The sequence below is a fragment of the Lacerta agilis genome, chromosome 15, assembly GCF_009819535.1.
Source record: "Lacerta agilis isolate rLacAgi1 chromosome 15, rLacAgi1.pri, whole genome shotgun sequence".
NCBI classification, from domain to species: Eukaryota; Metazoa; Chordata; class Lepidosauria; order Squamata; family Lacertidae; genus Lacerta; species Lacerta agilis.
The window spans coordinates 37,078,649-37,139,596 of NC_046326.1; the positions used below are offsets into that span (position 1 = coordinate 37,078,649).

General features: G+C 47.7%; 2 protein-coding genes across 4 annotated transcripts in view; both read right to left on the reverse strand.

Moving 5' to 3' along the window:
* Positions 1-15,362, reverse strand: part of DUSP14 (dual specificity phosphatase 14) — a 23,096-nt gene extending 7,734 nt beyond the window's left edge. Inside the window, exon 1 of the mRNA XM_033172118.1 lies at positions 15,217-15,362. The gene's annotated coding sequence lies outside the window, so the exon portion shown is untranslated. The remainder of the gene's footprint in view (positions 1-15,216) is intronic.
* Positions 15,363-25,823: 10,461 nt separating this feature from the next.
* TADA2A (transcriptional adaptor 2A) lies at positions 25,824-57,842 on the reverse strand. Of its 3 annotated transcripts, none has more exons than XM_033171815.1 (16): positions 57,657-57,842; positions 55,953-56,056; positions 54,278-54,393; positions 53,425-53,484; positions 50,483-50,574; positions 50,200-50,357; positions 49,445-49,533; positions 47,053-47,125; positions 45,338-45,401; positions 40,912-40,955; positions 38,930-39,040; positions 34,909-34,980; positions 33,470-33,602; positions 32,481-32,524; positions 29,324-29,397; positions 25,824-26,256 (listed from the first exon to the last, which is right to left on the reverse strand). In XM_033171815.1, exons 2-16 carry the CDS (start codon positions 55,975-55,977, stop codon positions 26,071-26,073), a joined length of 1,341 nt encoding a protein of 446 aa, XP_033027706.1. In that variant the 5' UTR covers positions 55,978-56,056; positions 57,657-57,842; the 3' UTR covers positions 25,824-26,070. The 3 variants fall into 3 exon arrangements, with proteins under 3 accessions (XP_033027706.1, XP_033027708.1, XP_033027705.1); XM_033171817.1 differs by having other exon boundaries at positions 54,278-54,384; positions 57,653-57,842; XM_033171814.1 differs by having other exon boundaries at positions 57,653-57,842.
* Between the last annotated feature and the right edge of the window lie 3,106 nt (positions 57,843-60,948).

The window sequence follows — 60,948 nt, forward strand, 5'->3', positions numbered from 1 at the left end:
CTTATATTTATATGGGTACCTACTGAGAAGATCCATAAGAAGCAACTGTACCAAAAGGAATGATTGTGAAAATGAGAAACATTGTCCCAAATTTTGTCCTCGCTCAGGGCTCTGTATTACCAAGGCCCGCTCCTGATTACTTAGATTAAGAGAGAGGATGGTGGATAAAGATTAGCTTCCTTTTAATTGGGCTTTCCATTTTTCCCTTTGACTCGTGACTTTTAAAAAGTTGTGTATGGTAAATTTATCAAGTGTAAACCACGTTGTCTTTCTTTGAAGAATATACAGATACTTCAATTTAAAAACAATCAATTCCCCTATTTAGGTATTGGAGCTCTTTTTGATACTAGGTTGGGCAAACCTTGCATTGCATGTTGGATGTTTGTAGCTAGAGTTGTATGTGTTTTTTTAAAAAAAGTTAAAGTTAGGTCTTGTTCGTACAAGCTTCCAATGAGGTAGACAGCCTGTGATGCATCAGGCTGCAGACAGGAGGCAGTACTTCATGACAGAATGCTCTCTGGGATTTTGTGTGTGTGTGTGTGTAGTCTCCCTCCACATAGACAACTAGCTTGCCAAGGGGAAGCCCTTCACCCTGACATGCTAGTTTTCCATAGGCATAGAATCTTGATTTTGTTTGGTGGAATATTCAGTTACATGGACCTCCACAATTAGGTTTGAAGTGGTGTGACAGACATAAAGTTGCCACCTCCCTGAATGTTCTCTAAGGACTAGACCAAGTTGTATCTCTGCTCGGTAAACCAGAATCTAAAACGGATTCCAAACTGGATCCTGAGCAATTTCTCCCACCACCTGTGGGCCGTTTTGACAAGTGGGCTGGGCCACCCACCTGTCAGTCACTTGATATAACCACGACAGCCAATCAGGCTTTCTGTAAGCACCAACCAGTTGTGTTGACATCATATATATGGCATCTTATGTGGGACAGGTGGATGTGGTTTGGGGGAAACAGTCCCACAAGCCTAATCTGGCCAGAGGTTCCCCATCTGGCCACCAGTAAACTGAATGGATGGCTCTAGTTCATCCCCAAGGCCTGGCGGGTGGGTGTCGATAGATATGAACTGAGGCCCAGGGCCCAGTGTCTGTCTGGAAGCCTTTGAGATCTGTCGCAAGCACAGCATTCTGTGTACTGGGCCAGTCTGGATTGATTGGTCCAATTCTGCACAAGGCAGGTCGATACATTCCAAGACTGTAGTAATAAGCCTCTAGAGTAAAAACGGTTAGAAACATAAAGCAACCCCCCCTCTGACATCATTACCCTCCTGCTGCTAAATACCAAATTAAGTGACAAGATCTGAGGCTACTTGTTTCATTCCATCTCTTTTTGTCCTCCCTATTACACCTTAATAGGCATCTCCCTATTACCCCTTAAATTTTTTTATGGCAGTGTTTTTACACCAGCCTGCCTGGCAAAGAGGAACCTCAGCACTAAGCTTGGGGGGGGGGGCAGTGTTTCCAGGGTGTGCATTGTTTTAATTTCTTCAGAGATTAAACCTCAAAGCAGCAGTACTCATTAAACAAGCCCTTGAAACAATCACTACATCAAAATGGATTATGTGGCCGGCTACTTCATTGAGTTGAGGGAGCTTTGTCCAGTTCAGGGAGGAGGAAATATGAGGGTGGGGGCAGACAACGGCTCAGTTATTATCTTGGTGTCTCCGTATTTCACCTTTTTACTTGTTTCTAAGTTCTCAGCATTTAAACCCCTATTGGGTTAACAAAAAATGATAGAAATGCTCAGAAAATGCCTGTGTGCATTGTGCATTTAAAGTTCACTGCCCCAAATCCTTGGACCTGTAGCTCACTCCTAATAGATCTACAAGTCCTAGCACCCTTAGCAAACTACAATTCCCAATATTCTTGGGCTGTAGGGGTGGAAATGTGCTTATATACGCTGTCTGTTTATTTTTAAATGCCGTTTTAATCAAAGATTATGGGCAGTTTCCACCTAAATTTAGACTTAGGGCAGATCCACCGAAATCAATGGACTCAAGCCATTTCCGAGTCCATGAGTTTGGACCCAGTCTAGTGTTTTGAACCCCGGTACGGTTGTCCAGCCAGTGTCAGAATAAATGATGCCCTTTCCGTTAGCAAGGCCGGAGGAGGAAGGCCATCACGAGCCAATTATTTTTATAGAGTGTTTTATACATGGCTGCAAATCACAGTACAGTGGTGGCGGGGGGGGGGAGGGGGGCAGGGAAATGCAGCCAAGGTTCTCCCCCCTACCCTCTGCTCGTGGTCGGCCAGTGTGCTTCTGCTGCTCTGTAGATAATTCTCGGCAGGCTTCATAAACTCATCTGGACAGTCACTCAGCAGAACTAACAGCAAATGAGTTCCAATTTCCCCACTGAATAGAAGCTCTCAGCCTTAAAAAAATGATTGCGTTTTTTTTTAAAAAACGAACCACATTTACCAACAAAGCTCAAGCCCTCTAATGAGAAAAGAGTAAGGGGATTGGGATTTTTTGGGGGTGGGAGTCCAATGTTTCTACCACATGTGCACTTGGAGGATTTCTGAAGCTTCTGGTGCCTTTTCTTTTTTTGCACTGAAAAATAATAATTGCAAGTGGCTGTCATTATATTACAGGTATAAGGGCTGTTGCCTGTTATTATATAAGGCCTGCCTGTTATTATATAAGGCCCACCTAGTCCAGCATCCTGTTCTCGCAGCAGACAACCAGATGCCGCTTCTGGAAAGCCCACAAGCATTATCCGAGTACAATAGTCATAGAATCATGGAATCATAGAATTGTAGAGTTGGAAGGGACTCTGGGGGTCATCTAGTCCAGCCCCCTGCAATGCAAGAATCTCAATCCTCTCCTCAATCTTCCCTATCAGCTGGAGATGGGGGACAAATTTGATTCAGTTTGCATTTAAAAGCAAACCTGCTCTTCTATGAATTTTGCAGGGCCATTCAACACCAAGTATCGTGTACAGAATTGCACATACTGAAGTGAAGTGTTTGTAGACATGGCCATTATTATTGTGGCAGTTCCCAAACTTTTTCACCCATGGGCCACTTGAAAATTGTTGTTGTTGATTATGATTAAATTCAACAGCAGGTCCCAGGATGGTTTACGACATTTTAGAATTCACAACAGTTAAAACCGATTACGGGTATCAAAGGCCAAGATGGTCTTACGGACCACTTAATGATTTTTCTACCTGTTGTAGCAAATGCCATTCGCTGGTGCTAGGTGCTGTATCATTTGTCCTTGTATTATTACTGCTTATTTTATTTTGTATCACACTCTATTCTTTTAGACTTCTCATTCCACAGAACTCAAATCACAATACAATAAATTATAACCTAAGAAATAAAAGAAGCACAAAAACGACAACTGAAAATCAATATAAACGCATAATGTGGACATGCCATGGACCGCTTGAATGATGGTCAGGGACCACAGATTGGGAACCCCCAAGTACTGTTGAAAATAACATTTAAAAATGCATTACAATTGCAAAAATGTATATATTAGGAGAAAAAGTCACTGAAATGCTGATGCATTTTCATGAGGACTTAAACCCCTCCCTACAAACTGATATGCAGACATGGAGAAATGAAGACTGGAGAAAGTGAGTGAAACCAAACTGACACATTTGTACATCCCTAATAGCCATTGATGGACATGGGTAGAGCTGTGGGTTAAACCACAGAGCCTCTTGGGCTTGCCGATCAGAAGGTCGGCGGTTTGAATCCCCACAATGGGGTGAGCTCCCGTTGCTTGGTCCCTGCTCCTGCCTACCTAGCAGTTCAAAAGCATGTCAAAGTGCAAGTAGATAAATAGGTACCGCTTTGGCAGGAAAGTAAACGGCGTTTCCGTGCGCTGCTCTGGTTCGCCAGAAGCGGCTTAGTCATGCTGGCCACATGACCCGGAAGTTGTACGCCGGCTCCCTTGGCCAGTAAAGCGAGATGAGCGCCACAACCCCAGAGTCGTTCGCGACTGGACCTAATGGTCAGTGGTCCCTTGACCTTTTACCTTTAATAGCTATTGATGGTTTTATCTACCAGGGAACTGTCCAATCTTTTTAGAAGCCATCTAAATTGGTGGCCATCTTAATGAGATCTTCACAAGTGCAGAGGTTTCACAAGGTTAGTTCCAAGTAGGCCTGAGCCTTTGACATGTCTGCTGCTGCGAAGGCTTGCTTCCTGGATGTTTTGCTAACAATCATCCATGTGTCTCTGAGCTTGGAGTTAGGCCTCCAGGTCAGAAGGGCTCAGCTTCCTGTTGGCCGGACTTCTCCCTGTTTCCTCATTTAAACTACCAGCCTCAGAACAAATGCGAAATTCAGCTTCTTCAAAACACACTTATTAATCATGACGATCATCTCTAATTACATATTAGAGGAGCCCCCCCCCCCATTTCCATTAGACATTCCCCAAAGTTTAAAGGCTGTCCTTTGAAGAGGAAATAAAGCAGTTCCTTAAGTAAAGAAGGCCAGACGTACTAAATGATTTTAAGCCATTAAGCCTCCTTTCTCCTTGACTGTGGAGGCAAAGAAGATAAGGATTTGAGGGGAGCGGGTAAACTGAGCTTCCTAGGAGACTTTGCCAATAATATGCCCAATTTTGTGTATGTATATACAATTTTATGTTAGGGCGCTGGCAGAGGCAAGGAAGCGGTGGCTTTCCAGATGTTGGTGTACTGTAACTCCCATCATCCATGAGTTCTGGACATGCTGGCTGGGTCTGATGGGATTTGGAGTCCAGTAACATTTGGAGAGGACCACAGGTTCCCTCACACCGGTTGTGTGGTCTCTCCCTTTGGGGCAGGAATGGGAAGATTGTGGCTCCACGGTTGTTGGGACTCCAGTTGTCATCAGCATTCACCTGCATGGCCAGTGGCCATGGATGATGGGAATTGTAGTCTAGCACTATCTGGAGGGTGACAGGCTCCTCGCCTTAAAAAGAAGCAAAATTAAAAAGGCACCCCTGCCTACCCTCTAAATAAACCCATCACTGCTTGTCTGCAGGCAACCCATTTTTTAAGGAACTCTTACTGCAAATGAAGATGGTTTTATTTATGATGCAGACCGCAAGGTAGAGGGAGCTGCAGATTTGTAGCATGTTTATTGAGCAAGTGCTAGGCAGGACAAGGCTGATTATCCATGAATTTGCAATTTAAACGTAGTGCCTTTGACTTGCTCTTGTTTTGGAGGTGTTATTGGAGTGTGCTTTAGGCTCTTATGTGCCTGGGTGCCCTGTGTGTTGTGATAAGAACCAGACACCATGAGTATGCACAGATTTGCCGCCAAGGAATATATATATATATATATATATATATATATATATATATATATATATATATATATTATATTCATCTTGAGATGAAGGGGCTTGGAAATACATGCCAAAGCAATATCCAAATGCCACTCATGGGAGTTGCAGTCGATGTAGGGATTATTAATAAAGACTGGGACAAGGCAATAGAATCAGCTTTCTTTCTCCATCTAAGGCAAAGGCCTGGACTGAGTTTCTGATAAAAAGTAAAACTTGATATATAATCAGGGTATCTAAAGGGGGGTGGGGAGCTGTAGCCCTCCAGATGTTGCTGAACTGCAACACCCATAATCCCTGGGCACTGACTGACCATGCTGTTTGAGGGGGTGATGGGAGTTGCAGTTCAGCAACACCTGGAGAGCCAGAGGTTCCCCACTCCTGGTATACAGTATATGGTATGATATGTACAGAATATCCTGGATTGGGTTGGTTATACAGATTGACATCATCCTGGACCATTGCGCCTACAGCCTTCCCAGTGTGGTTGGACTAAAACTTCAGTCATCACTGGCCTTGCTGGCCGGGGGTGCCGATGGGAGTTGGAGTCCAACAGGGCACCAGGTTAGGGAAAGGCTGGCTTAGACCATCTTTCATGGGAGCTTGTGCTGGTGCAAGCTGGTGCAATAAAACTGCTAGCACATTTGCAAAGCTAAGCAGGGTCCAGTAAGCTTTCAAGTTGGATGGGGACCATGTGTTGAGATTCCTGCATTGCATGGGGTTGGATTAGATGACTCTCAGGGATCCCTTCCAGCTCTACAATTCTACAATTATATGAATGTGGAGACTTTGAACTTGTTCTCTTTCTTTGGTGTATCTCATTTCAGGTTGTAGCCTGTTTTATTTGCCTCTTAGGAGTTAGTGGGAGGCATTCAAGAAGCTAACTGAGCCACTCATTGGGAGGCATACGTTAAACTACTGCAAATTTGTTTTGGGAAGGCTGAAGTTCCTAGGAAGCTTAGGCAGGGTTCCTTAAGAGCAGGGGTTGGGAAACTGCAGATCCGGGAGCCTAACAGGAACCTTTTGTTGAAAAAGTATGGTTGCTGGGAGTTCACCGACAGCTCTCTGGTAAAATGAGAATCAAATACGATGAGAGCTGTTATGTACTGAGTTGAATAGGATCCAAACTGCAGCAGGCTGATTGGTCCTAGAACAATAGGATTGAGATTGCAGCAGTCTGACTGGTCCCAGAACAATAGGATTGAGATTGCAGCAGTCTGATTGGTCCGCAGGAGCCACCCAATCCAGCTCCAGGTGGAAGTGAATCTGCACTCTGATTGGCATACAGGAGTATCCCGGAATTAGCCAATCACGTGGGGCCCATTGTGTAAATAGTGTATATAAAGCAAACGTTTTGGGGGAACTACAGTCCTCACTACTATGAGCTGAATAAAGAGCATGAAATTCACACTCGACTCCGAGTATCTTTCACTGGCGACGAGGATGGGATCCCGCTGAGCTGACTGCAACACACAGCACCGCAGCAACGCCACCTGCCGCACAGCTGCCTCGCACCGTGTATCCAGGCTTCAGCTCCGGGTCCCAAGGAACTCAAGATGGCAACAGACAGCAGCTTCTCGCCGTTCAACCCAGCATCAGGAGACTGGGAAGGATATGCCACCCGTTTCACCTTTCTTCTAGAAGCTAAAGGGGTCACCAACGATGCCAAGAAGAGGGCGATATTCTTCAGCGTCTGCGGAGAGGAGACATTCGAAATCGCCCGGGCTCTCCTTGCGCCTGATGATGTCGCTACCGTTCCTTACAAAACAATAGTGGAACGGCTGAAGGGGCACTTCTCGCCACAGCCCTCGGTGGTGGCTCGTCGAAATGCCTTCTATGCAAAGCGGCAAGCCCCTGGGGAAACCATAACGGGGTTTGTGACCTCCCTCCGCCAAGCCGCTCGGTTCTGCAACTTCTCAGAGTTGGAGAACATGCTGCGTGACCGCCTCGTCGGTGGCCTGAGGGACGAGAAGCTGCAACGACGCCTCTATGCCAAGAAGGACCTAACGTTCCAGGTCGTTCTGGAGGAGGTCCTGGCAACAGAAGCCGCCGAGAGGTCGATGCAAGAGGCACGGCCGAGCGTGCCGTCCCAACCAAGGGTCCACCAGGAGGACCTCATCGACGATTCAGGATCAGACAGGGAGGAGGTGCACAGAGTACAGCAGCGCACTCAAGCCGTGCACACACCACAGCTGCCTCGACCAGAAGGAGGGAACTGCGCAAGCTGCGGGGAGAATCACGAGAGGAGGACCTGCCGTTTCCGCAATGCCGAATGCAGGCAGTGCAGAAAATCAGGCCACATCGCCCGGGTGTGTCGGGCTCAGCCCACCCGACGCCAGGCATCAGATGACCGCCCCAAGAGCCCCAGGTCCCGGGGCCCAACGCACCAAGGCAACTCGACGGAGACCACGGACTACCAGGTATACCAGTTGCCCCACCCCAACATAGAGAAAATTTATGTAGAGGTACAGATAGAGGGGGCCCCGTGCCGCATGGAGCTGGACACAGGTTCAACCCTATCCATAATCTCGGCACGGACTTTAAGGAAACTGTGCCCTAGTGGGGGTCCCAAACTCAGGCCGGCCCCATTCACCCTCCGGGACTTCCAGAAACGTAAGGTCCCCACAATGGGGGTGGGGACCTTCAGGGTGCAATATCGAGGGCGGACGCGGCAACTGGACTTGCTCGTGGTCAAGGGCTCCTATGTTAGCTTACTGGGATTGGCATGGTTTGGACCACTGGGGCTAGCCGTCACCGGGGTGAACCGCACTAGCTTACAAATGGATGTGGACGCCATATGCAAGGAGTTTCCGGCGGTTTTCGATGGGAAATTGGGACAGTATACGGGCCCCCCTGTTGCCCTACAGCTGGACCCCACAGTACGACCTGTCAGGCTCAAGGCCCGCCGGGTCCCGTTCGCCCTGAAACCCCGTATAGACGAGGAATTGGACCGGCTCGTGGAGCAAGGAGTGCTGGAGCCTGTACCTAATGCCACCTGGGAAACCCCGATCGTCACACCCGTCAAGCCTAATGGTTCAGTCCGCATCTGCGCAGACTACAAATGTACCATAAACAAGGCCCTCATGGCCCACGCATACCCAGTGCCAGTGGTCAGCCATGTCCTCGCCACCCTGGCTGGGTCAAAAATTTTTGGCAAGCTGGACTTGGCCCAAGCCTATCAACAGCTGCCAGTAGATGAAGCCACAGCAGAGGCACAGACGATTGTGACGCACAGGGGAGCGTTCAAGGTAAAGCGGCTGCAATTCGGTGTCAGCGTGGCACCAGGCATATTCCAGAATCTAATGGACTCGCTGCTTAAAGGGATTCCTGGCGTCACCCCCTTCTTCGATGATGTGTTGATTGCCGGGCCCACGGCAGAGGAGTTTGAGGACCGCCTTCGCACCGTTCTGCACCGTTTCCAGACGGCGGGTCTCAAGGTGAAGCGGGAAAAGTGTCTACTAGGAGTGCCTCAGGTGGACTTTCTGGGATTTATGGTGGATGCAGAAGGGGTCCACCCGACTGGGGACAAGGTACGGGCCATTTGTGATGCCCCAGCGCCCAAGGGCAAGACTGAACTTCAGGCCTTCTTGGGGCTATTGAACTTTTACCATGCCTTCCTTCCGCATAAGGCAGCAGTAGCAGAGCCCCTACACAGACTCCTGGACAAGCGGGCCCCTTGGGTGTGGGGCCAGCGCCAGGAGGCCGCATTCCAGGCAGTCAAGGACTTGCTCGTCTCAAACTCGGTCTTGGCACACTTCGACGAGAGGCTGCCGGTGGTGCTAGCATGCGACGCCTCACCCTACGGCATTGGCGCTGTCCTTGGACACCAACTCCCAGATGGAAGAGAGGTGCCAGTGGCATACTTTTCCCAGACACTCACCGCAGCCGAGCGGAACTACTCGCAAATCGACAAGGAAGGTCTGGCAATCGTGAAGGGCGTAAAAAAATTCCATGATTTCTTGTACGGGCGGCCCTTTACCGTGGTGACTGATCACAAGCCGTTGCTTGGTTTGTTTGCCCCCGAAAAGCAGACCCCCCAAGTGCTGTCTCCTCGTGTCCTCAGGTGGTCAATTTTCCTTGCCGGCTACCAGTATGTACTGATTCACCGCCCTGGGAAAGCGATGGGCCACGCAGATGCTCTCAGCAGGCTACCACTACCAGAAACAGGCCCCGACCCAGCACCCGCACAAGAGGTTATGAGCCTGGAGCTGCTTCCCGACCGCCCTATTCAGGCACAAGAAGTTGCACACCATTCCAAGAAAGATAGGGTCATCTCCCGGGTCCTGGACTGGGTGTGGAGGGGATGGCCCAGCAGCAGCCCCGGGCCAGAATTCGCTGGCTACACAACCCGTAAACATGAACTGTCGGCCCACAAGGGGTGCCTGTTATGGGGAAGCAGGGTCGTCGTTCCTGAGCCCCTTCGCAAAAGGGTCCTTGCAGCCCTTCACGAGACACACCCAGGGGTAGTGAGAATGAAGGCCCTCGCCAGGAGTTATGTATGGTGGCCAGGGATTGACGGAGAGATAGAGACCTGGGTCAAACACTGCCAGGCCTGCCAAGAATCCCGCCCAGATCCCCCAAGGTCCCCAGTGCAGTCCTGGGAGTCCGCCCGAGCACCATGGTCACGGCTGCACATGGACTTCGCGGGCCCCTTCCAGGGGAAAACATTCTTCATAGTGGTGGACTCCTACACCAAATGGCTGGAAGTCGCACTGGTACCATCCACTTCTACGTCCGCAGCCATCAAGGTACTACGCAGGCTGTTTGCAACCCATGGACTCCCTGACACTCTCGTCTCAGACAACGGAACCGCATTTACGTCAGAAGAATTCCTGACCTTCACAACGCAGAATGCCATCCGCCACATCCGCTCAGCACCATTCCACCCTGCCACCAATGGCCAAGCAGAGCGCATGGTGCGGACCACCAAGGACACCCTACGCCGCATGACGCAAGGGGACTGGGAGTACCGCCTTGCCACATTCCTTCTAGCACAGCACAGCACCCCCAGCTCAACGACTGGCCGGAGCCCTGCTGAACTACTAATGGGCCGGCGCCTTGCAATCAGACTGGACCGCCTCCACCCCGACAGAGCTCAGGATGAGGTAGTGGTGGGTGAAGGCAGGAACCCCCGGACCTTTGTGGCCCAGGATCCAGTGTACGCAAAGAATTTTGGAGCAGGCCCAGCAGGGGTACCCGCCACAGTCACCAGGGTGACGGGCCCTGTGTCATACGAGGTGCTAACAGAGGGGGGGCAATGCTGGCGCCGCCACTGCGACCAGCTACGGCGACGATTCCCAGGAGAAAACCAGGAGGAGGACAGGTCAGAGGAGTCCCAAGGGAACAGTGGGGCATTGAGACCCGTAGAGCAGGAGGGGCCGGCAGGGGAGGCAGAATCAGTAAATACTGAGAGGACCCGAGAGGCCGAAAGGGCACCGGAACCAGAGCCACGACAGAGCGAGCTGGTTGCGCCAGACCAAACAGCCCCATCACAACCAGCAGCCTCGGAACACGAGCCAGAACCAGAACCCCTGACCAGGGAACAGCCTAGGCCGCAACGCACACGTAGGCGACCAGCGTACCTTGAGGACTATGGATGCAACCTCCCAGGCAGGACTGGAACTTAGAGGGGAGGGGTGTTATGTACTGAGTTGAATAGGATCCAAACTGCAGCAGGCTGATTGGTCCTAGAACAATAGGATTGAGATTGCAGCAGTCTGACTGGTCCCAGAACAATAGGATTGAGATTGCAGCAGTCTGATTGGTCCGCAGGAGCCACCCAATCCAGCTCCAGGTGGAAGTGAATCTGCACTCTGATTGGCATACAGGAGTATCCCGGAATTAGCCAATCACGTGGGGCCCATTGTGTAAATAGTGTATATAAAGCAAACGTTTTGGGGGAACTACAGTCCTCACTACTATGAGCTGAATAAAGAGCATGAAATTCACACTCGACTCCGAGTATCTTTCAAGAGCTAGGGTAAAATGAAGGTTTGCATCTGCCACAAGGAAATGAAGAGAGTTTCTGTTGCTCTGTTGATCCCACTGAATGAGAAAAGTGAATGTATTTCTAGAAACAAAATCCCAAACCACTGGACCACAGTCTTTAAAATACTGAGATCTAGCTGCTTAGAACACTAGTTAACTATTCAAGCTGCTTAGAACACCTTAACTATTCAAGGTACTTTTTATGGCTAGAGTTATGGTTTCCTAGTAGAATATGTTTTACTTTGAAGATTTGTATGCCAGTGGTCAGCTAGGAACTCTCTCAATTAGGAATCGCTTAAGGTTGGAAAGAGGCTATAATTTCAAAAAAAATTATTATGTTCATTGCTATCTCAGAGAAATTGACATGCAATATTCAAGAGGCTAAGGGTGACTCTGATCTTTCCAATTTCACCTCTGTTTGGGGGTTATTTATTCAATATATGTCACACGGGTGGCAAATCCCTTTGAAATATGATTTTATTTGGCGGCATCTATAAACAGGCATGAATGTTTTCTTGTTTCCCCCAGTGTACAACGTAAGTTATGTTTTTATACCGCATTTGTAATTTTATAATGGTAACCATTTTATTCACTCCTGGTATGCTGTTTTTTTCTTTTGACTTTATTATCAAAAGCTACATGTGTTAAATTGATATAGTTTTGCTGTTAATGTTTGCTTTTCTCTTTGTACGCATTATCCGTTTTCTTCCCCTGGAAGTTGCCAGACTATGACCCCCATCACCCTTCTGACCATGGAACATGGTCTTGTGGGTGTAAAACAAAGATATCCACTGAGTTGGGGAACCAAACCCTCCACACCCAAGTAGATGCTTAGGAGTATTTCCAAAAGTGAAAATCCAGACACAAAGGTTGGGGGGTTTTTTTGCTCAGAGTTGATGAGCTTTTATTGGGAAATCCCCCCCCCCAAAAAAGTTTCTGAGCTATTTGTAATGAAAATCACCAAAATTTACATTACCGGCTGCTATCATACACCCAGATTTTCCTAGACATTTCAGTGATTTCCCAGATGCTGTTTACAAGGACTGAATATTGGCTATGTCCAGGAAATTACGGACGTACGGCAACCCTGCTTAGGAGCTACACAATTATTTGCTTAACAGTCAGGCACTACACAACACCACTTAGCTCAGGGGTCAGCAGGGTGCCGGTCCACTGTTCCTCAGACCTTGTGGGGGGCCGGTCCATATTTTTTTTGGGGGGGGGAATAAATATGAAGGAATTCCTATGCCCCACAAATAACCCTGAGATGCATTTTAAATAAAAGGACACATTCCACTCATGTAAAAACACACTGACTCCCGGACTGTCTGGGGCCGGATTTAGAAGGTGATTGGGCCGGATCTGGCCCCCGGGCCTTAGTTTTCCTACTCATGGGCTAGAGTGTGGTGCTGAGAACGCCAAGGTTGCAGGTTCAATCCCCACAGGGGAGAGCTGCATATTCCTGCATTGCAAGGGGTTGGGTTCAGCCTTTCTCAACCTTGGGTCCCCAGATGTTTTTGGCCTACAACTCCCATCATCCCTGACCACTGGTCCTGCTACCTAGGGATGATGGGAGTTGTAGGCCAAAAACATCTGGGGACCCAAGGTTGAGAAAGGCTGGGTTAGATGATGCTCCGTTTCCCTTCCAACTCTATGATTCTGTTATCCTGTGTGCAAAGTTAATACATTTCCCCTGCACCTCTGATGAGTTGCCTAGTCTTAAACGGGTACAGCAGGGGTGGGGTGGGGTGGGGGAACTGCGGTCCTTTGCATGTCATTAGACTACATCTCCCATCAACCCCAGGCAGCATGGCCAGTGGTCAGGGATTGTGGGAGCTGTAGACCATCAATACTGACCTGCTGTTCGAACCTCTGACCGGCATAAACACCGTACATTTAAAGCACACAACTCCCCCCAAAGATTCCTGGGAACTGTAGTTTGTTAAGGGCGCTGGGATTTGTAATGCCACGGAGGTAAACTACAATTCCCATTATTATTTGGGGGAAGCAACATACTTTAAATTTATGGTGTGTCGTATTTGCACCTCCCATGGTGAGTAGTATTTGCATCAAAAGCCAACAGCTCCTGGAACAAAGAAACTCTCTAGGGTGTACGTTGGCCAAGAACTCCCCCTATTCCTCCATGTTGACTGGTGCTGATAGGAGTTCAGCAACATCTGGAGGACCACAGGCTCCCCATTCCTGGTATGAGACAGTAGAGCGTTTTGTGTTTATTACAATTTGAATCCGAGAGATGGGAATTCAAATCCCACCTCAAACCTAGATCACATCCAAACCATACAATTTAAGCACATTTATGTTAACAGTCATGGCTTCCCCCTCCTCAAAGAATCCTGGGGACTGTAGTTTATCCCCCCACAGAACTACAGTTCCCAGCACCCATCACAAACTATATTTCCCAAGATTTATTTGTGTGTGGGGGGGGGTAGCCATGACTGATAAAGTGGTATAAAGTGCTTTAATTGTACAAAGTGGATGTGACTCCAACCTCAGTGGGTGGCTCTATGCCTCACTTTCCCCTTCTGTAAAACGGGAATATTTATCTCCACCTCCAGAGGGTGGCTGTGAAGGAGAACCACATTGCTTTGGTTTTAAAACAGCTCCCTCGTCGAAATACTGTAATACATTGTGTATTAAAAAATGGGGGTGGGGTGTTTGTGTGTGATGGGATCTCTACCCAACATTAAAAAGCTGGCCAGCACAATGTGGCCTGGTGAAAACCAAACAAAAACCCTCCTTTGGAAAGTTCTGAATGAGCAGCGCCTAATGAAAAGGCTCGGTTCCATCTGTAACCTTTTAAATCAATAATTAACAACAGATCATTCTGATCAGCTGTCCTCTAGAAAAACGTAGGAAGGATTTTTGCAGGAGCAGAGGGGGGAAAGCAAGCCTCGAAGATGCCTGTACAGTATTTTTAAAAAGACCAGGGCAATTTGTTGTTGTTTTAGTTTTCTCCTTCTCTTTCACCAGAGAGGATGAAACTATTTATCTTCACTCCCCCCCCCCCCCGCAACTCCTACACAATACCAAGAGCGAAGGCAACACTCTCCAATAACACGGACAACACCAGGTAGGAGACTTAGAGGCACCATACCAAAATACGCCCGAAGAAACCTCTTGGCAAATAGGCTGGGGGTGGGTGGGGGGTGGCATCTTCTCTAGGGAAGCGGCAGAGCATCAGAGACAGAGCATCTGCGTCGCATGCAGAAAGTCTCAGGTTCCATCCTCACTCAGCACCTTCAGGTAGGGCTAGGAGAGACCCCTTGCCTGGGGGGGGGGGTCTGCTGCTGCCAGCCAGTGTAGGCATGCTGAGCTAGGTGCACCAGTGCTCCGACTCTGAGTAAAGCAGCTTTCTATAGCCTGCTCTTGAAACAGATTGTCGTGGGTGGAATATCCAGCAGTTTAAATGAACACAAAAGTACGTTCAGCGTGTCCCTCCTCACCTCTCAGCTCAGCATAAATGTAGACGTTCTTTGGGAGTAAACAGCCACAAGTGTGATCTTGGATCATAAACGCCCATGCACCTACCTATCTCTCTTGCACTTGAGAAGCCTAGCTCATCATACCCCCAAATCCACAAGTCATCCCTCTCTCTGGATCCCGTTTCACGATTCTCTCCCCGAACCGGCAGCAGCACCCAGGCTCAGTGGGTGGCCGGCGTTTAACTCCCAAGTGCATGCACTTCTCAAAACACCGGCTGGCCCCACGCTGGACCGCGTTCCCCAAAAGCACCTTGCAAAAACGCTTGTTCCCGAAACCTGCCTAGAGTTGGCGAGACGAGTTGCTTTCTCCCTCTTTGCCTTTGTTTCCTCTGTCCTCTCCCCGCGCCTTTAGGAGAGGCAACGCTTTCAAGCTTCTTCTTCCTCCACCTGCCCACCATGCCAGTGCTTAAGCTTTGGGGCAGCTTACCTGGTCCGCAGAAGCTTCGCAAGCCGAAAGGTATCCCTCCTGTCTGCTCTCGCCGGAACAGCTGAGAAGCAGGCTGGCTCAGCCTTGCTTATGAATGGGAGGATGGGGCTCTGGTCTTTGCGCTTACTGTGCGCTGGGGAATGTGGGGAGGGGCGGGGCCTAGCTGCTGACAGCTGATCTCCAAGCTCCGCCTTCCCAGCTCTGTTTTTGTGTGTGTGTGTGTGTGTGTGTGTGTGTGTGTGTGTGGTGCGGTGCACAGGGTTACTAAGAGACGGCTGTACAGGCTAAACCAGGCAGACTATAATAAGCAAGATGAGTCAAAGCTCCGGCTGTTTTTCTGTCCTTTTTTTAAAAAAAAATTAAAGGCACCGGCCTGTGAAATAGGGAAGGCTCTTTTTTAAAAAAACGTGACCTGGGTCCTTAAGGGGGCTTTACTTGAGACAATTTCTGAAGCCCCAGCACCTGTTTTGCAATGTGCCCCCCTCTGTTCCGCCCGCCCGAAGGGCCTTTCGACCTTTCAGTGGAGGCGAATAAATAAATGGATGAAAATCGATGAATTGCTCTGGGCCTGGGACAAATGAAGCCTTGGTGAAGCAGGGTTTGGAGGAGGAGGGGCATCTGTGGCCCTTCAGATCAGCCAGCAACAGGCCAATGGTCAGAGATGAGGGGGAGTTGTAGTCCGTCAGTATCTGGGTTGGGACCACAGGTCCCCCACTTGTTTAATAAAAGATTGAAGTGTTTGGTGGATTTTCCCTAAGCCCAGGAGGGGATGGGGCAAAGTTTCAGCTGTTGATTCCTGTTGCTCAGTGCAACCTCCTTTTTTTTGCACAGCCTGTGGAGGCAGATGCATAAATCATTGGCAAGAGACAATGATTTAAACTATGGAAGTGGGACCTGAAATAGAACGTTGCAGCGTGGAGTGCCCCTTTTGGGGACTGCTGGCGAGCCATGCCCCTTTTCACCATATCCCACCCCACCCCATCCCCAAGTCAGCCAGAATTCTGTGCTCGCTGATCATGGGTGATTGGGGAGGCAGGTTGCCTCTCCCCCAGATAATTTATACTTCTGCAAACTTTGGGGTTCCCCTGAGCCTGTTGATAAGACTGTCAGAAGAGCCTGTCTGCTGGATCAGGCCATGGGCCCATCTACTCCAGCATCCTGTTCTCACAGTGGATCTGGGGGTCTTAGTGGGCCACAAGCTTAACATGAGAGAGTAGTGTATTGCAACGGCAGCGGCAAAAAATGGGTAATGCTATTCTAGGCTGCATCAACAGAACTATAATGTCCAGGACAAGAAAAGTAATTGTACCACTCTAGTCTGCCTTGGTCAGACCACACCTGGAATACTGTGTCCAATTCTGGGCACCACAATTTTAAGAAGGAATTTGACAAGCTGGAACGTGTGCAGAGGAGGGCAACCAAGATGATCAAGAGACTGGAAACCAAGCCTTATGAGGAACGGTTGAAGGGGCTCAAGTATGTTTAGCATGGAAACGAGGAGACTAAGAGGAGATACGATTGCCACCTTCAAATATCTTAAGGGTACATGTCACATGGAAGATGGAGCAAGCTTGTTTTCTCCTCCCTTGGAGGGTAGGACTCGAACCAGTGGCCTCAATTTACAAGAAAGGAGATTCTGACTAAACGTCAGGGGAAATGTTCTGACAGTAAGAGCTGTTTGACAGAGGAACAGTCTCCTTCCTTGGATTATTTAAGCAGCGGCTGGATGGCCAACTATCCTGGATGTTAGCTGAGATTCCTGCATTACAGGGGGTTGGACTAGATGACCCTTGGGACCCTTTCCAACTCTACAGTTCTATGATTCTGTGACAGAGCTATCAGTGACAACTAGCCATGACAGCTACTGTATGTTCTACCTCCACTATGTTCCACCCAGTGTCAGAGGCACTATGCCCCTGAATACCAGTGGGGAAGTGCTCTTGCACTTAAACCTTGCTTGTGGGCTTCAGTAAGCATCTAGTTGGCCCCTGTGAGATCAGGATGCTGGACTAGATGGGCCTTTGGCCTGATCCAGCAGGCAGGCTCTTCCTTTGTTCTTCTGGAAGTGAGTTTCGAAGCTGAGGAGTGATCCAAATAATGCCTTTTTCATGTTAAAAGCCCTGCACTGCTTCCTCACTTGCACGCTCAGCGTTTCCAAAAACGACCTCTGAGGTTGCCATCCAGCAGGAATTTTGCAGGCCAGATAGAATTTCAATCCTCCAGGCCTGTTGGCAGAGCAAAGATAGGCTGGTGTTGAGGTGTGGGTGTTTGCTGGTGGTGCAAGCTGGAAATCCCAGTTCTTCAGCAGTTGCAGTCTGGGAAGAAATCCACAGTAACACAAGAAGCTGCTTTATACTAAGTTAGACCATCAGATCATCTAGCTCAATATTGTCTACACTGACTGGCAGCAGCTCTCCAGGGTTTCAGAGTGGGGGCATTGCAAGCCCAGCTTGGAGATCAAATCTGGGACCTTCAGCAGACTGAGCCACATAAGCCACCAGGTCTGCTGATTAACATGCAGAATCGATCCTTTTTTAATTTTAAAAAACTTTTCTCATAACAAGTAATATATGAAATAACGCACACAGCTTGAACACATTTAAACAGCACAGCCACATATAACACTGCACGGTAACATCAAATCCCAGGTGGAAGTGAGCAGAAGGACTTTTATATTATATTTTTTTCTGACATTTAATGTCATCTTGGAGAATGTCCTTCATGGTAAGCATGCAGAATCGTTGAAATAATTTCTGAGAGTGTGCAAAGTAGGCCTGCCTTGTTATTGCCTGCGTCGCTGGCCGTTGGGCTGAGAAAACAACTGCTTGCTCAAGGCCACCTAGTGAGGTCATGAGCTGAGGCGATACTCGAACCCAGGGCTTCCTGGTTTGTGGCGCAGCCTCTTAGCCACTGCATCAACCCAAGGGATGATCTGCTGCAATGTCATTGTCAATTGCGACAAGCTGTAAATAGGAGTGTGTTGTGAAGCAGCTGCGTCGTTGCCAAGTTCCCATTCCCAAAGCCCGGGATTTTTTGCTTGTGACCCAGCCAGACAGCCATTACGTCCCTCTGCGGAATGGTTTCCTTCTGAGGTGCTATAATTGGTGTCCGACTCACTCGCTTACTCAGACAGCGAGCCCATGTCGCCACATGTGCAGGAATGTGGTTGGCATCTCTGGGGTGCATGCTTCCTCTCCCCGCTGCCATCTCCCTGGTTACCAAAAAACGTAGTTAACTTTTCCCTGTTTCCGATTGGCAGGAAGGCCAGCCAGGATCAAGTTCTCCTCCATGTGGGAGGGACTGGCTTAAACGGCAACTGCGAGAGCCCTTCGGATGCAGCCCAGCAAAGATGTCAGTGCTCCGCTCTGCCTGCGGGGTACCAATGAGTCAGTTAAAAATATCTTATTTATGAAATGCCACGTCACAACAGAAAACAGCAGGGTCCGTGCTTCAAGAGTTATCTCGAATTGCAAGTTGTCTAGAAAAATCACTATCCTGAGGTTACAAAAGTTTTGTGCCACCTGCTGAACGATACCCTAGGGCAGAGGTGCCCAAACTTTTCTCACAGAGGGCCAGATTTGATGAAGTGAACATGCATGAGGGCCGGCCAAAGTTATTGCTTTTTTTTAGGATTGGAGTTTTTGTTTTGTTTTGTTTTTTACAATTTTACTACCTCGAAGTTGTTGAGCTTTTTTAAGGATTTTGCCCCAGGATATATACTGCCACAGGGGCCAAATAAGACCCCCGAAATGGACTTTGGACATGCCTGTCCTAGTGGGTTCCAGGCACTCACCCAGGGTCTGTGGCCCTTTGGAGAATCACAGCACAGCGGAGACTGTTGTAGCTTAAAGAAATGTGATTTGTTCACCTACTTGCACCTTCGGTCTGCAGGGAGGGAGTCCATATCTCCCAGCACGGTCATTCCGAAAGGAGCTTGTTCCCCACAGCAGTGTAGCCAGCCTGCCCAAGATGGATTCCAGTCTGCTTTCTTCCTTCTTCTTCCCAGAATACCCTACTTAAAAACTCTCTTTCCCTGTCACCTCACACCCAGTTACCCTAGCAATCTGCAAAACCCCCAGTCTGTGTTCACACCTCAGGGCAAGGGGGAAGGACAGTCCTCTTGCATCGCCAATGGCTCTCAGTGGCCCTGTGTGGTTTCGTAATGGCTCTGGCTTGGCCAGGTCGTTTTGCACAGGCTAGCTCAGGAATTCCTCTGCCGTTTGTGTATCTCCCTTCGCACCCCAAATAACCAAAATCCTACCACTTATTAATTTCTAGGGTTTAGGGAGGGAGATCCAAGTGCACAAAGCGACTTCAAACCAATTGCTACCCTGTCCCATCTCTCCGGCGCAGTTGCAACCCAGACTATCCCTCTCCCTGTCTTTCCTGAAGGGGTTGGAGGTAAGAGGCCCAAAGTTACAGATCCGAGGGTCCCTTTCCTTATTGGTGTGTGTGTTTTGGGTATGTGGGGATCTTAAAAATGCCCCCCTTGCAATAGGAGCCCCAGTGACAGGAGCGATCCAGCCATAAATCACACCGGGCAAGTTGGACTTAGCAAAAACAGAATCTGCACAGGAGTGTCGGGCCTAATGAGTACAGCGCCTTATCTCTGGCAGGTCTTTTCCCCATGAAGCAGTTGCTGAGACTGAAGGTCCCCGCTTCCCCACAGCTACCTAAGTCCCCTCCTCACCAGAGTTTTCCCCAAGCAATCTGAGACTGTACCTGTGTGAAGCTAACTTCTCCTCTGCCCTCTTCATGCCTCTTCTGGTTCTGGGAGACCAGGGAGAAGGGGAGCTTGTCGCAGCAGGAGGGGGAGACCTCCTTGGCTCTTCACCAGCCGGACACATCTCTGCTTCTTAGTCTCTCTCCTCCCACCCTCCTGCTTCTGGGTTGTTGTTTTTTTTTTTGGGTTACAGACTCTCTCTTCTCACTAAGCCCTGTTACCTCTTCAGCTCCCGACCCCTCCTCCTCCCAGGCTTCTCCCTCTGACCTCTCATTGTCATCTCATCACCATTCCCCTGCCCCTGAGCCTTCTTCTCTTGGTGGTTTCCCAGCTGGTTCCTCCAACCACTCTGGGGCACCAAATCTGCTCTTCCGCAGCAGGGAGGTTTTTCCACACAATCGAGCTGTGCCCCAAACCTCCGCCACTCCTCCCCACCCCACCAATCCCCCTTCTTTAGCCCCTAGCCAGGGCCTTGACCCACGCACACCGGAGACAGTGAGGAACAACCACATCTCACCAGCAGGAACAGCAGCACCAGCATCCCTAAGTCTCTTCCACTCCGGGAACTTGGGGGCAGCCCTCAATTAGCCCTCTTCTCCCTCCTTCCTGGCACCGTAGGGCAGGGACAGAGCTGGATTTAAGGCAGCACGACTGTTGCCCCTGCACTAGGTGTGGATCCAAGGGGGCACCTTCTCAAAGCCCGGGAAACACTTGCCCAGCTTTGGGAAAGAGGCGCGAGGGCATTTTAAACTGTGATATTTTAAGATGTTGAAGTGTGCTCTCTCTTTCTTTCTTTCTCTCTCTCTCTCCGTGTGTGTGTGTGTGTGTGTGTGTGTAAAAAAAAATCATGGTGATTAGGGAGTGGAATGGAGTACCCTGGGAAAGGACAGGGCTGGTTGGCCGGAACCCTAAACAGGAGCACTTCTCACTGCAACATTTTGTTGCACGTCCTGCTTGCTGTATTATTTACGGCCTCTTGCAGTGGTTTTTATGAGGAAACCCAATATTGTTACCGCCATCTTGCTGACTGGGATAGTGGCAGAAGGGGCTGGAATGCAAGAAGCAAAGTGTCTGGCCCTAGATGATATTTTTGTCAGGGGCTCCCTGGTTGGCCGTTCCGCCTGCAAGCGAGCACCCACGACAGGTTCACGACACCTGCTATCCATCGCAAGGTGCACTCGTTACAGCCGCAGAAATGGCCTCGCCTTCCCCACATCAAAGTGGGGCCGACGGCAAGGTTTGAGAGCAGGGTTGATGGGTTGCCGCATGCTCTCATGCGCTTGGGTGAATCGCTGGCTCCAGACCAATGACGCCAACCTCGTGTTGTTTGCGCCGTGTGTAGAATGTTGCCAGACTGGTTTGCTGGTAGGTTGGAAGAGCAGCACTCGGGTATCAGTTGCATTCTGGCCGACATCCTTACCATTTTGCCTTGGGGGGGAAATTGCGGTGCTTTTTATTTGTGCGCTTGTGAACTCAGAAGTCTAAGCTTCTTAAGCTGGTGGGCTTGAAATCCACTGGAAGTCCACCCACACTGCAACAAGGGGCTCCCACACAGAGCCCTTCCAGACAGGTGGGGGCTTTTTCTGCAGGTGTAATCTGGAACATGCTATTGATGCAATAGCAGTGCCTTGGTGGCGGATTTTTACTGGGCCATATGCACGCAGTTCTGCTTTATTCGTTGCGTTGTGATGCTTCCCCAATGTTGCCATTGCCGTCTTGATGGGCGCACTTGCCCTGTGATGCAAGAAAAGCAGGGCACACTGATGTAAAAAATGAGGTTTGATTCTTATAACAACACACACACACACACACACACACACACACACACACACCTCACTCCCTGAATATTTGTGGTATGCAAAGTTACAGTATTTAAGTAGCAAGTTACAGGACTCACATGAATTGGAAATGAAGCTGTATGTCCACCCGAAAACCTTTGCCGATGCAAACATTGTTGAAGTTGTGTCATCAGTGAGCACAAATCATCATTGGTGCATCACACCATGATGCCAAAACTTTTCCAGGAAGGGAGTCTTGACGACTTGAGGCAAGAAATGGCAGCATGTGATGGCGTTCTTAACGAATTATAAATCGAGCCAACTGCCAAGTGTGCGTGTAGATGGTACCTCCCGAGAGATACCAGAATCTGGAGTTCAAGGGCAGGTCCCTACCATATATTTAAAGCTTATTCAATGTACGGGGTGTATGGGGTTTTAGGGGAGGGGTAGAACCTCTGGTGGAGGAAGTGTTTGTGCTTCTACTGGGGTTGTTGTCCACCTTTGGTCCCCACCCTGCACTCTGCTCTCACCTGCGGCTCCTGGATGCTGCCAGCATGTGACAGCGGCCGCACCCTGCGAACGGCTTTGACTGGCCAGCCAAACCGGGCGAGGGTAGTGGATGGGTCTCAAACCCTCGTTGAGTTAGGGACTTCCCCTGTGTGTGAGGACAGGCTGACATGTATGCGGTTCTTGTGCAAGTTCTTGATGGGATACCCCTACCCCTGGGGAACGACACAGCTTGAGAGAGGTGTAATTGGTGGTTATTAGAGCTCAGTGCAAAAGTACTTACTTTGCTCTTATTTCTGAGCTGAAAACTATGCATGCACAAAAGGAGGTTTCCCCCTTTTTTGTTTTTTGATTTTTTTTATTAAAAGATTTTCATGCTTGGCAAAGGTACATATAGTGTCTCCGTTTTCAGTTTGTAGGGTCTTTTCCACAGGTCTTTTCTACATTTGGTCTGACACACTGCTATCCTAGGCATTGTGAGATTGGCGGGCCAAGAGAGGTGGGAGAGAGAAGGGAGGGTAGTGTTCTTCTTTTGCATAGTGAATTTGTGGAGCTTTATGTCAGCATCGGACGTGGGTGGCACTGTGGGTTAAACCACAGAGCCTAGGGCTTGCCGATCAGAAGGTCGGCGGTTCGAATCCCCGTGACGGGGTGAGCTCCTGTTTCTCAGTCCCACCTCCTGCCAACCTAGCAGTTCGAAAGCACGTCAAGTGCAAGTAGATAAATAGGTACCGCTCCGGTGGGAAGGTAAACGTTGTTTCCGTGCACTGCTCTGGTTCGCCAGAAGCGGCTTAGTCATGCTGGCCACATGACCTGGAAGCTGTACGCCGGCTCCCTCGGCCAGTAAAGCAAGATGAGTGCCGCAACCCCCAAGTCATCCGTGACTGGACCTAATGGTCAGGGGTCCCTTTACCTTTATGTCAGCGTCATATGGATAGCTTCTTTATCTATTCATTTCTCTTTTTTGCGGGCGGTGCGGGAGATTGGGGAGTCCAGAGCATGGCTGGTTGCATTTTTCATCTGGCCCTTATCAGCACCAGCATGTGGGCCCCATGCAGTTTTTAACTTTGTATGGTAGGCTTGTTCCCACGCATAGTCGTGGACCGCTCTCCGTCCTCCATCCTTGCAAACAAGAGGCATGAGCAGAGTTCCAGGAAACGTTCCAGCCAGGAAAAAGCACCCAAGGAAGGTGCAATGTAGGGTCAGTGAGGGATGTGCCCAGAGGAGAGGGTGTGCGGCTGAGGGTGGGTGGGGGGTGCAGCCCTAGGAGGGAACCCCTTGCCTAGCCAATCCCACGAGGCTGTTGCAAGGATTAAATGGGGAGGGGAAAACAACATGCACCACCCTGAGCTCCATGTAGAAGAAGAGTTTGGATTTGATATCCCGCTTTTCACTACCCGAAGGAGTCTCAAAGCGGCTAACATTCTCCTTTCCCTTCCTCCCCCACAACAAACACTCTGTGAGGTGAGTGGGGCTGAGAGACTTCAGAGAAGTGTGACTAGCCCAAGGTCACCCAGCAGCTGCATGTGGAGGAATGGAGACGCGAACCCGGTTCCCCAGATAACGAGTCTACCGCTCTTAACCACTACACCAAACTGGCTCTTAACCACTACACCAAACTGGCTCTTAACCACTACACCAAACTGGCTTGGGATTTTTTAAAAAGTTGTAATTAGTTTTTTAAAGGTAGGGCCAGCAACTGGCAGTCAGAGGGCCAGATCTGCCCAACACCAAATGGTACCATATGGACTCCTGCAATTGCCCATGATCTCAAGGCAAGAGGATTTTAAATGAACAGTAAATGAGGCGGTCAGGCCACTTGCGGCGATCGCGGGGGACAACAACAGGATATGGGGCTCCGGTTTGTCGCTCCCTTGTTACACTTGCTTTCCAGGAAATAAAATTACTGCCCAAAGGTTTTGGTTTGGCGGTATGTTAGCTGAAAGCCTCCCATGCCCTGTCATTACCTTTTGCTGTAAGCACAATTATGTTCATGTAGGCTTACTCAACGCCGAGATGATTCTGTGCCACAGAATGGTAGAAGCGACGTCATTTGCCTGGTTTTATTTTTCATAACCGTGTTCCAACCTGGACTAGAGCTGGGGAAATAAGCTTCTTTGCTCCTCATTTTAGCTGACCTTTATTCCTCATCACTCGTCTCATTCTCCCCGCAAAAGAAATCTTAAGGGGAAACAGTCAGGAAAACATACTTGCTGGCCGATATGATGACAATGCTTTGTCTCCCAATGCTAGTCTTACTAGTGTGGGGTAGAGTACTGTTATTTACGATGACTATTTTATTATTAGGCTGACTATCTGTATGCTTTTTACTATGCTTTTATCATTGGTGTTTTTTTAATGCCGCACATTGCCCTAGGATCTTTTGATAAAGGGCAGTATATCAATGGAATAGATAATAATCATACTCAAGAGCAAATCCATTGAAAATAATGGCTATGGCTGTTATTGGTTCCATACAGTTCAGTGGGTCTACTCTGAGAAAGGCGCAGAGGCATACAACCCATTTTATATATTTATTTCCGAATATTTTTGTAAGCATCCAACATAGGATCAAATTCCAGAAATGTCTATCCTTTCTATCCAAAGCTGCCATTCCCAACTCTTTCCAATGGGTAATCATGAATGACCCTTCTTCTTCATCTTAGTAGTTCTTTATAATTTGAACGATAAAGAGCCAAAGTTTCCAGATTAGCTGTTGTCTGTGTCTGGTTAATTGAGCCAGATTCCCTTTCGCTTGCCTGCAATCATTATTGTACCAGCCCGGTTTGCCGAAGACCTTGCTGGATGAGTGACTTAGTTTAGTTAAAAATGGTCTTAAATCTACCAGATTTAAGATACCTTCAACAGAATTTAGATGTCCATTAATTGTGTTCTGGTGCACATTCTGTCAATGGGAGCTGTTCAAATGGGCCTGAACTGAATGTTCAACCAAGGTAGGTAAAGGTAAAGGGACCCCTGACCATTAGGTCCAGTCGCAGACGACTCTGGGGTTGTGGCGCTCATCCCTCTCACCCATTATGCTTAATGGGGTCTGCTGCGGAGAGGACCAGCATTGGCTACAGTCTCCTTTCCCCTGCTGGCCCATCCTGAACCAGGCATTTAGGTTTGGGCAAAATATGGCCTACAGACTGGAGCCACTTTAGGTAAGGCAAGCACATTTGAACAAATACTCTACACGTGCATGATTTTTGCACGCAAAATAAATCTGAATCCTTGATGCAGAATTTAGACACTTTCAAAACAGATGACGAATAACTCTTTATTATGTTCCAAATGTCTTCCTAAATTGACATGCCTCCCTTTCCCTCCCTCCCCCTTTTTGAATGGTGTAATTTTAGAACGGTGCAATTTGGGCACGTGATGCAGCTTTTAGCTCCTCCGGCACGTGCCGAGCCTCTTGAAGCAAACAAGTTTTAAAAGGCAGGAGCCTGCGAGCTGGAAGGGGAGAGGCGAGCGGAGCTTCTCCCTCGGTTGGCTTTCCCCCACAAAAGCTGAGCACAAAATGCATCTGGGAGCCGCCGTTCCGTGCTTAAGTTCTTCCCAAGTGCCAAGGCAAAAAAACAACAAAGAACAACCTCTGCGCTTCCATCCTTTTTTTAATCATTGCAAGAGGTGTGAAGGCCCACTCCATACTTTAATAATAGATTACACATCCCACAGCTCTTCCCAAAAGTTCATCGCTGCAGAATGCCAACAAAACATTACATGGTACAGTTTAAAACAGGAGGAGAAGCCGGCCTTCGTAGAGAGCTCTTCACTATCCCATCCACCGTTCAGCAAAACGGTGGGTCTTTTGAGTCAAAGCAAAGGCTCCCGCTTCCCCCTTCAGGCTTTGGAGATGTATCCTTCCCGGATAAGGAAGTCGTAGATCTTTCTGGTTTTGTTCACGTCGATCTTGATGAGGGCTCGTGCCTGGGCAAGCCTCAGGCCGCCTTGCTTCTGGCACTCGTTGACTAAGGCCGCTTTGTACTCCAGGTAGGCTCCGGGGACCAAGCGAACTACCTGGCAGAGCTGGGAGAGAAGGTCAAAGGTCACGCACCCCCCATCAAACATTTCCCCACCCTGCCCATCAACTTCCTCAAGGCTGCACTATCTCGGTAACCCTTCCGTGTAATGGAAATATTTCAAAATCCGAGGAAGGGGAGGAAGCAGTCACCCAAAAATAACATGTAGGTTGATTCCAGCTGCAGAATGGGGAAATGGAGTGTGGGGAGATAGAACACAAGAGTTGGGGAACCCTTTTCAGCCCAAGGGCCGCATTCCCTTCTGGGTAACCCTGCCGGGGGCCACATGCCAGTGGTGGGCGGGGCGAAGGGCAAAAGTGCACAGAGCAATGAATACGAATGTTAATAATAATAATAATAATAATAATAATAATAATAATAATAATAATATTTATTATTTGTACCCCGCCCATCTGGCTGGATTTCTCCAGCCACTCTGGGCGGCTTCCAACAAAAATCAGATACAAAAATATCATACATTAAAAACTTCCCTGAAAAGGGCTGCCTTGTATTTCATGCAGCAGACTTGCTTCTATGCACCTCTTGCCCACCCTCCATCCAGATAAGCAAGAAGCATTATTAGAATCCACCATCTTGCTCCAGCCAGGCACAAACGCTCTATGGGGTTGCAAAGCGAGACCCACAAGGGGTGGAGTCTGGGCTTGGAGGGTGTGGCTAGCGAAGGGGTGTGGCCTCTGGGCTGTGGCTCCCTAATTCTCTACTGCAGCGTTCTAGACACACCTTCCGAAAGTGGGTGCCTTTCAGCGAGTCATTACAAATGGAGACATGATAGGAACCGCACATGCCCTCCAATAATCCAAAAAGGCCACGTGTTTTATCATCCGCCGAAGGTGGGCAAAACCCAGCCTTCCAAATCTCTGCCTGCGTTTGTGTGCGTTGGCAGGGAAGGAAGAAGAGCTTGCTCCCTCGCAGCACTAGGAAATATAACCGACCTGGGGAGAGGGGGCTAGCAACGACTGACGGAGCCTGACGGGAGACATGCCAATAAGGACAGCTGCCTCTTAATCCCCCGCAGTCAGGCCAAGCCTGCTCCCTTTTATATCTTTTCACAAAATTGGCACTCGGCTCTGCCCAGCGATAACAGAGCCAGAACAGTTATGCGGAGCAAGGCTCTGCAGGCGGGAGTTCTTAAATCCTGGAAGTTTATTACCAAGGCAAACCCCCAGCCTCTCCCGGAGACTGAAATGGGGCTTCTGCAAAAGGCCTGCAGTCCAATTTAGCAAAGCAGCAACAACAGCAGCAGCTGGTCTCCAAAATCCAGCTCGCCTCTGAAGTTCCCAGCGCTATATAATGACCCCATTGGAGACACCAGCTGCTTATTTCCCCTGCTCCTCCTTCCTTTTAATAAGGAAATGCTCTGACAAAACCTCCGGCAGGAACGAGACGGCGAGAGCAGAACGTCTCGGGAAAACGCAGCTCCTTCTCGGTGCCGCAGACAAGGCGGCTTCACCTGTAACAGAGGAAGGCACCCGAAATGCCAATTTAGTAGCTAACTGGTGGTCTGTTTTGTCAGGCCGGGAGAGCTTATGGGAAAAGGCTGCACATCTAAGATTTGCCTGGGAGGAGCAAAGGAAAGTAGCCCCAAAGGGAATTGGTGTTATCAAGTGGCCCCAGAGGAGGGCTGGAGAACTATTGTTGCCGTCTCAAAATAAATCATGGCCCTTTTCTTCTGAACGAGCTCACTTACCCTCAACCCTGCTTCTTTTTACACACACACACACACAAACACAAACACACACACACACACGGCAGCATAGACACATAGATCCACACTTGGGCACACACGTCTTTTTTCAATATAAGACTAGCTGAGCTGAGGTGGAGGTGTTCAGACCCTGTTTGCAGATGCTTGGACACAGAAAGGTGCCATTGGTCTGTTTAGCTCAGTGTTGTCTACGCTGAGTGACTGCAGGGTTTCAGGAGTGGGGGTTTCTCCTCCTGACCTGCCTGGAGATGCTTGGGCACTGAACCTGGGACCTTCTGAGTGCAAATCAGATGCCCTGCCACTGAGCTAGAGCTCTTCCTTAAAGGGCTCTGGTAACTTAGGAATGTAGCCCTCCTGGCTAAGATCGGACAGGCCCTGCCCCTGTTGAACATCTGGTGCCTGGTGATGACTAAGTGTCCATCTCTTCTATTTTATGGTTATTTTTAACCAAGTTTGTGCTGCGTCCCTTTTGTATTCCTCCTATATTCCTACTGCACACTGTTTAGAAATTGGGAGTTTTAAATTGTATATACATTATGTAAATAAAATAAGTGTGGAGCTAATGACATTCTCTTAAGAATGTTGCCCAGCAATATAATCCTATACATAACAAATCTAGTAGCACACTTGCGGTTTTGTAACAGTGGGCAACATTACAAAGAATCAAGTGAACTGGTAATTAGGGCAGCCTTGTAAACAAGCCCATGGAAGTTACTAGCCTGCTAGCAGGTGGTAGAGGGTTCAGGCACTCTGTCCCTTTTGCAGCAGCTCACTGACAACCTGTGCTGTGCACAGAGCAGGGGCTTTGCTCCCCCGATAGCCTGCTTTGCTTCGATGCTGAGTGCAGCGGAGGGGAGAAGCACTCTGTGCCTCCTCAGCAAGCCTGCTGCCTCCCGTGCGCGATTCTATGCACTCACCAGCATGCATCTCCTCACTGCCTGTGGCCACCAGGCTAGCTCTTAAATACAAGGCTGAACTAGAGCAAACGATCCCTTGCAACGTGTGCCTCAAACTCTCATTGCAATAATTTCACGTCTTTCAGCCAGACCAGGTTGTTGTGGGGAGGACTGTGGCTCTATGATGAGAAGAGCATCTGCTTTGCCTGCAGAAGGTCCCAAGTTCATCCCCAGGTAGGCAGAACTGTACCCTTGCCTGTAGACAATACCGAGCTAAATGGACCAATGGTCTGACTTGGTATAAGGCACCTTCCCGTGCTCCTATGCAGGCCCTGAAATTAGCTACCTGCGTTGTAACTGTTTTTGACTCGGCTTATGGTTTACTGTTGCTTGAGAGGCCAATGGCCCTTTAAAGCTGCGGTTTCCCCAGACAGCCTCTGTTCCCCACCTACCTCCTTTTCTTTCTCGTTAAGTTTCTCTGTGCCTGGGAGACCAGTGAGGTTCAGTGGCGGTGCGCTCCGTCTACCTGCGAGGAGGTAATAAAAGCAGCATAAACATCCAGCCACGGTTAACAAGGAGCTGGTGGCTCTGAAAATCAACTTCTGCTGTTCCTGAAAACGCTGCAGCAGTTGGTGGGGGGTGGGTGGGAAGTCAGGATAGTCAAAGCGGTGCCTGTAGAGAGCAACAACTATGGTTTCCAAACAAAATAGAAAATTCTTTCCCGTGTGCACACGAAAGCTCATACCAAGAACAAACTCAGTTGGTCTCTAAGGTGCTACGGGAAAGAATTTTCTATTTTGTTTCGACTATGGCAGACCAACACGGCTACCCACCTGTAACTGGAACTATGGTTTCCAAAGTTGTTGTTTTTTTTACTCCTTTGATGACTACAGTATCTACAGTCCTAGTGTGCTATTTTGAGAGCACCAAAAAAAGGGGGGGGGAAACATTAGCCTCTGACACACGTGACAAAGGTTCACTGACATTATAGTACCAATGCAGGAAGAACAAAAATGAATGCTGTGGCCCTCCAGATGTTGCTAGATTGATTGATTGATAACAGGATGAAACTCCCGTTGCCCCAGAGCACCTGTCATGTCGGCTGGGGCTGGTGGGAATTTCGAATCTGACAGCATCTAGAGCAGGCATCCCCAAACTTGGCCCTCCAGCTGTTTTGGGACTACAACTCCCATCACCCCTAGCCAACAGGAACAGTGGTCAGGGATGATGGGAATTGTAGTCCCAAAACAGCTGGAGGGCTGAGTTTGGGGATGCCTGATCTAGAGGGCCGTAGGATCCCCGCCCCAAAAGAGATGAAGGTGGCGCGGAAAGGATTTGAGATAATACATCATATGCTGTTGTTTTCCCCCAAAATCTGTTTTTTGAGTTGTGTGTGCTTTTATGAGTTTGACACAGTGTCGACCTCTGTGTTTCGGCTAATAATATCTTTTAAAGTTTATGGGGGGGGGTGATCCACAGCTCAGGCTCAATCCCTGGCATCTCCAGCGACGAAGGGTTTCAGGTAGCAGAGTTGCGAGACACAGATGTCTGAGAACGGGGGAGAGCTGCTGCCAGTCAGAGCAGACAATACTGGGCTGGATGGACCAGTAGTAAGTAAGACGCTCAGGGTGCCTTGCACTTTGCATTGTTTATTTTTGGTTCCTGCAACAAGCCTAGGCACTGTACCTTCCTGGGGGTGGGAAGTATAAGTCAGGTTTAGGCAAAAGCAGGTATTAAAGGGAGTGGGGGAAGCCTTCCAGGAAGCCATTGGTGTGGGAGAGGTTGGAGGGCTGGAACGTTTGTGACTGGGGGCCTTCAATAATGTGTCTGGGTTGCTGTGAATAGGATGAGGACTCCCAAACTGATGGGGAATTAGATGCCAAATGGGCTTCAACATTTAACGTACTTGGATTTTGCTTTATATCAGGGACAGGGAGTCTGTGGCCTTCTGGATGTTGCTGATTCCAACTCCCATCAGCCAGCATGGCCAACGGTCAGGGATGATGGGAGTTGTAGTCCAGCAACATCTGGAGAGCCAGATGTTCCCCTCCCCTGCTGTGCATAATAGCTTTTTGATTGCAAGCTACTCCAGCCTGTGGGAATGAGCAGGATAAAAACCCCTATCAACGTGTTTATTTACTCAGCAGTTAAAAGCCCCACTGAGCTCAATGGTACTTAAGTGTATTTACCAGGAAGTAAGTGCCGCTGGGTTTTCATGGTATGCAATTCCTGGCAAATGTGCTTAGGACTGCAGGCAAAAGCAGGGAAGTGCAATTTGCTCAGCTGCTTAAGTGGGGATTTGAACCTGGCACATTCAGCTGTGAATGCAACAGACTGCCCTCCCCCCCCCCCCAAAAAAACTTGAACCACACCTAACCCTCACACTATGCAAAGTGGGGCAATTAAGGGTGACTGAGACATGTCTATTAGGCTCAGTGTGCTGCGTGGAAAGAAACGTGGCTGCGTTACTCACACACATTCAGGCTTGTGAGATATAATTGCTGGAAATCTGCAGCCGTGTAATGGCTAAGAGCCCCTATTAGAAAACGAGCTGTCAAGAGGGAAATCTCTCTTCTTTTTAAATAGTACCCACATTCAAGCAGCCTCCCTTTCGCCTCCATCTTGAGGGGCCCCAAAGCAGCATTAACTACTAATGTCTTTTAATACGTTCCTGGCTCCAGTTCTACCAACGTCAAATATTGCATATGGACCACTGGTTTGGGGGAAAGACGGCCGAGGGACCTCTTCACAGAGGAGCTGGAGACACAGCTCACAGCCCCTGTATGCGCAGGCAGCCACACGCTTGATTGCAACATGACTGAAATAAGTCCTTGTCAAGCCAGGACTGAGCTCATGACCCTGGAAGAGAAGTGTGTGTGTTTGTGTTTGTGTGTGTGTGCTTGTTCTCCCAGCATTCTGTTTTGGCTCGTTTATTCTATTCATTCTTGCATCTATATCCCACCTTTCCTCCAAGGAGCTCAAGGCGGTTCTCGCCCTCTCCTGATTATCCTCACAACAACCCAGTGAAGGAGGTTTGGCTGAGACTGTGGTCACCCGGTCAGCTTCAAGCAGCTAAGTGGGGATTCGAACCCTGGTCTCCCAGGTCGCACTCTAACCAGCACACCACGCTGGCTGCCAAAGATTTTGGAACATAGGAAATTTGGAAGCTGCCTTATACTGAACTTATTGTGAACTGGCTGAATTGATTGGCAGTGGCGATCCAGGGTTTTGGGCAGGGCTCCTTCCTCCAACAGCTCCGCCTGGAGATGCTGGGGAATGTTGTACCATAGACTGCGGCTTTTTCCATGAATAGACCTTCAAAGGACAGAGGTTTCCCATCCCAGGGGTAGCACCTCCGAGAGGCCCCTGCTCTGCTGCGGTTGGACTGGTGGCTTCTCAATGCCTGTTTCCTGGTCAGCAAGGAGTTTGGGTGGGAGGAATCGGCAGTTGTCCAGCATGCGGAAACCTAGTCCTTCCTTTTAATAATAGGGTGGTGTGGGATTAGTAGCGCATTAACTGCTAATGGGTATGGCTTGTTTTCCCCATTTCTAGCAGCACTGAAACTGGTGCAAGGGCTGGAAATGTGGGCGGAGCCTGGAAAACACTCACCTGAATTTGAGGTCACGGGCATCGTGGGACTCAGGCCAGAATCTCTGAAAATGAAAATTTAAAACAAAACGTATTACGAATAAGCCTCGTGTGGCACGAGAATAGGTCACACACACACTTTTTTCCCACGTGCAAAAAAGGCCCCCCCCCCTCAATCTCAGCTGAGCTATTTTATACTCCCTGGGCCTGGCTATCTCGTGCTGGCTCCGCCCCCTCGCTGAGGTTGGTGGGCATTACAAGGAGAGCCCTTAAACGGGCAGAGCTCTGGCCTAAAGTCTAGCGCTGCACCCCCCTCTGCGAGTGTCTGGTCTGCCTGGACAAGCAAGCTCAAGAGTAGCAGTGAGGCCCCGGTGGCTGAGGATGCCAGCCTTCAATGGCTCCAGAGTCGCCATCTCTGGGGCTTTTGGCTTGGGGCGTGGGCCTCTGGACTTTCTGGTTGCCTGCATCAGCCTGCATTACTGGAAGGCAGGATTGTGACAGGCTAAAGTGCAGGAAAGGACCTGGAATATATGGTAGGGAAGGCACAGATATTTCATGAAAAGTAAGACACAAGTTATACTGGGAAGCACATGGGCAATGCCTGCTGAATTCTCGGAAGACAGAGAATGGGCTAAATTATTATTATTATTTATTTTGGCACAGAGTATACATGTTCCTGGTTGGCAAGGCTTATCCTGGGTTTTCCCAGAATAGGCGCTCCCACCTGGGTAGGAAACATGAATTCCTGTTTTACCAGATTGTGTTCTTAAAGTCGCTTAGCTCCACCTTTCTTTCATTAACGAGAATTTTGGTCCTAGGCAGATATTTCGTGGCAAAATTGATACAGAAGAATATCCTTAAAAGCAGATTACTTTTTTGTATTATGCCACACCCACACACAAACCCCCATTTGCTTATTCTGGGTTTACGAAACAGCTGCTCCCTGCCAATTTTGCTCTGGTTTCACTAGAAACCAACCACCTCCAAGCCCTCATTTTTGGTCGACATACATGTCCGCTTGCCGGCTGAGCCACTGCTGACAGGCGCTGCTGTCCTGGATGTACTGGAGGACTTCGGAGAGCATCGTGCGCTTCAGGCACTCCTCCTCGCGGGTCTTTTTGAGCCGGTCATACGTTCTTGCACCTGCGCCAAGAAAACAGGCATTGATACAGCTCGCCAGACAAGCGAACTGCCACAGGCAGCTGACCCATGCTAAGAAGGCAAAGCAGTAATTATTGGACCTAAGTTAGCCAGACCCATGCACTTCCAATGGCTCTGCCCCGAGAAGGGCTGATGTTGGATACAAGACATATGTACGTTAGATGTCAAGCGTGGTAGATGTTGACATTCACCAGCAAGTCCTAATGCTGTAGTGCTGGGAAATCCCAGCATTTGCTAGTTCTAGCGGCAATAATTTACACGCGGAAAGTTTTTCAGCCCGAGGGCCGCATCTCCTTCAGCACAGTCTTCTGGAGGCCACATGCCAATGTTGGGCGAGGCCAGAGGCAGCGTGGGTGGGACAATGAATTTATTTGGAGGCTAGGAGTTGTACAGGAGGCTGCGTTCCACACATATACCTACCCCTCTCCTCCATCCAGGGAAACAAGGCGTTATCGGAGTTCAAGGACACATTCCAGCCGGGCAAAAACACTCTAGGTGCAAAGCAGCCAGGAGGGGATGTGAGCTAGGGAGTGTCCCAAGGGCCAAATAAAAGAGGCTTTTTTTTGGGGGGGGGGTTTACATAACCAGCTACAAGAGCCAAGGGTCTCTCATCCTGCCAGTGAATTACTGACCTGTTTTCAATTTGAGATTGAAGTGAGCTCAGGGTTAGTTGCTCAGGGATAATTTGTCACGAAAACCAGCTTTGCTTTGGGGGGGGGGGGTCTCGAATATCCAAAGGCTTAGAAACTCCTTCTTCAAGAGACAGCTAGGCTAAGTTTGTCCTGTCTTCTGAGCAGAAAATCAAAAAGCCCAAAGCAACCACTCAAAAGCCATCTTGGCATGAAATGGTGTATGAATAAGTAAACAAACAAATAAATAAATAAAAAGATTATGATATGTGAGTTCGTCTGCTGACACAGCAGAGAGGTTTGTCTCTCTCCCTGCTCCCCCGCAAAGCAGGAAGCTAGATTCTGATGACAAGGCAGGTAGAAATAGTCTTCCCTCTGATGAAAGGCACTCCTGCATTCGTGAGTCAAACAGGTAATTCCCCAACGCATTCAGAACTGGTCACTGCTGCAGAATCCAGCCATTTGCCTTGTGGGGCATTCCCTAAATAATCACGGGATTCAAAGCAGTTCAAATTGCTGCTTAACCCCACCCCCAAAAGTACAACGGACTGACACGCAAATGAACATATTTATGGATGGAAATTACTTACGATACGCCCTGCTTTGAATCAAGTGCCACAGCAGCCCAGCCATGGCTAACTTATTCAGCATGTACTTACTGCAGAAATTGGTGATCCCTGCCGTCCTGTACTCCTGAAGTCGTTTGATTTCCCTTCGCAGCTCAAACTCCACTGGGTAGAATAACAGAGACATTAAAAAAAAGAGGAATGGGAAAAGGTCCCCCCCTGGGTGCCGTATCCACTGCTATACAACCCTGGCTCTTTGTACGTAATGCGGTAGCTGGAGTCGAGTACAGATCCCTCAGAATTTCAGCCCTACCAAGTTTCTAGCTGTCTTTTGAAAAGGCATTTATTAATATTCATTATTTGTTGTAAATGTGGGGAACATGTGCCCCCCCTATGTATACAGGATAAACAACCGTTAACAAAGGAACTCAGATCTACAATGCTTCCATTGGGTGGGAGCATCCGTGTATGGGGGGGGGACGGGGACAGGCAGACAGGCCGAGACAACTGCTGAAGTACTTTAATGCAACAAGTCTCTCGAAAAGCTGGCGTGGGAGCCAAGTGGCTGCAGACATGTTAATGAAAGTGACAAAGGGGAAACCGGGTCTCTCTGAGCCAATCTGCGGCCTGAGAAGAGAGACGGCAAAGCCAGGGAAGGTAGATCGGTGATGCCAGAAACGTGACCCAAAGTCCGAGCTAGCCATCTTGAACGGGGATTAGGCACCAGTGTTTGGAAGAGCGGCTTCTTGTAAAACCGCTAAAAAAAAAAAACTACTTTCAGGGGTGGGAAACAGTTTTTCAGCCTGAGGGCTGCATTCCCTTCTGGGGACCATGTGCCAATGGTGAGTGGGGACAGAGACAAAAGTGGAAGCAGCAATGAATGTAAAATCTGCCTTCATACACTAGGCTAATTTCTACACACACATATCCTTCTCTATCTTCCATTGGATAGAAGTGTTGTCAGAGCTCAAGGGCACATCTGTGGGGTGTGAACCAGGGACAGTGAGGGGTTTGGTCTGGGGGGAGTTTTGAGGGCCAGGCAGAGAAGCCTGGAGGGCCACATTTGGCCCCCCAGGGCTGAGGTTCCTCAACCCTGTGCTACACATTAGGCTATAGAATATGGTATACCCTTATGAGTGAAGGTGTGCAAAAGCTAAGAGGGCGAGTTGGAAAATTCCCCGGTTTCTTTTTGGCCAGAAACTGGATTGAGGTCCTAAGACTAACCTACCTCACAATATTGTAAGGATAATCTGGAGAGGGAGAAAGCCATGCATGTCACCATGGAGGAAAGGCGAGATATTAATGTAATAAAAGAATTTAAAATGGCTTTATTTGTAAACTGCTTGAAGGTTTTTTTTTAATTGAAAGGCATAAATAATTATTACATGTGTCTATGAAGCACACTGAGTTCTCTGAAGTGCTATATAAGTGCCACATATAAATGCTAAAATTATTATTATTACTCTTAATGTTTATTTGCTTCCAAGCAATTAATGGCGATGCGTCAGGGAAGTGGAGAGCAAACCGATCTATTGATTGCTGCCTTTTCAGAAACACGAGCAGCACCTGCACTTGATCACGTTAAGGGACATTATGAGCTAAATGTTTTTTCAAAAAACCTTTCCCGAGCAACTAATTAGAAAACTTTTAGATCTCAATAAAACCGCAACTATGCAGAAACTGCCGCTCCCATTTCTGTGAAAAGTCCCTGGCGTGGAGCACAGAAACAGCTTTGAAGTTGTTGATGCAGGTTGGGAGTTTCATCAAACAGAAATAAGAGGAAATGTAGAGGGGAATAATCGTTTACAACTGCCTCTGCTGGAATGCAGAGAGGCCAATTAAAGATTGTTAATTATGCAAACTAGATGAGTGGTTAGATGATGGAAGAGTGAGGCACCTCTGAAAGGCAAAGCCTCTGACAGGATGCTAAGTCATGGGATCCCCGTGACCTGCCACTTAGTGGCAGCCTTGTAAAAATCATGCTGAAATTCTGTCAGCAAGTAGAAGAGAAGGAGTTTGGATTTGATATCCCCCTTTATCACTACCCTAAGGAGTCTCAAAGTGGCTAATGTTCTCCTTTCCCTTCCTCCCCCACAACAAACACTCTGTGAGGTGAGTGGGGCTGAGAGACTTCAGAGAAGTGTGACTAGCCCAAGGTCACCCAGCAGCTGCATGTGGAGGAGCGGAGACGCGAACCCGGTTCACCAGATTACAATCTACCACTCTTAACCACTACACCACACAAGTGCTTTCTGGGACAGATTTTCTAATAATAAAACAACTCATTGGAGGGCTGGAAAACTCCTGAAGTTCAGGAGCCTCTGAGTTCCTCATTTCTACAGCTGTTTCTGTCTCATCCCTCCCCCTCCCTCCCACAAAAAAGTGACATTCACATGCTTGGGGTGGTTATCTGCAAAACTGAATATTTGGTTTCTGTGAGGGTAGAACTATTTCATGTATCACTTTGCATCAGAGAACAGAGCACTGTTTCCTTACGGGTAAAAGTGCAGAGACTTTGCTTAATTGTGGGTTGCTCCTTTGTGCTTATGCTGTTCCTTATTCAAAGCCGAGATCAATCAGTAACTGTACTTGAATGAGGGCCAGCTTCTCTGCTCTGGACAACTGGGTTAATTTCACAACACCTTGCACAAGATGTTGTGTGTGTGTGTACATGTGTCAGCAACTACTGCCTAGAAACCTGTTGCTTTGTTCCAGCGACATGAATCACAACTGTGCTATATACATGAGAGTTTTGCTTCAAGACATGAAAAAACAACAACACAGATATTTGCTGCATGCTAGCTTGGGCAAACAAAAAAGCAAATATAGCTGTCACAGTTGGAACAAACTCGCGAACTGCATAAAACCAGTCACTGGACAAAGCAGGAGGTTTTGATCCCTTTCCCCAGAAAGTTTTGATCCCTTCAAAAATGACAGAACAGGTTATGTGCGATCATTTCTCTCAACCTATTTTCTTTGCTGATCTCCTGTCCTAAAAGATGGGGTCGGGAGCATCTGTGGCCAGCATGGCCAATAGAGTCAGGGATGATGGGGGCTGGGAAAGCCAGAGGTCTGGCCACTCCTCTCCACACCATTGTCTTCCTTACAAGATGTGCTTTTGGAAATAAAACCTTAAGAAGCCCTCGGCAGACTTTGCGGCCATAAAACAGCCTGTAATAAAGCTATTTATAATACCACTTTTGACCTTCTAACTGGAATATCCAGACTGGTGAGTGTACTTTATAGTTAAAATGCTAAGGACCGGGCAGGACACGAACACACATCTATCGGCTTCCAGATGTTGCTGGGCTTCATCTCCCATCGTCCCTGACCATTGGCCAGGCTGGCTGGGACTGATGAGAGCTGGAGCTAAAAGGTTGGAAAGTAGGAGCCAGTGTGGTGTAGTGGTTAAGAGCGGTAGACTCGTAATCTGGGGAACCGGGTTCGTGTCTCCACTCCTCCACAAGCAGCTGCTGGGTGACCTTGGGCTAGTCACACTTCTTTGAAGTCTCTCAGCCCCACTCACCTCACAGAGTGTTTGTTGTGGGGGAGGAAGGGAAAGAAGAATGTTAGCCGCTTTGAGACTCCTTCGGGTAGTGAAAAGCGGGATATCAAATCCAAACTCTTCTTCTTCTTCTAGAATCCATCACTCAAGCAACGAAAGGAAACCAAATCCCATGCACAAAATATTTTTTGTGTGTGCCTACATGTGTGTCCACACCCACCTGTGGTTCTTTTAAGAGCTTGGCACAGCTCCAAAGCTTGCATCCCCCGATGGCAGGAGCTGAGAACCTTCAGCTCTCCAGATGTTACTGAAATACAACTCCCATCAGCCCTAGCAGTCACGGCCAATGGCCAGGGATGATGGCAATTGTCGTTTGGCAACATCTGGAGGGCCAAAGGTTCCGCGCACAGGGGCTGACTCAATAAAAAGTTTTCACAATTTCCTGCCTTTTTTTACTGTAGCGCAATTGCGGCGGAAACTGTATATGCCAATGATATTTGGGGAGGGAAACTTTTACAGCTTATATAAATAGAGAGAATTCATGTGTGATCCCTAGCATTGTGCAACGTGAAAAGAGCATGAAAAGACAGAAGACCAGGTGATGCCTACATGCGTGACTTTCTATGAACTTGTCGTGCTCCGTTGGCCCCAGGATCCTTGCAAAGCGCCTCATGCTCTCGTAAAGATCTTGAACCTCTTTTGGGTACCTTCTTTCCAGAACTGCAGGACAAGGGGAGGACACAGAAAGCTGCTTTCTTAGCAAAGCAGAAAAATGCAGATTCAAAGGAAACAACATGAATGCGACGCTGCTGCTTCTCGGGTGGAGTCCGCGAAGCATGTGCAGGTCAGATAGAAGTGATTGTGCGCTTAGCTGAAAATTCCCTATTCATGGCTATTTATTCTTAACCATTCTCCTTAAATGGGTTCTCTCCAGGGCTCTGGTCCGTTTTCGAGTGGTGGCTGGTGCCCATTGGGACTGGTGGGGCAGAAGGCAGGGAAGCCACTGGTAGGTGGAGCCAGAGCCAGTGATTGGCCAATGACAAGGGGGACTGACTTATTCCAGTTTTGCCCTCCTCCGCCTCCCTGCTGGTTTCTACAAGAGCAACCCTGAGACTAAGCAGGAGGAGAAAGCGGGCAGGCAGGGGTGGCACCCCCTGAACTGGCTGCAGGCAGGGGCTGGCTGAGGGAAGGGGAGGCTGAGTTGGTGGGGCAGTGTGCCATTTTCCCTAATGGATCAGTCTCCAGTGCTATTTTCCATCACTGAAATGCGTTCCATTGTGTTAGCCTGCTTGTGTGTTCATGTATCTACCCATAGAACCCCTCCTCTCAAACCTCTTAAAAATTTGCAGCTGTTCAGTTCAAGCAACACCAACACAACATCTGGTTATGCGGGGCACAGATATTACACCTTGTAAGCATGTAGATATTGGGGCTTCAAGTTATCAGGAATGGATTCACATTTTTTCTGCTTAGCAGAATCCGTCCATTCTGGGTCAGTTAGTACCGAGATGACAATCCCAGCAGGCCAAAGGAGGTGTGGGTGACCATAGTATGTGGCTACCGGACATTTTGTCTCCAGCTTAATAACAATAATACACGTGCGTTTTAAGTAGCCTTTTTGAAAAAAAATGGAATAATATGCTGCTGTTGCATGGGCTAAAGTGGCCTCTCACCCAAGAGGCTGATAAGCATAGCTGTCTACTTTCCCGTTTTTTTTGCGGGAAATTTCCTTATTCCAGCGCACTTTCCCAATGCAAAAAAAGGAAGGCTGACAGCTCTGCTGATAAGATCCCACCATTACTATAGCCATACACTACCGGCAGAATCAGAGGCACTATCCTTCTGATACCAGTCACTGGATGACTATAGCAGGAGAGAATTGTTTTTCACATGCTCTGCTTGCCTGCTTACCATAAATGCTTAAAGCCCTAAACAACGCAGGCTCCAAGTATCTGAAAGACCACCTCCATCTCTACACACCTTCTCAGGTTTTAAGCTCTGCAGAGGGATGGGGGTGAGCACTCTTGGTTTTTCCGCCACCCTCAGAAGTCTGGGCAATGGCACCCCCTGGGGACTTTCTCCAAGGCAACCCCTAAACTGTGGGATTGTGGAGGATTCCCTCCCCATAGAGGCACATCCAGCACCCTCACTTTACAGCTTTTGTTGTGCGATGAAGCTGCAGCCACAAAGTACGTTTGTTTTGCAGCACCCACCTCTTCTGCCGAAATTTTTATTGTTCTTATCTGTTTTTATAATTGTAATATATTGTTATAACCTGTCCTGGGAGCTTATGGTGAAGGGCAGGCAAAAAAAATCATAATATATAAAAAAATGAATCAAATAAAATAAGCAGGTGGTTGGACACTCTGGGAAAGAGGATGCTGGACTAGAAAAGCTTTTGGTCTGATCCAGGGGAGCCGCAATGCTGCAGAGTCAGAACATTCGCTGGAACCACTGTTTGCCCCCAGAGGTAATTTCACAAACAGAAAATAGCAACACGGAGGTATTTAAAGGGTGAATCAGGCAGCATCCTTTCAGACTAATTTTAGACAGGCAGCACAGCCATTATGGCTGACAGACAAGATACTCACTCTGGAACTTTCTGAGATTGATGAGTCCATGGTCTCTTATAATCCTGTAATTGAAAAGGGTACAGCCTGAATTAGGACCACTGCCCAACTATAAACAAGCAATCCTGCAGCAGAAAAGTTATCTTGGGAATTCCTAGATTCTCCTCGTTAATAATATTTTCCAGGAAAGGCTAGGCAAAGCTTCTCTGAGGACTACAGTCATACCTTGGAAGTCGAATGGAATCCGTTCCCGAAGTGCGTTCGACTTCCAAAACGTTCACAAACCAAGGCATGCAAGCTTATGCGGCCAATCGGAAGCCACGGAACCCGTGTCAGACATTCGGGTTCCAAAGAACGTTTGCAAACCGGAACACTCACTTCCGGGTTTGCGGCGTTCAGGAGCCAAAATGTTCAAGTCGCGAGGCATTCGACAACCAAGGTACGACTGTACTTAGACACATCAGCTGTCTTCAGGGCGTGGTGAGAGGCCTTCTCTACACAAGCATCAGAGTGAGGTGCTAGAATCCTGAGGTGGCAGCATGGAAAGGGCTGTAGCTTAGCGGTAGAGGGTCTGCCTTGCATGCAGAAGGTCCCAGGTTCAATCCCCAGCATCTCCAGGTGGGTCTGGGAAATACTCCCTGCCTCAAATTTGAGGAACTGCTGCCAGTCAGTGTGGGCAATACTGAGCTAGATGGTCAAATGGTGAGGCAGCTCCCTATGTTCCCATGATCATCACAGTTCAGTCTCCAAGGATGGAAAACACGGTTTTTAAAGTTCTTACCCATGTTTTGTTTTGTTGTGTCTTTAAACTGCATCCAGGTAAAAAAAATAGTACCTCTCCTGTTGTGCTAGATGTCTGCTTGCAGGGAACTTTTTTCACATGGGAGAGCATTAAAAAATGTGACATCGCCTTACATGCTTGCAATTCAAAGTGATATCGCACATTCCACTATCACATGCTACTGTGAAGATCAGGCTTCGGTGTCCAAGATACCTTCCCAAGCCCATGAAAGCAGAATATATCTACAGGCTTGTAGACAGCCACTCCCTTGGTTGACTATAGCAAATAAAACAGCTTCCACACGTGTTCCCACAACTGTAAAGGCACAGCAACAATAGCTCTGCCCTGTGTTTGCACAGAGCAGCACTATGACTGCCCATGGCATTTCTCTCTCTTGCTAGAAGGCCCAGGTAAGGAGAGGCTGGGGACCAAACCTGTTTTATTTATAATTCCCAAAACTGGCCAAAACTTCTTGTTAGTCTTTGCTTTTGTGCACACTTTTATGGAGATACAAAGAGCAATTGTAATGATATACAGCTATAGAAAGAGGTGCGTGTTAAAGAGACCAACCCAACTGATAAGTAAGCAGAAAGACAGCCTTTTGAAGCAGTTTTGATGTGCAACACCAAGAGGGCAGTGGGAAGGTATTTATAAAGCTTTTATGTAGCTTGCAGCTTTCTATAAATAGAGGCAACGTGATAGCACGGAAAAGGCGCAAACGTTTTTAAAAGCACCAATTTGGGGACATCAACGTTACTCCTTTAGCAGGAGATGCTAATTAATTCCTACCCTACTTCATGACTTAACCTTCGAAATAGATTCCAGGCCTTAGGGCCTGGCATTTCCTTACTCTGTGTTAAATCTATACAGAATTACCAGTGTTAAGACACCTGTAAGTGCACATGATGTTTTCTTACATCTTTATTCCTGACTGGAAAAGCTGCTGGAATGTTTTAATTCAAGTTTGATTTTAACGTTTTAACTTAATTCTATTTTTATGTTGGCATTGTGATATTTGTAGGCTGCTAAGAGTCTCATGACTGCAAGAAGATCCCATGGACTGCAAGAAGATCAAACCTATCCATTCTTAAAGAAATCAGCCCTGAGTGCTCACTGGAAGGGCAGATCCTGAAGCTGAGGCTCCAGTACTTTGGCCACCCTCATGAGAAGAGAAGACTCCCTAGAAAAGACCCTGATGTTGGGGAAGATGGAGGGCACAAGGAGAAGGGGACGACAGAGGACGAGATGGTTGGACAGTGTTCTCAAAGTGACTAGCATGAGTTTGACCAAACTGCGGGAGGCAATGAAATATAGGTGTGCCTGGCGTGCTCTGGTCCATGGGGTCACGAAGAATCGGACACAAATGAATGACTGAACAACAACAAGAGTCTATAGTAGTAGAGTGGTACATAAAACTGTATAAATAGATTTTAAAAAATTTATTTGGGCAGCCATGTCCTGCATGGGACATCCTGTTCCTTGCCTTCCTTCTACCCCGTGGTCTCTCAAACCTGATGGGACTGTGCCGTGCTTGTGGATCTAGCATACCCACCTGTCTAAACCTAGAAACTTCACTGGATGTGCCTGCTTGTCTTCTACACCCCCTTGTGCCGCCTCTTCCTCACCCAGGCCCAAGTTGCATCACTCCTATTGGCAAAGCTCAGTGGTAGACCATCCTGCCATGCATGCCGTAAGTCTCAGGTTTGCTCCCTAGCATCTCTTCCTGCTTCAGAACACTGAAGAGCCACTGCGTGTCAATGCAGACAGTACCGAGCTAGATGGATCAACGGGAGCTTCCTATGTTCCTCCCTGCTCCCTCCACCCAACTACCTACATCCCTGGTAGCACGTTCAGCCTGCCAAGCTGGGATTTACTCTCGCCTTCTCTGCTGGGTAGCCCAGTGCGTGGCAGCTGCGAAAATGGCAAATACCAAACCAAGGATCAGAAATGACTTAGTACCCAAATATCTGAGACCTCCTCCTTCCCTACAGACCTCCTCGGGTGTTAAGATCAGCAGAGGGGGTTCCTCTTGGTAGTTCTGCCGCCCTCAGAAATTCAGGGTTGGTGGCATTCTCTGTTGTGGAATATCCTCCCCACAGAGGTGCATCTCACACCTGTATTATATATCTTTTGGCAAATGCTGAAGATGCTTCTTTTCACCGCTGGCCTTTGGCACCTGAGATGTGGGCTTTTGGGAGCCACCCTATTCCTGTAACTGATTTGACTGTAGTTTTAAATTGTTTCACTTGCGCTGGGATCTGCTGGTGAGGGGCAGGATTATACTAACAATCCCGCCAATATCCTAATGGAAGGATACGAATCTATGGTGCGAACACACTTGGAAATGTCCACAGTTTGGGTTGCCTGACCTCGAAAAGCAACTGGAGCAGCTCCCCTATGAGAAAAGGGTAAAAGTTCATTTGGGGCCTTTTTGCTTAGAGAAAAGGCGAATAAGAGGAGACGTGATAAAATTATGCATAGAGTAGAGGAAGTGGATAGCCAAAGGTTCTTTCTCCACTCTCTCATAGCTCTAGAACTCAGGAATATCCTGCCCCAAAGCATCATGGGGGAAACCTAGTGTTTGCCCAGACTTGAACAAGATCAGTAAATGGCCCTTCCATTATACTGGGATTCTTGCATGCAACTCAAATAAAAAGTCATTTTAATATTTTTAGGCTGAGGTCTGACAAGTGAGTCTCCTCCAGCCACATACTGACTTTAAATTATCTGCTGAAAAGGGCATTTTAACTGGGAGGGTGGGGGGGGGGGAGAAAAATGCACTAGACTTCCATAAAGTTAACTACTTTTTAATAACGCACCTCGACTTGAACTACGCGTTTGAAAAAAATATTGAGATGTTGGGAGTGTCACTAAATAATTCTACAGAGAGTCAGGTAATTGGCTAAGCTGCTGACGCAGAATGTTTTAATTAGCCAACTCATCGGCCGCATGCCTCAAGCTGGAAGTCCACAGTAGCAAAGTCTGTGGTGTCAATGATCTGCGGGTTGCGGTAATTAGAGGATGCAGTTAAGAGTACCGGTGTCTTTACACCAGGACAGACATCACGTGTATAGCTGGAGAGTGGATGGCTTGCCGCTTGCTGGATATGTCTATGTTTGAGGTTCTCAGATGGAGGTATGACTCCTTCCAGCAACACCTGCAGCCAAGATGGTGCCAAACATATTGCTCTGCTTTCCTTTGGACCAGGCTGAGAAGCGGGGTCAACTTCTGGGCAGCCCAGAACCTCCAGACACACTCTCCAGGCTTGCGTCCCAAGGAGGTCACTTCGGCACTGCTAATGCAGCAGTTTGACTTCACCCTCACAGGCGCACTCCATTGCTAATGTGGTTTTTATTATTTTATTATTATTTTTACTGTGATCGTTAGTTTGCTTTGGGACTTTCTTAGTGGGAAGCAATGAATTGAATAAACCTAAATCTTGGTTACTTGGGGAGAGATGTGGAGGCAAAAAGCAAAGCAAAAAGTTTGGAACTCCTTGCCCGCCTACCTTCAGATAACAACTTTATATCCGAGGACCCCACCTTCTTCATATTCTCTCCCCATGGTCTGCTGGTGTTCAAATTCGACACCCAGCCCAGAATAGCTATTCTGCAAAATCTTTGTCACAGAACTCAGCAAGCAAGAATGAAAAAGCCAGGAACTCACTTTTTCCTTCGTTGCCTTTCCTTTAACCTCGAGTGATAGATATCTACAACTGCAATCTTCAAAGCTGTGTAAGTTCCAGGAGAGAGGGGAAGCAAAGAGATGAAAAGAATAAATCCTTCACACTTATAGATAAATATACAGGGAATTAGCACAGAGCTTATCTCCCAAATCCCCAAAACAACAACCTGTTTTCATCACAGCATGAAAAACGACACAGGCCTCAGCAGGGAAGAGACTAGCCAAATCTGGTTTTTGAGATGTTACAAGAGAGAAACCTTCTCAAGGCACTGCAGTGGAAGCAGTTCGAAAGTCTGTATATGAACCGGCGCTGTTTTGAGTCTTATTTTTAGCTGTTTGGATTTGATACATGACATATTTGCATTCCATTATTGGAGGGAGAAGGCCTCTGAATGCCACTCGCTAGGAATCACAAGCAGTTGAGAGCCAGTGTGGTGTAGTGATTAAGAGCGGTGGACTCGTAATCTGGGGAACCGGGTTTGCGTCTCCGCTCCTCCACATGCAGCTGCTGGGTGACCTTGGGCTAGTCACACTTCTTTGAAGTCTCTCAGCCCCACTCACATCACAGAGTGTTTGTTGTGGGGGAGGAAGGGAAAGGAGAATGTTAGCCGCTTTGAGACTCCTTCGGGTAGTGATAAAGCGGGATATCAAATCCAAATTCTTCTTCTTCTTCTTCAGTTGCATTTAGATGTTGCACTCAAGGTCTTGCTTGTGGGCGTTCCATAGGGGCATCTTTCCAGCCACTGTGAGAAGAGGGGCCTTACACATGACCCAGCAAGCTCTTCCTATGATCTCTCTCTCTCTCTGTGTGTGTGTGGTGATCCTTATTGTTTTAGGGTAAAACGTGTGACGAATTTATAGTTAGGAGCTGCCTTAGGAGGGCTTGCTCTGAGAGGTGGCACAAAAATGTTGTAATGTATAATGTGCCCATGCGGTGTGGAACCTTGCCCCACTGAGGTGGCTCCCACGCTGCAGGATGTGCATGTGAAGAAGGGCTACCATTACTGCATCTTGCTAAAAGCCAGATAGCACATAAAACACCAGTGTTTCAGGGATCCAAACATGGCTCCCCTCAAAAATCAAGAATCGTAACTGAAGCTGAAATTTTGCAGTAGCAAACAGTGTGGTTCTGGAGCGGTGGTGGAACCCCCCTGACCTCCTGACAGCCACTACTGCTTATCAGGAGGGAGAGGGGTGAGGTGGCAGGAAGGTGGGGGGAGTGCAAACACTTCAGCAGAGCCAATCCAGAGACCCTGCTGCTGCATTTGCACCATGCTGGCCTCACTGCTGCCTCACCCACTCTTTCCTGGTAAACGACAGGCACTCAGTTGCCAGGAGGTCAAGGGAGCCATGTCCCCTGCAAAGCTGCTCTCTGTATGTGTATATGTGTGTGTGGGGATATTCAGCAAATCAACACAGTAAAAAAAAAATACCACATAGAATCACAGAATTGTAGAGTTGGAAGGGACCCTGAGTGTCAGCGAGCCTAACTCCCTGCAATGCAGGAATCTCAGCAAATAGTCCCCCGTCCAATTTGAAACCACACTGGACCCTGCTTAGCTTTGCAGATGCACTAGCTGTTTTATTGCTGCACCACTAAAGCAACTGGAGGACCACTAAACCTTCCCTTGTTGCTTCCAATCTCTGAGTGGAGATATCCCACATTTCCTCTTATAGCTTCACAATGCAAAACTCACCGTGTAAAAGTTCCGAGTCATCCTCCACAAAGTCTATATCCCTTAAATCCCATTCAGCATAGTTGTCAAATTCCTGTGGGAGGAAAAAAACCAACTATTGACACAGATGCTGGCAGAAGCCAGGATTTCCACTGTCCAACTAGAGAAAGCATGACAGAACTTGAACATTTCCCTGTGGTATAAAAACTTACAGAATTTGATGGCCGCAGGCGAAAAAAAATAACACTTAAATGACAGGTTTCCGAGGGAAAAGAGGGCCCTGAACAATTCTATGCAGTTTAGTGGGAATTTATTTTGTATGCTTCAGATTTGGACAGGCAGTGATCTCTCCCTGCGCCATCCAGAGAAATATGGATGTCAGGATTTAAGGTTGTGTGTTGCTACTTTGTACAGTTACTCCTTTATCTGCCCTGCCTTTTTTTAGATATCTTTAAGTTGATATTTTCCTGTGGTTTGCATTTAATACTCTGAAAATAAACAAAAGGGCTTTTGTTTTTTTAAAAGAAATTTGCGGGTTTTTTTTAAAGTTCTCAAGAACCATCGATTTAATGCAGGCACATCCAACAGGTAGATCGTGCTCTACCGGTAGATCACTGAACATCTGTGGTAGATCACTGGTAGATCACTGGCTCCCCCAAAGAAATTCAACAACTTTGGCTCCCCTCAAAAAACCAGGGATTTCCTTCTCCCTAAAAAAAAAGCTCAACAACAAATTTGACCTGAATGCCTAAAAAACAGGGCTTTCCTCCTCCCCCAAAAAGCTCAACAACTTTGACCTGAATCCTCCAAAAGGGGGTAGATCACTGCCAGTTTTTAACTCTGTAAGTAGATCACTGTCTCTTGGGAGTTGGCCACCCCTGATTTAATGCAAAGGCAGAGTCTCAGAGATAGTAAAAATGACAAAAGAGCTTTGCAACAAACCCTTCATTACCAAGGCAGCAAATGGACCACACCACCAGCAGTTCTTCTTACAATTCCTGGGTTTGTCCTTGGCGATTTGGGTCCCTTTGCTGCCTTTTAGACTTGGAACCAGACTCCTGCGCAGCTGTGTGTTTTGGTTTGGTGTAGGAGGGTAGGGAATAAAATAAGACGAAGCAAAAAGTGTTGCTTGTCGATACGCCCACTTCCAGATCCTGATATGAATTTAGCAGGAACTTGATGCCAATTCATCAGCTTCTAACAATAACAACGATAGGAGATGATGATTTGCAGCGACTCTTCTCTAGTTGTGAGCATCTCTGCTGCATCGACTGTGCATTTAGTCAATCTTTCTGCTCCCCCAGCGGGTTCCAAGCGGTATTGCATCCTATGCTTGTTTATTAAGTGCCCAATGCCAAATAACTAAGCCAAGCCTCTGAACCAGGGGTGGGGAACGTCCGACCCAGGGGCCAAGTGTGGCCTTCCATGCCTATCTGGCCCTTGGAACTCTCCACAAGCCACACCCCTTATCCCCGATTCACACTTCTCACCGCTCCTATTTTGCACCCCAAGTGTATTTGTCTGGCTGGGATGCACCTCGAACTATGATCATGCCTCTTGCTTGTCATAGAGAGGGGAGGGTGAGGGTGAGTAGAAAATAGCCTACTGAACAAAAGTTTTTTTAAAAAATGTATTCCTTGCTCTGCCCACCTTTGCCTCAGGCCTCGCCCACTATGGTGGCCTCATGAGGTTTGTCAGAAAAGAATGTGGCCCTTGGTTCCCTGCTCTGAATCACCACCACCACCACCACGAGCCAAAAAATCCCACTATAAGCTCCAAAATATGACATGAGAAATACATTGCAAGTGGCACTGAGAAGTATCACATGCAGGGATGAGAAGGCAGAGGGCCTTCTTGGTGGTGGCGCCTGCCCTGTGGAATGCCCTCCCAGCAGATGTTAAGCCAATAAGCAACTATTTTATTTTTAAAAGACAACTGAAGTTGGGAAGTTTTTAATGCTTGATGCTGTGTTGTTTTTATTGTTTCGAAAGCCGCCCAGAGTGGCTGGAGAAACCCAGCCAGATGGGCGGGGTATAAATAATAAATTATTAATTATTATTATTATTATTAGGCTCTAATTTAATTCATTCATCCACCACCCCCCGCCCCAATTTCATGAATTCGTTTTTGAAAAATCACCCTTCAGTATGGCTCTCAGCATGGTTTACGAATACAAAGGGGCGGGGGGGGGGAGATGAATCAGGAAAATAACAGACAGAATTGTAGAGTTGGAAAGGGACCACAAGGGTCATCTAATCCCACCTGCTGCAACGCAGGAAACTTTTGCTCAACGTGGGGCTCGAACCCAGCACCCTCTCATGCTTTACCGACTGAGCTATCCCAGCCATAATAACATTCATCCTATTTTGTTTCCGGCAGGAAAGGCAAAGAGCCACGCCAAACGAGTTCCTACCTCAATGAAGTCTGCTCTTGCTGGCATGTATCCAGCCATATCCCTGGAGAGCAAGGAATCAAAGGTAGGCCGCGGAGGATCTTCAGCAGCTGGGAGGGGGCGGAAAGCATGTTTTAGTAGTCGGGCCAATTAAAAAAATATATATTTGCACCTCCCCTCCTCAAAGCAACGGAGGGGGAAATGGTTGGAATAGCATGCAGGGGGAAGGAAGTGCATTTGTTAGCTTAATTTTTTTTTAAAGTTCTTAAGTTAATAACTTGCTATGAATTTCTGTAGTGCCTAACTGTACCTGTCACTGATTCATGTACCTGAAGGCCCATCTCTAAACACAGAATAAGGCATGGGTAGCTAACACAAAGGTCACTGGCCTGCATATCCAATCACCTCTGACTACAGTCATAACACGGAAGTCAAACAGAATCCGTTCTGGAAGTCTGTTCGACTTCCGAAACGTTCCGACTTCCAAAGCGCAGCTTCTGATTGGATGCAGGAAGCTCTTGCAGCCAATTGAAAGTCACGGAAGCCCCGTCGGCTTCCAAAAGAACGTTTGCAGACTGGAACACTCACTCCCAGTTTCCGATCGTTCGGGAGCCGGAACGTTTGGCTCCCAAGGTGTTTGGGAGCCGAGGTACGACTGTACTGGTTGTGCTGGCTAGGGCTGATGGGAGTTGCAGTCCTAACAGCCTCTGAAGAGCACCACACTGGCTACCCTGGGAATGTGAAATGCTGCCTCTGTCCCCGCCATGGACTCTTACAATAAAACGGGATGGCTGTATCACTGTGTTGATTCTCTTCCGCTTGCTTCAGATTTAATAGCGTGGATGCAAAGAGGGGGTTGTTGATGAAATGCTTCATGTAATGTTTTTCACACTCCTCTTTCGTCTTTGTGTTCATCTGATTTGCTACATCTTGCCTAGAAGAGAGAGAGGAGGGGGAATAGTTCTGGTTATGCATCGATGAGAAGGAGGATTGCTCTGTTTTGCATTACCCACCAAAGCAGGACGGATCTCAGGGTTTAATCAGGCATAAAACTCTCACCAGTTTCCAAAGCCACAATCCATCACAGCTTCTAAGAGGGCCATTTCTTCTTGGGCTGTCCAAGTCGGATCAAGGACGGGGAAGTTGGATGTCTGGTGATATGGGGAGACAAGGAACGGAATTAATTTTGGCTGTGATCCTGAGCATGGTGTTCAGCAGCTTAAATCCCACCAATCACAGCCTTCAGTGGCATTTTGAACTTGCCTCGTCACAAAAAAAATAAGACGAGGAACAGCACACGTTAAAAGCACATATATACGAACGGCACACTTAAAGCCCCAACTTGCAACTGATTGAGCTCAGCTCAGGAATCCCCATCTCCTGGTGACAACCAAATTCAGCCCAAATAAAAAATGGTCTTGTAATTTTGCTTCTGGTGTTGGGGGGTCTTCAGGAGAATGAATTCCAGTTGTGGAACAAAAATACTGTGCTGTACGTCCCTGTCCCTTCAAAGTGGGGGGTGGAAGAGACACCATTACCACAGCGGGGGGGGGATACTTTTTTTTTTTGCCCGATTCAGCCACTTCCCTATGTATATTCACTGGATTGCATAGGTGGTGAGACTTCCCCTGTTTGTTACTGGAGATCTGATCGTGTGCTGTGGGTGCCACGTACCACACCCACTTTGTTTGCAGGAATGCCATTGAGAAGGGCAGGGTGGCTGCACCACCCTGGATTTCGGGCAACTCACTGCTTCTACACATTTTGCGACTTTTCCCTTTTCTATTTTGAATCCAGTGGGCCAAGTAGAGATGAATGCACACCCTCTTGGTTTGGTTTGGTTTTTTAAACTTGCCTAACAACACAAGATGAGCCTGCAGGATCAGGCCAGTGTCCCATCTAGTCCGGCAACCTGTTCTCACAGTGGCCAGCCAGATGCTTGTGGGAAGCCCGCAAGCAGGATCCGAGCGAGCGCAACAGCACTCTTCCCCAAACTCAAGAGCATTTTCTTCTTCTTGGTACTAAGAGGCACGATGCGTCTGACTGGGGAGGTGGAACAGAGCAATCACTGCTAGTAGCCATTGATAGCCTTATCCTCCCATGAATTTGTCCGATCCTCTTTTAAAGCTTTCCAAGATGGTGGCCATCAACGTCTCCTGTGAGAGAGAGTTCTGAAGTTTAGCTACCGTATTGGCCCAAATATAAGCCACACCCGCAAATAAGCCGCACCTTTAAAAACCGGCAGCTTGGGAGCAGTGGACGGGAGGAGCACCATTGCCCTGTGCTGCTTTCTGTGGGGAGCCACACCGCTTTGCCGGCGGCCTTCCCCCCTTCCCTCAGCCGGCGTAGGGGAGGCTTGGGAGCAGCGGGTGGGTTGGGCGCCGTTGCCCCGCGCTCCTGGGGGGTGGGGGGAGCCGTGCCGCTTTGCCAGCGGCATAAGGTCGTGAATATAATCCGCATTTTAATTTTTCGCGATCGGAATTTGGAAAGTAGTGTGGCTTATATTTGGGCCAATACGGTATGCGCTGTTTGAATAAATGCTTTCTTTTATCTGTCTTGTGTCTTCCAACCTTCACTGGATGACTGATCTGTGTTGACCTCATTATCAGAATATAGCTACAACATACTCTCTTATTAATACAGTACAAATCACAGGTATTAGATACATTTAAAGCACATGGCCTTTAAATGAGCTGTAGTTTGTTAAGGATGCTCAAAAATGTAGCTTGGCCTGATCTGGCAGGCTATCTTATGTTCTTAAATGGTGTTCATAACTCAGTGACTTCCTCCAGAGGCTACATGTCAAATCTGGTATGTGGGGCTGCAAATGTCCATTGCTGAGTAGTACATTTCCTTAGGTCTACATGTACAAAAACAAATTATTTGAGTAGCTGGGGGACAAGACATCAGACTGCTGCTTCTGGAATGACAGTTTAAAAGCTCCAGCAGCACGCCACTTGAATTTCAAATTATTGTCACGTAACGTAAACATCTCACAAGCTATAATTACTGTTAGCTCCTGAAAGTGGTATTACAGAACACAACGAAGACCTCTTCGTTTACTTACCTGTGGCTATAATTCCAGAAGTAACATGGGCATGGCAGATTAAAACACAAACAAAACACACACCCCTACCCCCCCAATGGGAAACCTGTTTTAGGAGCTTCAATGGAACAGAAAATGCAGCTGTTCTTCGTGACATAACAATTTAACGAAAGTGTTTTCTGGTTAATTCAGTACACGAGGAAAAACATTATTGTTCTACAAAGTAATATCTAGGGTAGAGGTAGGCAATGAAGTGCCTTCCCCCTCCCCCTTGCTAGACTACAATTCAAACCACCCCTGACCATTTGGCATGCTGGCTGAAGGGAATTGGGAGTTGTCATTCACAGACATCAAGAAAGCACCACACTGGCTACCTCTGATCTAATGAATCTTCTCGTGCAAAGTGGCTAAAAACTGGTCTAGGCAGGACTAGATTGGGCCTTCCAAGCAAATTCTTCTGCTCTCCATCCCCAAGACCCCACTTTTTTTGGAAACGTCTTCTTCTTTTAAGTAGACACAATGCTGGGGTGGGCAGAGTCATTTAAGGCCAGGCCAGCCCCCTGATGAGGATGCAAATTGCCCCCTCCCTGGTCGCCAGAGTGATCATTAGATGAGCAGCAAGGAGGCAATATCCTAGGGCTGGCTGAGGAGGGGGGCTGTGCATCCTATGCGCTTGTGTGCGCGAGCCTGGCACCGCCACAACCACCACTGGCTTCTGACCTCAAATCCCCGTTCTATCAAGATCAGGCATCCCCAACCTGCGGCCCTCCAGATGTTTTGGCCTACAACTCCCATGATCCCTAGCTCACAGGACCAGTGGTCAGGGATGATGGGAATTGTAGTCTCAAAACATCTGGAGGGGTGAAGGTTGGGGGTGTGTGTGCCTGATCAAGATGTATCTCCCAGAGACTGACAACGAGAAGAAAAAACAAGATAATTATAAAGGTGCATTTACCACTATTTCATAGGTGTGGTCGCTCTGGTGTTTCTTGTACTCAAATCCTATTGTGAAGCACTGCAAAACAAAGGAGTTTGTCACTAGGTTGCTTTTCTTCCTTCTTTCTGTAGATAGGAAACAGGGACTTTATACTGACTATAAAGAGGGAAAGGGGAAAGGACACTGGGATGCCTTGATCACAAACAAAACATCCCTTCCCTATAGTTATTTCCTGGAACCTTTCTAACAAACAGTTTCCTTTTATTGGTGCTGTGCAATAAATAAACCGTTAAACACACTGGACAAAGGGGCTGACTCCATTCACAGGCTCAGGTTGGCAGGAAGGCTGCTTTACAACAAAGAACAGCAAGCTGTTTGCAGACTACTTCCGACAAGACTTTAGCGCAGCTTGGAGTTGTTAGCCCAGGAGTCGGCAGCCATTTTAGGACAGTGGGCAGATTTGTAATTATGAGAGAGCGCCATGGGAGACAAGTCAGAAAATGGCTGCTATGGAGGCAGGCTATAATAGCTTCAGCATAGGAGAGGCTGATCCAGTAGGAACAGGGACCGAGCAGGAAGCACAGACAGTTTCTCAGGTACTGTTGGTTTCTGAAGACCTTCGGAGACCTTTCACAGCTCCGCATTAGATAATGGCAGGCACACTGGTGCCCCGGGTTCCATGTTGGTGACCCTCTATGTGAGCCACTGCCAGCTACACAAAACAAAAATAAAAAGGGAGCTCTTGTCTACTGACATGGCCTAGTCTGCTTCCTGGTGATCTGGCTACTTGGCTTTCAGCATCCTGGGAGAACCACAAGAGGCTTGCTAACTCAACCTTCCTTCATTTCTCTCCTTGTAAATGTAAGTTTACCTGCAAGCACAGCAAGAAGGGAGGTGGGCCACACTCTGCACACTTTATGTAAGGTTCTGCGAGGTAAGAGGAGCACCCTCGGCATGGCGGCTTGTCAAAAGGGTCATCTGTAAAGCCAACAAGAGCAATACGTAATAAAGCTTGGGCGCCATTTTGCAAAGCAAACTCCTTCACTTGTTGTCGGCGGAGAAACTGACACAGCAATACATCTACGTGTTAAGATAAATAGGACACGGTGGGGAAAGTTTGTGGAATACTTGAGAAATCCTAGCATGCAAGGAAGTTCATTAGTAGGGTTAACTTAAATCAAGCAGGTAAAATTATTATCAAGAGAAATGGAAGAATAACTTAAAAATGGAACAAAGTGGAAAATGCAGTGTTAAAAATTAAAATCAGAAAAGAAACCACAAAAGGGGGGGAGGGAAGCCAAATATGTAATTGTACCAGATGTACAGGTGAAATTCGAAAAATTAGAATATCGTGGAAAAGTCCATTTATGTAAGCAATTGTTTTCATTAGCTACTGGAGTTTAATATATGAGACAGACTCATGACATGCAAAGCGAGATATGTCAAGCCTTTGTTTGTTATAATTGGGATGATTATGGCATACAGCTGATGAAAGTTGAAATTGTTAATTTGGGGTTCTTATCAGCTGTACACCATAATCATCACAATTATAACAAATAATGGCTTGACATATCTTGCTTTGCATGTCATGAGTCTATCTCATATATTAGTTTCACCTTTTAAGTTGAATTACAGAAAGAAATGAACCTTTCCACGATATTCTAATTTTTTGAGTTTCACCTGTATTTGTTTGAAAGGTGTGTAATTGTGATTTTTTTTTAATTGAGAAAAAAAAAATTAAAAAGAAAAAGATAGATAGGAAACTGCCCTATACTGACTGAATCAGACCATTGGTCCATCTAGTTCAATTTCAGATCAGAACATTTCCCCAGCCCTTCCTGGCAATGCTGTGTTTTTGTGCCAACAGACACTAGTTGGGTGGACACCGAAACTACTACATGTCCCTAGTGACGCCAGCCATCAAAACTCAAGCTGGTTCATATCTGTTCAACCCCATTCTACGCAGGTGCAGGAAACCTTTTGCTGCCCAGGCGCTGCTGAACTACAGCTCCCATCTCCCCCAGCAAGCACAGCCAGTGGCATGGGATGATGGGAGTAGTAGTTTAATAACATCTGCAGGGACAAAGGTTCCTCTTGCCTGCACTAGTTGAGTTGGAATGCCAGGAAATGGATTTTATATATCTGTAACAAGAGGTAGCAGTTCAAGGCCTTCTTTCAAGATATTCCATTCCATTGCCCTTCCCACCTGGATTTCTGTTCCTGCACACTCCTAAACAGTCAGAATTATGTGGTCACTGAGCAGGCTGGTTTTCTGGGTTTCTTCTGTAAAGCTTGGGGTTTCCCAAGGCTGCTATTACCTCCCCTTTGAATGTGGGTGGGGCCATTTTGGCTACAATAAGGAGCAGCACCCTCTGAACATGAGAAACAGAAGGAAGTTGCATAGCCACATATCATTCTACATTCACTTATGATCTCACCAGATCAGGTGGTATCTTTCACCCAGCACTAAATACCTATTTATGAAAGTTGGGGATTTACTGGTACATTGCAAGCACTATCAGCAACCTTTGAGTGACTCTACTTACTGCTGAACGATGTCAGACGCTCCATGTTCCTCCCTTGGGCACCTGAACTTCACTTAAAGACTACAATCTCTCATTGAATGAAGCTTTCCAGTGTCACTCAACCCCTGTAAAAAGAAAAATGTGTGCCCGTTTGTAGGCCCTTAGAAGAAAAATATAGGAATACAGGAAGGTGCCTTTTACTGAGTCAGGCCACTGGGCCATCTAGCTCAGTACTGTCTGCACTGACTGGCAGTAGCTTTCCAGGGTTTCAGGCAGGGGACGCTCCCAGCTCTGCCTGGAAATGCCGTCAACAAGAAATAGAGCCGTCAGCATCATTGGTCCAGTGTTGTGGAAGACTCTGCAAATAGAGATTCAGCAGTTGCCTTCTGTTTCAACTTGTGCCCACCTGACCACTTCAATTGGCGGAACTGATACTTTTACATAATACCCACACCGCTTCTGTAAGAACATGATTGTCTAGTGTGGCAGCACCGACACTTTGGAACTCCCTGCCAATTGATATCAAACAGGCTCTTTCACCCATCCTTTTCTATGGCTGCTGAAGACATTCTCATTTAGTTTGTGTAGAACTGTAGAAGTTTTAATTTATTTATGTCTATTACATTGCAGTTTAAACCTTATCTATGTTTTAAATGACGGCTGTAAATATTTAGTAGTAATTTTATTTTATCCTTTTTGTAAACCACTTTTGAGGTTTTTCTGCAATCAAGCAGTATATAAATTTTATGAAGTAGATAAAATAAAATGAACCTCCAAAAACCTGTTGAAATCTTTTCCGTTCCACCAGGCCCATGCAGGCAATTAAGAATACATCTTTCCACAATAATAAATGTCTCATTTAAACTTTTTATATTGCTTTTACTGTAGTTTTATGTTCCATTGTTGTAAACTGTGTGTGTGTTTATAAATAATAGAGAAGACATCTGGAGGGTCACAGGTGTTAACACTGAACATAAGATGGAACAAAAATCAAATTTGATTTTAACAGCAGTTCTATCAGTGAGCAGCTGAAGCATGTGGCTAGTGGGGAGGGGAGGGGAGGCAGCAGGGTCTAAGGCAGGCTTCCGCAACCTCCTACAGATGTTTTTGGGCTACAACTCCCATGATCCCTTGCTAGCAGGACCAGTGGTCAGGGATGATGGGAATTGTAGTCTCAAAACATCTGGAGGGACGATGTTGAGGATGCCTGGTCTAAGGTGTACACTCTGTGGAAAAAAATAAATCAAGAAGAACAAAAGGTGTGTCTGTGTGGTTATTGGGGGGGGGGGGTAGATTCTCCCCTCCATCACCGGACTCCCATCAATCACAGGTCTTGACAGGCCCTTCGAAATCAACCTTCCCTTCCTCCCCCCAACCTTTTATAGTCCCCGCCTGACGCCTCAACGTCACAGCAACCACGCGCTCCCTCGTTCCCCCCTTGGCCAATGAGGTGAAGCAGGCGGCAGCGCACGCGAGAGCGAGTTCCATCCGGGCTCCGCCTCAAACAGCGAGAGCGCACGCGCTGACCAGGGGCGCGCCTGGCGTTCGTTCCATTTCCCCCTCCCCTCCCGAATGTGTCGTTCCTTTCATTTCCCCCCCCACCCGCACCAACACACAAGCCACCCGGTTACTTCCGCTCTTCCGACACAGCTGCCCCGCCCCCTTTCTCTCCCTCTCCCCCCCCCCCCGCGAAGCACACCGCAGCCCCGCCCCCTGATTACCTGCCTCGCTTTTGCTCGTCTTTCGCTTGCTTTGCCAACTCGACCCGGCTTTAAATTACGTGCGTTCTACGCAGAACGGGGCGGCACAGGCGGCCCCTCCCTCTCCCCCTCGCAGCCGTCCGTTGCTCTCACGCTCTTTTTCTCTCTCTGGAACGTGCTCGGGCCCGACGGGTGGCTGTGCACGTGGGCTGTCGAGGCCGCGTGCGCGTGCGCGCGCTCCTCCCCTCCCCCTCCCCACCTCAGAATATATATATATTCTCACCTCACCTTATACTGTATGCACATAAGTAGAACGAAGACGGCTCATGGTAGCCGTACAATATATTCGTAATATGACAAGATTACTTGGGAATAAACACATTTTAATGGTTTTCAAGTGAAATAAATAATAAACTAATAACAAGGGAAAACGGATTACACAGCTGTGGGGCACGACAGACAGAAATGACAATACATTGCTGAGGAAAAATTGAGCACGTGTAGAATACCCTGTAAAGAAATATAAGTTGAGAAAGCTCTATGCGTGTCATATATTTAAAGCATATTTAAAGCACATTGGTAACAGGTTTATTTCCCCCCAAATAATATTGGGAGCTGTTGCTTAGACGCTGGGGATTTATAGCTCTGTGAGGGGTAAACTACCTTTGGGTAACTGGGAGAACTTTGGGTAGTAGTAACAACAACAACAACAACAATAATACTGTAATGGTCACTACAAGGAAGATCCTCAGAAGAGTATTGACATGTCTAGGATTCTGCTTAACCAAAATGTGAGATGGTGGCTTAAGGTGTTGTTGCATTACAATTTAAATGTTTGGTCAACTTGTACAAATAATTTAAATAAAGCAAACATTGATGGCACTGTGAGAAGTCACTTACGTGGACTTGCAATCAGACAAGGAGACACCGAAGTAAGGCTTACCACTTCCTCTTTATTGTAACGCGTTTGCAAAGGCGGGCTCCCCGACCCGGGTGGTGCGAGGAGCCCCGAGCACAAGGTGTGCTCAATATTTATGCCCTAGCTGCCGCCCCTCCTTAGAGGCTTGGCTTACAATCTACCTAGTTAACAGTACAATACTAATACATAGCCAATCTACACTAACCATTTAGACTATTTCCTTATATGGAATATAAGCTTGCCTGGTTTGCACACCTAGAAGGAAGTGCTTGCTTGCAAAAGCAACAGGATGAGGGGTACTGAAGCTGCTCTGACTGTCTGACCACAAACTCAACCGTTTTTCTATTGTGGTTCCTCTTCAGCCAGCTTCTACGTGGCATATTCTGTTATTGAGGTTCGAGGCACTTTCCATTCTCACATCTCACAATCCCCCCTCTTCTTCATACTTGCCTCGAACTCACATAATAATTCATGACACTCTCCTTCTTCTTCGGTAGGTGCTTCAGTATATCTTACTGAGACCTATATACCTCTGTATAGTTTACCTCATTGGCCACCCAGGGCCATTGATCCCCCATGTTCGTTCCCCCACATACGAAACAATTTGTGATCGTCAATTCTTTGGCAATGGTCTCAGCCAGACTCAAAAACATGTTATGAGCCTTAGGGGGTAGGGGAAGAGTATTTAAGCGTTGTATTTCTTCCTCAAAGTTCTCGAATACTGATATGGGTTGTCTCGTTACCTTAGTTGTGTGTATCTGTATGATGAGATATCCATAAGGATCCTTCCCGGTCCCATCTATTCCTATGCCTACATGCACAAGTTTAGGCGAGGTGGAGGGCATCTCCTTCGCCCATAGGCATACAGGGTTGCATTTTCCTGATGGGCAATCGGTAGAGGCTGCCCCTCGGGTGAGGTTTACCCCCCTGGTCCTCTATAAGTGGGCTGCGTATTAACCCCCTCTGTGTACCAATAATTATATGCCTCTTCCAGCCCCCACATTTCCTCCCTTTATGTGCCTGAACAGGTATTTCCTTTCTTGTAAATAGGATTGCTCCCATCCATGACTTCCACACCAGACTCCGGCTTCCCCATTTGGTCCCTGTCCCTTATCTATTGCAGTACAGGCATCAAAACAAACCATGATCTTACCCTCTCCTCTTGTTATATTGTGTGCTATGTATCCCTGTCGGTTCTGGGCCAATGAAAACATGTTACTCCTCTCACTGGCTTTGTTGGCGGTTCCGCCCTTGTATCCATATACATATATACTGGAAGTTATGGGTCCCACAGCCAGGGGTTCATAACATTCCGTCTTATTCCCTTTTACCTTACACCTATAGTACTGAGTTTGGTTATGGACACAAGGACTTAATTGTTGGACACATTCTGGGGCGACATTATAATACATTAGAGTCTGTGTGACCTTATTGCCTGTCCGAGTTGTCTGAATGCATTCAGTGCACTGAGGTTCCGATTGGGCAGCCCATGAGGTGACATATCCCATTATTACCATCCCTAATACTTGCAAGCTACCCTTCATGGTCGGGATTCAGATAGCCGAGGGCTTGCCTTACCGTAGGGGTTTCAACTAACTGGCACTTTACCTCCCCTCCTAGTCCCACCTCACAATGTTGAAGTATGATGTCTTCTATGAAAACGATGCTACACTCTTCTGTACAATGCACACACAGCACACACCCCTCACAATGTTGACAGCAACAGCATTTGAAAAAGCACACACAAATACAGAACAAGCACATTTGTTTTACAGTCTTGGAATGTCCTTCTGGGTCCTGGTTCCTGATTTAGTGAGTGTCACCTTCAGCGGGTTGTCTGGACTAGTCGTTGCCATCCAACTTTCAGGTGGAGCTCTTTTTACCCGGTGGTAATGGGTCCATCCATGTTCTCTGGTCCGCACTGCTGATTCAGTTGTGAGCAGGACCTGGTATGGGCCTTCCCAGCTCGGGCTGAGTTTCTCCGTCCGCCAAGCCTTTATCAGGACCAGATCCCCAGGTTGGAAATTATGCTGTTGCTCCAGGAGCGGGGGCCGCTGTGCTAGTATGCCTTGTCTGTGGAAAGATAACAGAGACTGGGACAGCGACTGCAGATATTTCCTAGTAAACTGGTCCCTGAATTCAATCTGAGGGCTTCCTAGGGCAGCCAAATAAGGGTGACCCATCATCATTTCAAATGGGGACAGACCGGTGTCCTTCCGGGGAGCCACCCTCATTCTTAATAATGCCAAGGGGAGGTTCTTTGTCCAGGGTAGCCCATTTTCTAAATACAGCTTGGTCAGGTGTTTTTTTATTTCCCCATTTGCCCGTTCCACTTTTCCGCTACTCTCAGGGTGCCAGGGGGTGTGAAAATTCCACGTGATCCCTACAGCTTTCATCA

Coding starts and splice junctions, on each gene's coding strand:
- TADA2A (XM_033171815.1), bottom strand. CDS start 55,977: ATGGAGCGTCTGACATCGTTCAGCA. Junction 33,603..34,908: donor AGGGATCACCAATTTCTGCA/GTAAGTACATGC, acceptor TTCTTGGCGCAG/GTGCAAGAACGTATGACCGG. Junction 26,257..29,323: donor TTAACGAGAAAGAAAAGGAG/GTAGGTGGGGAA, acceptor CTTCTCTCCCAG/CTCTGCCAGGTAGTTCGCTT.